The sequence below is a fragment of the Artibeus jamaicensis genome, unplaced genomic scaffold (genome assembly GCF_021234435.1).
Source record: "Artibeus jamaicensis isolate MK-2021 breed Jamaican fruit bat unplaced genomic scaffold, CSHL_Jam_final contig_402, whole genome shotgun sequence".
Classification (NCBI taxonomy): domain Eukaryota; kingdom Metazoa; phylum Chordata; class Mammalia; order Chiroptera; family Phyllostomidae; genus Artibeus; species Artibeus jamaicensis.
This window is the reverse complement of record NW_026521818.1, coordinates 14,141,996-14,214,084: the sequence shown is the minus strand read 5'-3', so window position 1 is coordinate 14,214,084 and position 72,089 is coordinate 14,141,996. Positions and strand designations below refer to the sequence as shown.

Sequence of the window (72,089 nt, the reverse complement as noted above, 5' to 3'; positions counted from 1 at the left end):
TTGGTGATGATGAACCCCTTTAACTTGACCTTATCTGAGAAGCACATTTTCTGCCCTTCCATTCCAAATGAAAGCTTTGCTGGATAGAGCAATCTTAGATGTAGGTCCTTGCCTTTCATGCCTTGGAATACTTCTTTCCAGCACCTTCTTGCCTGCAGGTCTCTTTTGAGAAATCAGCTGACAGTCTGATGGGAACTCCTTTGTAGGTGACTGTTTCTTTATCTCTTGCTGCTTCTAGAACTTTCTCCTTCATTTTAATCTTGGCTAATGTAATTATGATGTGCCTTGGTGTGTTCCTCCTTGGGTCCAACTTCTTTGTGACTCTCTGAGCTTTCTGGACTTCCTGGAAGTCTATTTCCTTTGCCAGATTGAGGAAGTTCTCCTTCATTATTTGTTCATATAAGTTTTCCACTTGTTGCTCTTCCTCTTCCCCTTCTGGTACCCCTATAATTCAGATGTTGGAACATTTAAAGATGTCTTGGAGGTTCCCAAGCCTCTCCTCATTTTTTTGAATTTTTGTTTGTTCATTCTTTTCTGTTTGGTTGTTTCTTTCTTCCTTCTGGTCCACTCCATTGATTTGAGTCCCAGTTTCCATCCCATCACTATTGGTTCTTTGTGCATTTTCCTTTATTTCACTTAGCATAGCCTTCATTTGTTCATCTAATTTGCAAGCAAATTCAACCAATTCTGTGAGCATCCTGATTACTAGTGGTTTGAAATGCACATCTGATAAGTTGGCTATCTCTTCATCACTTAACTATATTATTTCTGGAGCTTTGATCTGTTCTTTCATTTGGGCCATTTTTTTTTTTTTTTTGCCTTGAAGCGCCTGTTACTTATGAGGGGCGGAGCCTTAAGTGTTTACCAGGGCGGGGCAACCCTCGGGGCTAGGTTGTGACAGTATGTGTGGGAGGGGTCAGAGAGGGAACAATGGCACTTGCTCCTCTCTCTGCTGGATTTTAGTCACTTCTGCTGGTTCCCCCAAGCAAACTGGGCCCTTCTGGTGCTGGTTCCCGGGTGGGTGGGTTTGTGTACGTTCTAGGACCCTGTGCATCTCTCCAATGAACTGTCCTGTGAGGCTGGGAGTCTCTCCTGGAACCTCAGTCCCCACAGGTGTTTTCTTTCAGTCGGTGTTTTGAGGCTTTATTTTCCCACTCTGGAACCCTGCGTTGTGCAGTCTGTCTTGCTTTCCAGTTTCACCTAGTTCATTTGTGTGTGAATGTGGGACCACCCAGTCCACCAGCTGTCTTGTGTGCCACATCCCTCTACAATCTGCCACCTCACTGGGTCCACCCTCTGCTGCCTTGCACGCCCTGGGTTAGCAGGCCGCCGCTTTGCTGCGAATCATCTCCACCTGGCCACCCAACTCTGCCTCTCCTACCGATCTGGATGAATGTTTCTTCTTCAACTCCTTGGTTGTCAGACTTTCATATAGTTCAGTTTTCTGTCAGTTCTGGTTGTTTTTTGTTTTTAAATTGTTGTCCTTATTTTGGTTGTGCGAGGCAGCACAGTGTGTCTACCTACACCTCCATTTTGGCCAGAAGTTCACATTTCTTTTAATTGTCTTGAATTATACAAAAGAAGACAAAATGCTTCCTATATGTCTTCTAATTATGAAGGTGGGCTTTAAAATGTTCCTTAATTGACAAATACTTGTTCTGGTACAAGCATTGTGAATCAACATGTGTAATGGTTATTGGAACTGAAGAATGGAAGTTGAGCAGTTCTGCTCTAGAAGGTCTACATCAGGGAAGGCTGGGGCCAGCAATCTTGCTGGGTGGGTTGCCTATGCCTTGGCAAGCCACACTTGGGTAGTAGTCCACTGCTTTTACATCATTGATCTGTGACGTTGAGTGCTTTTAGAAATTTGGTCTAGAGCACAGGTGGCAAACACAAGGCCCGCAGGCTGCCATGGGCCAAATCCAGCCCTTCACCTTGTTTTATCTGGCCCAGCACCTTGTTTCTACCTGGCAGCAGCACCAGCACCAGCTCATTGCCCCTAGTTAAGGAATAGTTACATTTATGCAGTCCTAAAATTACATTTGGCCCTTTGAAGGCAACCGCAAGGCTGATGTGGCCCCTGGTGAAAATGAGTTTGACACCCTTAGTCTAAAGCTTCTCCATACTAGGCCTCAGTTTGGCCACTGTATGTTAAAATAATAGAAATAGAAAGGACTTCAAAATTATATTAGAGTAACTTATTTTATAGTTGAGAAAACTGAGTGCTAGAATTTATAATTAGTTTAATTCTTTATGCTCAGTGCCATTAAATATCTCTTAATATTAAAATAAATTATAAACATACATCTATCATTTGCTATTCCTAGATAGTTTTCAAAAACATAATCATAACACAGATTTTTAAAGTTTATTTTTATTACTGTTATTTTTATTTTTCCTTATTTAACCATTGGAAATGCTTCCTCTACACTGAATGTAAGAATATGATTATCAAGGAAGCGGGCAGCAACATAATATGTTTATAGAGCAGAAATTTGATATGATTTAAACACAAATGTAAAATGTATTTTGGTTTTATAATTTACACATTATGTATTAGTGAGGTTGATTTTCCATACAAAAGGGAATTTGTATTTGGAAAAAGATTTTCACCAGTATTATACTTGTCTTATGTTTTTACGATTTTTAATGATATTATTATTTTTCTTAAATAAAAAAGGACACTTAACTATAATCTTATTTTCCTTATACTTTAGTTATAATTTTATTTCAAAAAATAATATTTCTCAGGTTGTCATTTTAGAAAGAGATGTTTGGCAGAAGGAAGAAAAAGAGAAAGAAATTCAGTATACTGCTAATGAGATAAAACTAATCATGGCATTAAGTCCAAGCCCAATTTAGTGATGATTAAAGATCAGTTATATTTTCAGAGCATTAAGACAGCAGTGTGAACTGACGTGGCTTCAGTTTGGTCCCACGGAGGCAGATGAATGTTGCACTGACAGACTCAGTCACTCCACTGCCTCAGGGTCTTGAGTGGGAATCCGGAAAGCTGAGTACAGCTTTACAGGTAAGTTTGCAGAGCTCCTATTTTGTATCACAATTTTTTAGTCTATGGCTATTGTAATTCTCACCTTTTTCATATAAAGAGATTTTGATGGGCAACAAATTCTGTTAGAGGGTGCTTGGTAAATTAAACAATGCTTTGTGTGTGTTTTTAAATTTAAGTATAGTTGGTATACAATATTATATTAGCTATGTTAGTTTCAGGTATACAATATAGTAATTTAACATTTTTATACATTACAATGTGATCGCCCCACTAATTCTAGTAATCATCTGTTACTGTGAAAATTTATCACAATCTTATGTAGTATATTCCCCTTCCTCTCATCTCTTTGGTAACCCCTTTCACTTCTGTTTCTGATCTTTTGTTTGTTCATTTTTAAAAATATTCTACATTAAAGTAAAATCATATGGTATTTGTGTGTCTCTGAGTTATTTCAGTTAGCAAAATACCCTCTAGGTTTATCCATTGTGTCACAGTCATAAATGGCAAGACTAAATTCTTTTTAATGCTTGATAATATTCATATATACACACATATTCATACATGAATATTATGACAAGGGATATAGAAAATGAAGTAAAGATAATCTGCGTATTTATATATATAATATCCATATATACATATGGATACACAATATTTATATATATTATATATATTTGTGTGTGCATATATGTGTATTTCTATATATGCATGTGAATTATTGTCAGTCTCTCCACTTATGTCCATCAGTATTTGCTTTATATATTTAGGGACTCCTACATTGGGTAAATAAATGTTTACAAGGGTTATATCTTCTTGTTGAATTCATCTCTTTATTATTATATAATGTGTTTCTTTGTCTCTTGGTTGAGCCTGTGTCTTAAAGTCTGTTTTCTCTAATGTAAGTATTACTACAATGCTAATGTATTTTTCTTTCTATTCACATGAAATATCATTTTTCATCCCTTCATGTTCAGTCTTTGTATGTCTTTCGATCTAAAGTGGGTCTCTTTTTAATTATATTTATGTTTCTTTGATTTTTTCCTTCTTTTTCTTACAGAAGTCCCTTTAAAATTTCTTGTAATAGTGGTTGGTGGAGATGAACTTTTTTAGCTTCTTCATGTCTGGGAAGCTTTTTATTTTCCTTCAGTTTTAAATGAAAGTCCTGCTGGGTAGAGTAGTCATGGTTGTGCATTGTTGCTTTTCATCAATTTGAAAAGGGAAGTTTTGTGGAAGAGTTGTTTTTGCAACTCTTCTGGCCCAGAAGTACTTGTTGAGAAACATTTTATTGGAACTTTCTTGTATGTAACTAACTGTCTTTCTCTTTCTGTTTTTAAAATTTTTAAATGAAAAATAAAATGAAAATTGAAAAATAAATAAAAATGATTTAAAAAATATTTTTTACTGTATTTAACCTTTGCCATTTTAATTATGTTTCTTGATGTGAGCCTCTTTGGGTTCATCTTTTTTAAGATTCTCTGAGATTCCTAGACTTGTAGGTCTTTTTTCTTCTCTAGTTTAGGGAAGTTTATAGTCATTATTTCTTTGAATAGTTTCTCTATGCCTTACTTTCTTTCTCCTCCACCTGAAACCCTATGATACAAATGTTGTTATGCTTGATGTTGTCTCAGAGGTCCCTTAATCTATCCTCATTTTTAAAAATTCTTTTTTTTTGCTGTTTGGTTTGGTGTTTTCTGCTACCCTGACTTCCAGTTGCTGATTTGATCCTCTGCTTTATCTAATTTGTTGTTTATTTCCTTCTAAGATATATTGTTCATATCAGTTATTGTATTCTTCTTTTCTGACTTTTCTCATGGCTTCTATGTCCTTTTTTATGCCTACTCTCTCTTTTTTGAAGTTCTCACTGAATCCATCTATTCTTCCCCTAAGTTCCTTGAGCATCCTTATAAGTATTGTTTTGAACTCTGTATCTGGTAGATAGTGTGCTTACCTACAGTATCTTGTATAAAAGTTGTTCTCTTTTTTCTCTTATTCCTTTACATGTTCCTCTATGCAATTCTCTCTTTTCTTATTCTCAATTATACCTTAATGCTTGATATCCCATAAATCTTTTTATAGGCTAACCTCTCTACCAAGTTTAAAGACTCAGCTATGCCTCTTACTAGCTATTTTTGTTTGGGAAGATTACTTAAACCTGTTGACCTTTAGTTTATTAAATGTGTAGTGGGAAAATCATTATTTTACAAGGTTACTTTAAAGGTACAGTTTCTAGCACAGTGCCTGATACATCGTCGGATTTACATAAATTGCAGTGATAGCCTTAGGTGTACAGTCACAGAATTTAAGTGAATCTGCCTGCAACTTTAACTCACCTTTAGCCTTTAAAATGCTGCCCAAGTCTTCTAGAACTTATGTCTAGTTGAGTCTCTCTTGAACTTAAAAACCTTCAAAATCTCTAACTGCGTAAAGTTTTGTGGAAGTTGGGATGATTACTATTCTGCATTTCAACCTCCAAGGTTCTGTGTTCACTTCCCACCACTTTTGGAAGACAAGTTTACCCCCCACCGTTAGAGTACACCAGGAACCTCAGTGTCCCTCAGTCTTGCTTGATTTGTTTGTATCTCACTGAATTGCTCTTTCTTCATTTTCCTTCATAGCTAAACTTCGGGCCCAACCTTAATCCCTGCTTTGAAGCCTTCCTGGGCTCCCATCCCTTGTCATATATAGAAGTAATTACTCCCTGCTCTGGAAAGCCTTTATCATTTGTTCTTACATCTAATTATAATAGTTAACTTTTGTTGAATTTTATTATATTCTTGACACTCCTACAAGTGTGTTACATGTATGAATTTATATATTGAGGGAAGGTACCATTATCATTCACACTTTACGGATAAGAAACTCAGGTAGAGTGGTTAAGGAGCTCTGCCTAACATCAGTAGGTGGTGGAGTGAGACTTTGACCCAGGCAGGCAGGCTCCTGTGTCTATGCAATTATCCACTCACTCCTTGTTTCCCGATAGTGTTTAACACTGGATGGACTGTCATATGCCCCAGTCATATCCTTGAATTAGTGAAGACCAAGACCCATATTGCATATAGATCAGTTCAGCAGTAACAAGTGCAATTACAGGCAATTAGGATATAAGCCCTCTAGGACTATGTAAGTGAGAGCAGTTTGCAAATGAGTTTCATTGTTAAAGTGCTTTTGAAAGGGTAACTATCCATAATGCTGCACAATCAACTTACATTACTTAGAGAGTGATTATTCATTTTTGTGACTTGCTTTTTTGTCATTTACTGACATTACCTCTGGCCCATCATTCCTGATTTGCACTATTTTTCTGCTCATTACCATGTCCAAAGAAGAAGAGAGGAGATGAATTCTAATCATTTAATTTTTTTCCTCCTTGTTGGCTGCTAGAGTAAGGAAAGGTTAAACTGTTGGAAAACATAATGTTTAGGGTTATACTGTGGAATTTTATACAGACATACTTATTCTTCATTATTATCAATAACCAAAACTTATTTACAATGTAAGAATCATGTGTTGCATACTTACCATGGGCTAAACTTTGCGAACTGTATTATTGTTCTTTTAAGAAATATAAACTTTATCTTGTATTTTCAAACTTTTAATATAGGTCCAATGTGAGAAATCTCATAAAATAATTTTTGACAGTGTGCATTAATTAACTTAGGAGTATACATACATGCACCACTATAAAAATTCCAACTTAAGGAAATTTTGTTCATTTCTCATGGGTGGAATATAAGTCTTCTCCTATCTTATTCCTACATTGTGCTTCAATTCCAAGTCCCAGGGTTTTCCCCAGTAGCATCCTTCTGGACACATTAGGTGGTTCCCAAACACATCATAGACACATACCCCATGATGTTTGTCATACCTGGTGCGCTCTCCATGTCTCATTTTTGTTGTGAGCTCTCTTCTGCCTTTGAGGCCCAACCAAGAAGCAAAAATCTCAAGGAAAGTATCTCTGGGAAACTGCCTTGCTCCTGGCTTGCCCTGCTGCTATAAACTCCTGTAACATTTGTTACCTCTATTGGTGACACTTAGTCTTGATATTCATATCCTTCTCTGCCTGTCCTGTCTCACTTATTGGTTTCATATAATAATGATACTACAAACTGCCATTTATTGAACATTTTCTTAGAATCAGGCACTGTACTAAGGTTGCACAAACTATCTCATTGGCTGTTCATGACAACCCTAGGAGGTAGGATTACAAAGGAAGTAGCAGAGGCTCATAGAGGTTAACACACTTGCCCTAAATTGTGCAGTTTGTGAATGGTAAACACTGCTTTTCATCACGAGTCTCTTTGAGGTCAGAGATCATGTGCCATGTCTTTCTCTGAGGATTATTGCGAAGCCACAGTGTGAGAAAACTTGTAGCACCCAAATGCACAAAAGGGACTCTAATCATCTCTGGATAATCATGCTCTCTCCTATGGTACAAATAAAAAGTGTGTGGGTAAATAGCAATAAAAACACCAAGTTGATACTTCTTTATTTGCATAATTAAAAATATCTTTTTATTTATATAGCTCCCTGAATAGCAATTGATTGATGAGGAAATGATATGAGAATACCATAACTTTGTAACATTGATAACCATGTAATGGTAAGCATTAACAATAAATTTTCTAACATTGGGTGGTCACTCAGATCATTATAGATTACAGAAGGAATAGTTTTTGAAAATTTTAAATTTTCAAATGAATTTTATTTTATTATTTATCAGTTTCTTATATCATGAGTGAAACATTTTATAATGTGCTCTTTTCCCTGTTGCCTTCCAGGTTTGAGAATGTTCAACTTGAAATGTTATTTTTCAGTTTGTATTAATATCTTCAACAATCTACAGTGTCTCAATTAATAGCGAGTAACTTGTAAATATTGGCTATTAATAGAATTGTCCCTGAATTTATATATACATTTAAAATATGTATATGCATATGTATTCAGATTTTCTTTGCCTAATTGTTATGCTCCCTGATTTTTCAATTGATTATTCACTTTTTAAGGTAGAGATAAGCAACAGCAGTAAAATCTAGTTATCATGTATAGGCTTTTGTGCTGATTTTAAAGTGATAGCCATTTTTAAGGTGTCTAGTGAAATAACATATTTCACACTTGTCATAATGATTTATGACATCTTTCTTTTCTTTGACAGACAACCTAGAATATTTTCAGTTTATCTAATATATGTCCAATAAAAATCTATTTATGTCTCTATGGGTGTGCACAGCCAAAACGTGAAATAGTGCCAAGTGTCAGCAATTCTTCTTCTGTTAATAAGGATCCTGGAGAAAAATTTGACTCAAACAGCAGGGGCTGCATTTCTCTTTCTAGCCTCTTTTGAAATCTATCAAGCCATTTTTATTGCTACATTTTAAAATCTTGCCAAGAAATTAAATAGATAGGCATCTTAACATGGATTACAAGCAATCTTTTCACTGTGGGAAGTTTTCTATGGTTGTTATTAAATTTAAAGTCTTTCACCTTTATGTATCTGATCCAGAGATCTCTTTTTCCTGTGTTTGCTTAAAAAGTGTATCTTTCATTATTTAATCAATTATGAAAATACAAATAAGTTTTATTGGTGTTTGGGGGGAAATTGTTTTTAAATAGCAATTATCTTAAGCTATAGCTTATTTGAAGGAATTAAATTAGATATTTTTCAGTTTGGTTTAGGTTGTTCAGTGCTGAGGCCCGTGTCATCTAGTTATATGATGCTTATCCATTCCTTCCATGCCATCCCATCCCCTCCTCTAGAAACTTCTCTACAAGCAGGAGAGACTCAGGCAGCAAAGACAAGACTTTCCTCTTCACTGCATCCACTGCCTTCATTTGACTTTATGTGTCTGACCTTTTCAAAACCCTAGTGCCATGGTCCTTTGACATTCTCCAATCCAAAAATCTTAGATAGCTGTTCAATTTCAGCAATTCCCATTTAGCATTTAAAACTTGTCATCACCCAGAACTGCTCAGTTTCATAGATCTCATGTCTTTGATGGCAAACTTTTATTCTTTTATTTCTGTCATGAAACCTAGTCTTTTCCTTCACTTAACCATCAGTTACGTCATTGCCTTACTGTTCTGCCAGCTGCCCAGCCACTTCCAGATCTCACTTGTCTTTCTAGACAACCTAGACTTGTCTAGTCACTATATCTCCTTCTGTCCCCCTAAACTTTTGGTATTCCTTTGTCGTTACTCAACTGTAGAGACATCCACATATCTAATTTGCTTGGACTTGCTTTTTAGTTTCATTTTGAGACACAAACTTACATAACTTGATAAATGATTTTCAGTACAAGTCCCATGATTTCCAAGTAGAAAGAGGTGTTGGAAATCAAAGATGGGGTTTTAAATGTTTGTTTGTTTATTTGTTTACTTGTTTCAGAGAAGGGTGAGGAGTTCAGCTTAATGGGCTCAGTGGGGGGTGAAGGCTGGAGAATGTGGCTGGAAAGGCATATTAGACCTCGAACACATAATGGTGCAAGTCCCATGCTGAGTTTTAATCCATCCTATAGGTAATAGGGCAGAGTTGAGAAAATTGAAGCAGATAAATATTCTTATAGCTACATTTAAAAAATAAAATGTTGACAACAGAGTGGAAGATAACTGGCATGTGAAGAGTAATTGCAGGCCATCAGCCACATTTAGAGGCTGCTGAGACTGTGCAGTTATGAGTCATGAATGGCCTAACTGGGGCAGCTGGAATAGGAGTAAAGAGCTGATTCTCCTTCCCTGTGTTCTTCCGTGGACTGGTATCTTCCATAGTATTCATTGTGGTCTGTGGTGCTATAGGAGGCTTTCAGAAAAATCTCTGTGGTCTTTAACTGGACGACATGTCAATTCACCTTTCTCATGGGAAACAAATTAAATTACCACGCTGACTATTTTTCCTAGGTAAAGCTTGTTGTGCATCTTTACACAAATGGAATTATTATACATATTGTAGGTAAGGAATATAATATGTAATGTTTGCAAAATGTCTTTGAGAAACACTTCTTTGTGTAGAATTTATGGCAGCATGGTGTTTAATTTCTGTCAAAGAACAGAGATGGTCTGTCTCCTTAGTATTCCAAATGAAGACCACTGACCCTGCTTCAAATGATTTAAGGCTATAATTGAATTGTCACCAAGATGATACAGTCTCTGCCAGGGAAACAATAAAAATGTTTGGAAATAAGTTCTACTTTTAAAGTAGGCACTAAGGTTGGCCACGGAGCCTGGCTAAGAGTTGGCAGATCTCTTTGGGTTGCCCTTATGACCCCAGTGATCTATGGGAGCTGAAGGTCCTAGATAACTCTGGCTGAGAATGCACAGCTTTGGAAGAAGGACAGAAGCAGCAAGAATAAAGTCTCAATATCCCTTGGCATTGCCTTGAATAAGAAACAAAGGCATGGTACAAATTCTTTTGACCCATCTCCTCTTTATCTTTTGGTACCCTGCAATTTCAAGCTTGTTTTAAAAATAGATTTTAAGGTCCGGACTGAAAAGGAGAGAAGTTTTGTCAGATACTGTAGCATTTCTTAAATATCCCTCCATACTTCACCCCCATCAAATTTAAGATGATTTCTGGTCTGCACTGGTAGAAGTAGCTATAACCTTTCAAATGGCAGCTTCTCTTGAAGAGATTAACAATAAATCAAAATTGTATTCTGACTACTGTGACTCAAGTTCCTTGCTACATATCCTTAATTTAGTATTTTTCTGTCACTTTGAAGATTTTAGAAGGGTGCACAAATAAGGTTTTCTTTTGTTCCATTAGTCATCGTGGAGTAAAATTTAATTATTAATCTTTAACAAAGTCTATGAAGCAGGCATTTACTAATTTAGCCTGCTTTAATTAGAGTGAAATTGATGTCTCACATAAAACTTTGTTTATCATTTATAGTTCTCCTTTTCTGCTTTGTATTAAGGTTGATATATACTTGCTTTTTTCTTCTCAGCCTCCTGCTATGTAAACTTTTGGAAGATAAGGAATGAGTTTCCCATTTTTGTATCAGTGCAGCCTCTACAGACTATTTGTCTTAACAGGAATAAAACAGGTTCCTGTGAAATCTTGCAGCTTTTAGCTCAGCTGATACCGAAGTCATTTGAACTTATGTCAGCGTGGCCATGTAAATATTGATAGGGCATTTTTCAAAGTTTGTATTATTCAACAACAATGCATTAAGTGCTTATATTTCAAACTTATTTTAGGTACCTAGAAAAAGAGGAGAGATGAAGTCCCGGTCATCTAGTGGAGGCAGTATTTAATTAGGATTTGGAAATACATTTAATTTTTCTAAAAAAAGGATCTTCAATTATTCACTTGAGTAGCTCCATATTGTATGACACTAGGCATTTACTCTATAGCAGACTTCAGCATGATAGAAATACAATATTTAATTCTTGCCTTGTGAGTGGTGTGGAAAACAAAGTGGTTTAACTGAGCAGGGAGAAGTGAATTCTGACAGTTTTCAGTATTCCAGAACTTTCACTTCCTTTCTCACAGATACCACAAAACTGCACCAAAGTGGCTCTCTCTTCTTCCATACCCACGGACACAGGGAGGAGCAAAGGAGGTTTGCAGTTGTAAGTATGTGAAACACAGTTTACTCTTGTATTGTTATTTAACTATTATATTAGTTTCCATGTGAACAACTATAAGCCTACACTAATCCCATCATATATGTACACATACTTACATATCCATATGTGTGTACATTATACATATATCCATATGTGTGTATATACACATATCCATGGTTTTGGACAGTGCTGTCTCCACTCTAGCATTACCACTGGGATAGGAAGAAATATGAGGAGGATGTCTGTTGTTACTCCCAACACCAAATCCAACTGTAGGCCATATAAAATCCCTGGTACTAAAGAGGTCAAGGTAAGAAGTACTGGGGAAAGAAAGGAAACATCTGTTGAAATGTTTCTAGATTTCTATTAATAGAAGAGTGGGATTGCATACTGGTACAACCATTATGGAAAACAGTATGGAATTTTCTCAGAAAAATAAAAATCGACCTGCCTTTTGACCCAGCAATTCCACTACTAGGATTATATCCCAAGAATCCTAAAACATCAATTTCAAAGAACCTATGCACCACAATGTTCATAGCAGCACAATTTACAATAGCCAAGAGTTGGAAGCAACCTAGGTGCCCGTCAGTAAATGAATGGATCAAAAAATCGTGGTACATATGCACAATGGAATTCTACGCAGCCGAGAGAAAGAAGGAGCTACTACCCTTTGCAACAGCATGGATGGAACTGGAAAGCATTATGCTGAGTGAAATAGGCCAGGGGTTGAAAGACAAATACCATATGATCTTACCTTTAACAGGAAGCTAAACAACAAGACAATCAAGCAAGCAGAATAAAAACAAAGACACTGAAACAGAGAACAAGGGGACAGTGACCAGAGGGGAAAGGGAAGAGAATTTAAGGGGGAAAACAGGGAGGGATTTGGAGGAACAAATAGGAAGGACACAGGGACGAGAACTAACGGGGGTGAAATGGGAGGGAGGTGGGGAGCACGGGGCAGGGTGGGCTGGGATGGGAGAAATGGACAAAAAAAACTGTATTTGAAAAATAACTAAATAAAATTATTAAAAAAAAGAAGAGTGGGAGTCAACTTGGTCCAGTGGTTGCACTGACCCCAAAGAACAGAAATTATGTTCATAACTTAACTCCTGTTGGGTTTTGATGCTTCACATTTCTCATTTCAACAGTTCTCCATGGGTCTCTTGCATTTTTATATTCCTGAGGAACAAAGGTACTGTCTGTCTTGTCTTAAACTATCTATTTAAGGCTGTTTGCATAGCAAAAGGAATTGGAAGAGAAGGACAAGTCTAGCTCCACAGCAAAGGGCAGGTAGGTTACAGTTTTACTGTAATAAAGATAACATCTCCTGGGGCAAAGTTCAAGTAGACTTGCTGCCCATTGCAAAAGGTTTGGGTTTCCTGAAGTCAACAGTTCTTTTTTGTAATGTTTCCTGCTCTACGTACAGGTGTCACCTGCTTGTCTTTGCAGTGACCCCACTGGAACTGGGACTCAGGGAAGTACAGCAGAAAGGATGGTACTCTGGCTACTCTGCTAGTGCTGTGAGTAAAGAGTTGGACTCTCTGACTCAGCATATAATATCTTGGAACTATACCCATGCAACTGCCAGGCTAACTTGTAGGCTTGCAAATAGGGGGAGAATCAAACCCCACAGAGTTATTGACAGATATAAGAGGTTAGACCTGATTCCCTGTTACAGAACCAAATGACATCAAAACGTGGACACTCCGTAATTATTCATCAGTGACACACCAAATTGTCTCTATCTTTTCTTCAAAAGTCATACAGCTCTATTACTATTGCTATTATGAATATGACAAATATGAGGACAATGCTTTGAATACTGCAGGTGGAAATATTCCCCCAAGGAATATTATAGGAGGATAATTGCATGTGGACTTTTTGTTTGTTTGTTCTTTTAGTTAACTTTCAAGTTTCTAACCTTCCACACAGAGCTCTACTTTATCATTTTTCACCTCTTCACAATGCTATTCCTTTGGAGATTTGATAGCAGACAAAGCCTAGGAGCATTACAGAAGCTAGTTAAGACTGCAAATACACAGAGTGTTTTCAGGCTAAGCCTCCTTCACAGCCCTGTGGGAAAATTAGCAAATGGCAAGAGTGTTCTAAACATTTTGCTTCCAATTTCAGTCCTTCCAAACAAAAGACCAGACCTTTGTTTGGTCTTTTCTGCAGTGGGACTGATTTTCCTCACCTATTACACTGGCAGCCAGATTTCAGTGAGACTTTGCTGTGTATTTTAACTGAGCATTCTGTGAGATTAAAATCAAAACACTGACTGCCTTCAATGTAGTGTGTGTGTGTGTGTGTGTGTGTTGTGAACCCACATAAGAAGCTTGGAATAACTTCCCTTTATTTGTATCAACATCTGTCCTTACAAAGAGAGTTCTTAATAGACAAAAACATGGAGAATATAATTCTTTAGCTCTTTTTTTCTCTGCAAGATCCTTGACAATAGGATCTTCACTAATGCATTTTACAGTAGGAATAAGGTAGTGGGTTAAAGCAATTTTTGTGTGTAATCTGGTACTGAGCAAATATCCATTTTCTTTTAGACCATTAACTTCCTGAGGGCAGAACTTTTGCCTTGTTCACCTCTGAGTCTTCACACTGGACTCAAGCTCTGTAACATTGAAGGTGTTCAGTAAATGCTTATATGTTTGAATTCATGAAAAAAGGTGGTTGGATCAAAAAACAATAAATTGCCACATTTCCATGGAACCATTGTCCCGAGAAATAAGAAAATGGTTCACTTCTGGCAGAATAATGCCCCTCGTTTCAGATATTCAGTGGTGTTTTAAAAATTGTAACCTTAAAAAAAAAGCAGCTAATTATCCTTTGCCTTACAGTCAGTGTCAGGAAATAAACAGAATCAATATCTAAAAAAAAAATGGGGGCCTTAACCTTAATCTGCTGCTTTTATGATCATTTGATTGTTCCTCACTGTAATGGCTCAAATAAAGAAATAATTATAGCAAACACTTAAGGAGCTTTTCAGGTGCCAGGTATTTATTCAAAGCTCTCTCCATATTGCCTCATTTTGCTATCAAAATGCTTTTATTATTGTCTCTTTTGAGCAAAAGAGGAAATGGGTTACAGGAGGGATAGAACTTGCCCAAGGTCACACAACTAGTTATTAAGCTGGTTTCTTAATACTGCCTTTCAGAGTAGGGTAGATGTACAAGTGAATATTGTAAAGATGATCCATAATTTTCAGCAACTAACCAGAAGAGGCTGAAAAGGAATTAAAATGCAGACTATTTTGAAACTTAATTTTCTGTTTCAGCAAACTAGAATTTGGCTTTAAAGGTGCTCTGTTTTGTTTTGTTTTTCCCTTGGCAAGGGTTTATTTTCCAGGCATTTTGGCTAGAGCCCATTAAATATTGATACTGGCAGGGGGAAAATACACGTTGTATTTGACCTGAGATTGAACTATATGAAGACATAACAGATAATCAATAAATTATTTTTTGATAGACTGAGCATGGTATTAGGATGCTAAATTACTATCTCATTTTATAGTGATTAGTTTATAAACTTATCATTTTATGCTGATTCCAGTTTATAAACATTTTCATGCCCATTACCCCTTTCTGGGAAGGTATATCCAGATCTTAGGTTATAGTACATCATTGATTCTGAAGTAAATTTGATGTGTCTTATATATGGTATCACAGTCAGTTAAGTTTAGTAAGAGCTTTCTGATGGTGATTCAACTTACTGACATTTTAGAATAATTACTCATGTGTATAAATTTACAAGCAAAAAAAAAAATAGGTCGGCCCTGGCCCAGTGGCTCAGTCAGTTCGAGTGTCACTCCTCACACCAAAGGTTGTGGGTTTGACCCCTGGTCGGGGCACACGCAGCAGGCGACTGATCAGTGTTCTCTCACATCAGCGTTTCTCACACAGCAGTAAGCATATCCTCAGGCCAAGAGTTTAAGGTAGACAGATAAAGAATCAGAACTCCTAGGGCCTTGTGTGAGTTTTACAATATTATATGAGGGTTCCCCCACAAACTGGAATTTATTTATAAAATATGTGTATTATTCTTACGTATTTAAACTTCAGTCACCTTCAAATACTCTCCATTTGATGCAACACACACCTATCAAAACCTTTTTCCACTGCTCAAAACAGTTTTGAACTTGTCAGTTTTGATGCCTTTTAGTACTTCTGCTGTTTTTTGTTTCACCTCTTCCACATAGGCAAAACATTTCCTTTGAGGACTTTTTTCATCTAAGAGAGCAAAAAAAGTGTTGCTTGGGGCAAGATGGGGTAAAAGGGAGGGTGAGGCACAGGGGTCATGCCAGTTTTGGTCAGAAACTGCTGAACTCTTGGCACAGTGTGGGCAGGTGTGCTCATAAATCACCCATCATGAGATGGGCAAATGTGTTGAAAGAGTCTTAAAAAAATTCACTGAAGCCGAATGCAGCCTCTCACAACAAGGCCATCTGGTATAGTAATACAGGTGGGTTTGTGAGGAGGCCTGTACCACAGGGGGCCCACCCTTCAGAAGATAATTCTGTTTTTTTGTGTGTGTTCCCACCTTGTATAAAGAAATTAATATCTTAAAATGGTAGCTCTTACTGAGTTCTTACAGTTTTAATTTTTATAGTAAGTCTAGTGGACTTTAGAAATTTTTGAGAAAGACAGAATTGCCTCCAATTTAAAAAATTTTCTAATAAAAATCTAAAATTAATTGATACAGACATACTTTGGATCATCCAGAAAACCACTTATAATCAAGTACTAAAATAGTATTTGACAGCAGTTGGCATTTGCCCTGACTGGTTTTTTCAACAGCTGACATTTTGAACTAAATGCTTCTTCGTTGTGGGAATATGCCCTGTGCATCGTAGGATGTTTAGCAGCATCCCTAGCCTCTCCTATTAGATGCTTGCGCCCTCTCTGCCTAGTTACGGCAACCAAAATGTCCCCAGGTGTTACCAAATGTGCTCTGGAGGGCAAATTTGCCCACATGGAGAACCACTGTGCATTGGTGTCCAACAGTATGTTTAAGTGAAAAGACACTTTTAAACGTGTGAGATAATATGAAAAGAACAGACATGGAATTTAATATATAAATATTTCATGCCAGGTAGAAGGCAAATGACATACATCACAGTGGAAGCACCATTGAAGGTTTTACAATAGTTTTAATAGAGAAAAGTCTCAGAACACTTGAATCATCAGATGTCACAGGATAGTATAAGCATTATGAACTGAGGTGGCAGACTTGTGCTGAAGCAATTCAGTGTCATGTTGACATTTAGTTGCTGCATACTAATATCATTTACCACACTAAATTAATGTGAATTTGAATTGCACTTCTTTTTAAATTTTGGTTTTGTATATTGGTAAATTTGTTTTGGTTGTAGAATTAAAGCACTAGCATAAGCTTTAAACATAAGGAGTTGCTAATTAGTTTTGTGTTTCCACATATTTAACAAACATAATACAAATAATTTGTCAGTGTCAGGAATCCTCAGGTATGACTTTCTTTTCCACTGAGAAGGATCAGTGAGAAACGCTGGATTTGGGGTGTCGGAGGCTGAATGGAGGAAGGGGCTGCAGGCTGATGGGAGGAGAACACTGTTGGAGGAATTTGGGGAGAACTCCAAATTTAGGTGCTGGACTTCTGCTGCATCTTTTAAATTTATGCCAAGTACAGAGGAAATAAAAATTAATGTTCTCTTTTAAAACTAGCTCACAAAGTGACAAAAACTGCTAACTAGGTTATTCTATTTTTTTCCTTCAGAAAAAACAAGGTTTAAAACACACGTTTTCTTATGTAAACTGCATGTGAACACATGATTATTCAAGTGAGATCATTTAAATTTTTATTCCAACTGAAGCCCTATGAATCAGGAATGAAATTTTAGGTAGGTTTTCAGGTAATTCTGACGATTATTGTGTCGCACTGTGTCAACAATTTATGATCCTCTGTGATTCCAGAGCAAGTGTCAAATGGCCTTGCAGGCTGTGGGCCGTGCTCCCTTCTCTAGATAGACTCTGTGTCTCATCAGCCGTTGTTACCTGACTCCTTCGTGGGATGAGTTAGTTGAAGAATCCCTGAGACTCCAGTGCCCTGTACACCAAAGGACCTGGAAATCCTCTCCCTCCAGCCATGGCCCCTTGCCTGTTTTTTTCTCTTATTCTCTTCCTTTGGAGAGTGTTTTGGAATGATGGTCATTAAATTAAAAAGTAAAATTGGTCATAACTGGTCATGGTTTCAATAGTTGAGTGGCATAGCCGAACCCTTCCTTCCTCCTGAACCCATTTCTCTCCATTCCCAGAATAGGGAGATTCCTAAAAAGGAGCTCCAGGATGACTGGAGATTATATTCTGCTCTGAGCTGCAGGGCAAGGGGATGTGGAAAAGTTATTAGGGATTGGATAGCATTTCCTCATTTCTGGGAGAAGGGTCTTCTCTTAACCTGTATACGTACCATGGAGTTGACTGGCTCCTCTCTATCTCACCCTTCATCCAACAATGACCTTGACATCTACATTTCCATAGAGTCAGCCAGGCCAGAGTGTCTCAGTTTAATCTAAACTCTGATGAAGCAATCCTGGTTTGAAGACTATAGAGAAAAAACCTATATTGGAGAGCATTTGGTATGCATTGGGGGTCATTTTTTCCCTGTCTTCATTTAGTGGGGAGTGGAATGGTCAATTGTTCCATGTGTCTTTATGGAATTTGGGGCCATCTGAAAGTGTGTGGTATTTCTAAAAAGACACAATAAAATGCAAGCAATAAATTAGATGGAAATTTCACCATGTCATTTGGATGACCCTCTGCTAATTAGGATCACTCCTTCAAAAGTGCTAGATGATTCAGGTTACATTTGTCTAACTTTTTGGAAAGTAACATTCTTTGGTACTTAATGTGATGTAATTATCACAAAGGCTTAACGAAATGCAGACAGTTTATGCAGGAAGTTTTATCTGTCATATATAAGCTCTAACATATAGCATTTTTGCTTTGAGGTACCGGTGTTGGTAAAAAAAGAACTCTTTCAAATTGCTGTGATTTTGAAATCAAGTCTCTCACTTTTACAAATGAGCTAGCAGCACTATTTGAGAGAAAAATCTGAGTTGCCACTTCGCAGTGTCAAACTCGAGTAAAACAAGTGAAAAGGCAGGCCTTATGTACTTGCAGGCACAAGTGTCTTATAAACGCCCACACATTCAATGTGTCCAACTGGTACTGAGCTTGTTAATGATATAGGAAGAATGCCCCAAGAATCAGGAATAGGAGTTTTTAACCTTCAGAAAGTTGATAAGCTCATTGGAAACAATTTCTTGGACATATTCCTGATTATCTTTGTAAAAGGAAGAAAGGTTTGATGATTACCATCTTTCAAAAGATGATTTCATCTTCCAGGAGATGCACAAATGTGCTTTATACATCAACACATTTTTCAGAAGTCTAAATTACTTAAACCAAATCTATCTGAAATTTTATGAAACAAATTCTCTCTTGACTATCTTATTGGCTATCTCTTGAACTTGCATAGATGTTATAAGAGAATAGACTGTGATGGTTATTTTAAAATTGCATTTTTAAATCCACTTATGTTATGAGTAAATCTGGATCTATATGGATAAGAGATAAAAAGTTAAATGATGCACAAATCACTCCTTTTGAAAGTGTTTTTTATCTTTTGTTCTAAATACAAGTTACTTCTAAATGGAGTACTGTCAGATATGTACCTTACAAGCTACCTCTTATTCTTTAGTGTTGAGGAAGAACTCTTTCCTGAGAAGATGATGACTGTGGGCATTGAAAGCTGAAATTTCAGGTATTGAAGAAGAAAAATACTTTTTAAGCCTTTGACCTGGAAAAAAGAACTGTTTGAATGAAACAGAGAAAGATGCTCCATCAACCACAGTGGGTTTCAGCACCTAAGCACATTTTTTATTGCAACTTATATGCTTGTTATTCATATTTTCCAAATACCAACTGAAGTGCCATGTTGTTATACTCTGATTATACAGCATAGAGGAGTATTTAAGGAATATGGAAATATATTTCCATAGCTGAGTTTTGAGACATATATTTCCTTTTTCTTCTACTTCTCTGCATTTTCTTTGTTTTCTCTGAATTTTGGGGACATATTATGTTGATCAGTAGTAAACCAATTTTGTGTGTAAAAGAGAGCTCACAGTGTCTCAGATGCTAATGAAGTTGACTTTCCAGGTGAAGCATTTTTCACAAATTCTTAAAATATTTTTTTAATTTTTATTTTTTGGATTTATTGATTATGCCATTACAGTTGTTCTATTCCCCCCCTTCATTCCCCTCCACCCTGCACCCCCCTGCCCCCACCATTCCCCCCTTTAGTTTATGACCATGTGTCTCAAGTTCTTTAGATTCTATATTTCCCATACTATTCTTGCCCCCCCATCTATTTTCTACCTACTGTCCATGCTACTTATTTTCTGTACCTTCTCCCCCCTTCTCCTCCTCCCACTCCCCTGTTGCTGACCCTCCATGTGATCTTCATTTCTATGGTTCACTCCTGATCTAGCTGTCCTTTTAGTTTGCTTTTGTTTTAGGTGTTTTAGTTAATAACTGTGAGTTTGCTGTCCTTTCACTGTTCATCTCTTTTATCTTCTTTTTCTTAGATAAGTCCCTTTAACATGTCATATAATAAGGGCTTGGTAATGATGAACTCCTTGAATTTGATCTTATCTGAGAAGCACTTTGTCTGTCCTTCCATTCTAAATGAAAGTTTTGCTGGATAGAGTAATCTTGGTTGTAGGTCTTTGGTTTTCATGACTTGGAATACCTCCTTCCAGCCCCTTCTTGCCTATAAGGTCTCTTTTGAGAAATCCACTGACAGTCTGATGGTAACTCCTTTGTAAGTGACTGTCCCCTACTCTCTTGCTGCTTCTAGGATTCTCTCCTTCATTTTAATCTTGGCTAATGTAATGATGATGTGCCTTGGTGTATTTCTTCTTGGGTCCAACTTCTTTGGGACTCTCTGAGCTTCCTGGATTTCCTGGAAGTCTATTGCATTTGCCAGATTGGGGAAATTCTCCTTTATTATTTGTTCAAATAAGTTTTCCACTGGTGGCTGTTCCTTTCCCCCTTTTGGTACCCCTATAATTCAGATGTTGGAGTGTTTAAAGATGTGGAGGTTCCTAAGTCTCTCCTCATTTTTTTAAATTCTTGTTTCTTCATATTTTCCTGTTTGGTCATTTTTTTCTTCCTTCTGGTCCACTCCCTTGATTTGAGTCCCAGTTTCCTTTTCATCACTATTGGTTTCCTGTGCAATTCCCTTCATTTCGATTAGTTTAGGCTTCATATGTTCCTCTAATTTGTGACTAAAATCAACCAGTTCTGTGAGCATCCTGATGACCAGTGTTTTGAACTGTGCATCTGAAAGTTTTGCTATTTCTTCATTGCTTAGAGTTATGGGCTCTGGGACTTTGAGATCTTCTTGAGCCATTTTTGGTCTGTTCATGCCCATTAAGTATGAGGAGCAGAGCCTTAGGTGTTCACCAGGGCGGGCCGCCCACGTTGCTGGGTTGTGATGCTGTATGTGGGGGCGGGTTCAGATTGGGGAAGTGGCAGCAGAGGGCTGCTGCCTCCTGCTTGGTTCCATCTCACTGCCCACTCCCTTGCCTGTCTATCTGCGCACTAATGCACGACCACAGTCTACCTGCTGCCCTGTGCCCTCGCTGGGTCCGCTGGTAGCTCACTGAGTTGCTCACTGAATCACTCACTGGGTTGTTCACTGGGTGCACCCGTTGCAACCCCATGCCTGGGATCCCGTGCCTGAGTTTGTTTGACCGAGTTTTCCTGTGCAACCCCGCTCCGCCAGCTGCTGGCTTCGCCCCTCTTATCAGTCAGGCTGAAGAATTTGTCGTTATCAGACTTCCGAAAAGTTCAAGTTTCTGTGTTCTGGCTATGTTTTCTGTTGCTAATATTTTGTTGTCTCTAAACTTGGTTGTGTGAGAAAGCACGGAGTCTCCACCTATGCCTCCATCTTGGTGGAAGTTATCGAATTCTTAAAATATTAAAGACAGATCTAAATAATTCAGCCAGAGAAGGAGCTACATTTTTATGTACTTAGCATTTATTCATTTATTCAACAGCTATTTCCTGTATGTCTGCAATGTTCACATTGCAATGGATTTGTGCAGAAATCCATGTATTAGTTAGAAATTGTTTCTGCTTTCCTGTAGGGTGAATAAATACCCAACTGAAAATAGAATTATGTAAAAATATCATATGATTTGTAGAGCCAAGAATTCTCCCTAGAATATAGATGGCATTTGAGCTAGATCTAAGATCGAAGAAAGAATAAAGGAAGGACAACTGAAGGACATAGAAGAGTACATTCAAATGCAGAGAGGTAGTTTCTTGGGGAATATATTGGTATGTTATATATTTAAACTCGTTTTCAGTTCAAGACACAGCTTATTGCTGACTTGCTCCACTTTTATCATACCATTTTTACCCTGTTACACAGTGCTTCCTGCAGCCCCAGCTGGTGACCCCAGCTGGAAGGCCTGCACACCAAGTGCATCTTTGGGCCACTTGGGCTAGCCCTTGGGCCATTTCTGTCTGTTAACTGCTTTGGTCTCAACAGAGTCTGGAATCAGTCCTGTTAACTGGATCCAGGGTCAACTGTGCCATGGCAAGCCCTGACAGTAAGGATGACCCTGAACTACAGACCATATTTACCTCCTCCTTTGGTCTTTTGTGCTGAACTATAGCCACTGGGATCACTGAAATTCTGCCAGTCTCTTCCTCTGGCTAAAGGTCTGCTCCCAGCATCCTTGCTCCTCACTGGCCTATTATGAAAAGATTGATTGTCCCACAATGACAACATAATTGCCTGTATAAAAGTATAGGTCCTGCTATTTGTTCTCTTCCCAATGTGAATTTTTCCCAGAGTGAACTTTCTCTTAAGTGTTGACAGAACCAAGACTGACGTGGCCTTTTCACTTTGGTACTGCTCTCAGCTCTGACACTGACTGTGGCTCTCAGCATCTCTCCCCACTTCCTTGAGACCCATTCTGGACTAAGCCAGCTTCTCAGGAAAACAGTATAATTGGTCAAAAGTAAAGCAATGTATTTAAGCTAATGTAAGAGTGAGACAGAGAGATATATTTATTGGAAGCATATAAATGTATGTCACACATAGACCAAAAAAACAAACCAAACTGAAACAAGAACAAAGGGACCAGACCTTGGAAAAGGCAATTCTGAGGCTAGAGGCAGCAAGGACTGATGGACTGACTATTCAGCAAACTACTACCACTGGCATAAATCAGCTCTACCACTTTTCTTCCTTTGTAACACAGAGCTCAGTTTCTGAGAGGGTTGAATTCCTGAGAGTGATTGTGTGTGTTTGATTGGTCTAGATTGATCTGTTGTTCCCTTCCCTTTGGCCAGGGCAAGGTAAGGCTTCTTCATTGACATGCTGCCCAAACCACAGTCAGTGGGAACAGAATAATCCTCCAGACAAAACAGTAGGGCCTCTTACCAAAGAAGTTGGAATGAAGCTGGGAAAGCAAAACCAGTGCTGTCAATGGAATTTAGCCTTTTAGCCTAAGTTGTTGTTTCCTCCTCTTTGGCCAGTGTTATTTGGGTCCAGTATACATTGAGACAAACCTCTCCCAATTTATGACAAGATAGGAATCTTTAAATTATTATTTTTTATGAGACCTTTTCTTGGAGGATTTTCATGTAAGATTGTACAGAATTGGGTTGTTTGCCTAATGTAATCGGAATCCAAAATCTTCTAGCCAAAGGACCATGTTTACTTTATTTCTGTTTGACTTGAGAGGAATAACAAGATGTAATATATATCTATAGTTACAAACTATATTTATATTTGCAATCAGGCCTTTAAAATCTTAATATGTTAAACACAGTATCAAGATTTCCTGAGCCTCTAAATTTAGATTGGATTAAGATTAATTATAACTAATTCTGGTAATGTTTACTGAAGCCAAAAAAATTTAAAAAGTAATTTTAATATAAATTATATATATATATGTGCCTATTATAGTTTAAAATATTTTGTAACCCACGAATTATTTAAAAGATTTTATTTATTTATCTTTAGAGGGGAAAGGAAGGAGAGAGGGAGAGAAATATCAATGTATGGTTGCCTCTTGTGTGTCCCCTACTGGGAACTGGCCTGCAACCCAGGCATGTGCCCTGACTGGGAATCGAACTATGGTTGCTTGGTTCCCAGGCCCGCGCTCAATCCACTGAGCTACACCAGCCAGGGCTCCATGAATTATTTAATTAATAAGATTTTATATTTCTTACTGTTGACTTTAAAAATCAATACATATTTTCAAGATTTTTGCTTAATAACACTATAACATTTTAAATGTATGCAGTTTTCACTTAAAAGGAGATTTCTAACCTGTCCGAAAGCAGTTCTTGAACTGATCAGCCATGAATTTATTTATTCTTAGTTTTTGCTTGAACAAAAGATGAGTGGTTAGCATACAAGTACAAGAAGCCTTTTAAAGGTATTTTCTATTAAAATAGTCCTGTGACTGAGCCTTTTAAAATGATTCTGTGACTCCTTGGTACACTGTTTAACTGTTCTTTCTCCTGTGATGAGCATCCTGCTACACACAGGAGCGCGCTTAACTGAGTAAATGATACCCAACTCTGTCTCTTAATTTAGTTCAAATGTTTTGCTAATTAAATCAAAATAACTGATTTAGCATTATGTGAAACCGGCATTTTTACAAAGAACTTTCTCCTTTGATCATTTTCCGGTTACATACGTCCTCCCAGCCACTTTCCTGGCTGTAAGGTGCGCTCCCTGTCACAGTGGAGAATGAGTACCAGGCGGGCGAACAACTCAGCCTAACTCACAACCAGGACCAGAGAAAAGCAACTCAGAGTTCTCTTTTTTTCTCTAATGACAGTCCTGAAATACCATCACAGCCTCTGGACTGTCACACACAGGTGTAACGGTGGAATCGTCAGTTTACAAGAACTTTGATTAAAAAAGGTAAACAACAAGACACTTTTAATTTATTTATACTATCTTAACCACTGTTTATAGCAATAACATCTGGTGCCCTTGATCAGACTTCAGCTTCCTGAGCAATATATTTACAAAACCTTCCTTGAGAACAAGAAATGATATGGAATTGTCTTGGGTCAAAAGTCAGCGCACATGTTGTTGGGAGGTGGGAAGTGAAAGAGGCCCTGGACACTAAATGCAATAAGTTTTATGACTGCGCTTCCTAGAAACCAATGGAGCATTCTTAATCCAGGCTCAGCTCCATTGCTTCCAATGAAGAATTCTTAATATATAAACACACTGGATCAATTTGGATTCAATTGGAAGCAGTACTGTAATATGCGGAATATTTCTCTCATATCTTTGCTGCCAGTGAATCAGCTCATGATAGAATGCACTATTGATTTCAATAAAAAAGTTATTAAGTGCACAGTGTGAGTATAAAGTTTAATTTAAAAAATATTAGCATAACCAAGCAGCAAAAACATGCTCATGTTTAAAATTATTGAAAGATATATATTAGAAAGTACCTCAAAATATGTCCTTCTGAAGCACACGACTCTTTTGCCAAGAGGTATAATATGAAGATGTTTTATCTCAGGAAGAAAGAAATCTAGATTATCATGAAGGCAATAAAACAGATTCATGGAAAATCTTTTTGAAATCCACAAATACATATTAAGTGCCTATTATAGCTTAACATTACACTAACCTGCTAGGTTCATGATTTTTAAGGGTGGGGATGATATGCAACAGGATGTATCATGGATTTTTCAAATAACTATTCCTAGAGGATTTTTTCAGTACCACAGAGTATGTGGTACACAGAGATGATCTAGAACCAGTTACCACTTCACTCCACCCACTGTTTTGAGAACTTCAAAGTCCCTGGCCTGGATCAGTTTACAAGGTGTAGCAGGAGGTAGGATTTTTAGAAGAATTAGACTAAGGGGTGGATATCCAAACAGCCAATTGATAAGAGACCTTGGATTACCACATGTGACTCCATACACAACTCTTTCTAATGACATATTCAACCTCCACAGCTAAAAATTTCAAAATAAAAACCACTTTTAACCACTACTCATATTCATCTAAGCAGGTGTTGCATACAGTGCAGAGGACATACAGGTTGCACTGTCAGCCCTGTGCAATCAGTTGGCAATCACGTAAAATCGACAGCCAGCCATGGAAACTGAAATTCTGAAAATGAATGATGAATGAAAGAATGCAGTCTAGCAGAAAAGAGTATTTTATCTGAAGTTTAAGTCCTTTAATTGCCTCTTGAGAGACTGCCTGTTCAGAAAATTGCATAAGAAAACTCTGGCAAGGACAAAAACAATAGTTTGAAATGTTTTGTTGATATAAAAGTCAGGAAAATATTACACAAATTTTGGAAAAATATCTGGGCTATACACATCCCGTATATATCTCTGAAAAGTTGAATTGCCTTTTTTGAGTATGCATAAATGCGATCCAGTTATAATTGATGAGAAAAATATGAAATAAAGACAATATACATGAGTTCAAATATTAGGCATGTAATAAATCCTCTAGTGTGAATATCAAAAAAGAGGTTTATACTTTTATGAGCATTAAAAAAACAAGTTTCCTCCCTCTGAGTTAAATATTAAATTTATATTTCAAGACTTTGGATTTGGGAATCTAGGTTTTTAGCTTGCTTGGGCTATTTTGATTTGTCTCTGAATTGCAGATGAGGAGGGACACAATCAAGTTTAAAATGGCCTAGTACGGTCGTTTGTAATTGTGATGAATAAGGAAGAATTCAGGGAAATGTTAAGAATTGAGCTGGCCACTAAAGGGAATTTAGGATTTGAATTATGAAGGAAAAAAAGGTGATGGGGGAAGAGGCAGGTTGACTTATTTTGTGAGACTTTTTTTGTCCCCTGTGAAATGCTTTGGTTTAGTTAACTAAATTTTGAGTTCAATTAATCTATGGTCTTACATATGGTTGAAAACTATAAACTATCACATTTCTAAGATAACTAATTGGCATACTTTTCTTTTTAAAGGATTATGTAGTACAAAGAAAAAGACTGAGAGCGATTTTTTATATTTCTCTAGGTGCTTTACCAAGACATCTGGGATGAAGCTATTTGATCAGTCTGCTTAACCTTGACTTACCACATTAACCACAACAGCCTCAAATCCATTACAGGAAAGGTAAGTCACCTTTGTAAGTCAAAGATTCTCACAAATTATTTTCATCATAGACTAATGGTCTGTGAAGATTTAAATCTTTTGATGAGTTGAACGTATTGTTTCCTGTGTACTATGGTGCAGTTGGGAAATTACAACTTGTTTTAAAGCTTCAGTCATTTAAAGGACATCGAATCAGACTTCATCAAAGTACCGCTTAAGTCTTCTTCTAATGGGGTATTTTGTGGGCAACAGTGCAAAACAGCATTATTTCTTTTACAAATGTTATGAGTGATGATTATTTCACACTCTGGTTCATTTTCAAGTTTGGGAGGAGGACAAATTAAATTACAGCTACTTATAATAATTATGATAAACTACCATTTTTTTGTCCCACCCCATTTGACATAAACCAGTCACTGTAATAAATGCTTTATGCAAGTTAATTTAGCACTCTTCAGAACTCAGTGAGGAAAATGAGAAAGCCAAGGTAGAGGAAGCTCGATAACTGTCCCAAGTAACACAGCTCGTAAGTGAAGATGACAAACTCAGATCTGTTTGGTCAAAGCCTGTACTTTTAACCCCTCCTCCCACTGAGTGGGTGTAATAACTTACCCAGAGTTACACGGTGTGTTAGCCATCATGCTTTATTGCAAGCAACAAAACAAAGATTAAAATAGCTTACTAAAAGAAAAATGTGTTGGAAGGATATAAGGGTGATCGGTAAAATTTTTTAAATAAAAAAAAACAGTTGTTTCAGAACTAGAATCTGAAACAATTAGAATTAGGATCTTGAATAAAATCAGATTCATTTCTCTTCTCATGTCCTATGTCATAGTAGCAGCAGAAATTTTACCCATACTACATGTATCTTTGCAAAAATTCTCTGGATAACCTGCCATTATTTCTTTTCAAAGCTATAATAAATAAGGCATGACAAGTGGATTGATTTGTCCAGAATGGATGCCTGATTGGCCCCAGAGGCAGGAGCAAAGTTTAGCCTTCTACCACGTGTGTAGGCAGTGCTCCAGTCACCTCCTTTGTTACAAAGCCCAGTTGTATAGTATTTTCTTATTTTAAAGTATCAAAGCCTTTTTTATTTCAGATGTATAGGTAGGCTAATGGAGATATTAATACTTTTTAAAGAGAAAATAAATACGATATTTGAAATTCTCATATGCCTAAAATATTCTTATGGATATTGATCATGTGAAACCCAGGAACGACACTTGGGCAATGAACCTACATCCAAAAAGTTACTTGGCACTGTATTGTAGTGGTAAATGGCGGGTTACCTTTATTAATATGGATTTCGTTCATTCTTTGTAAAAAATTATTAAAAAGCTTTTCTAACAGATAACTATTATGGAATTTAACATTTGCTTTGTAACTAATACACAATGGGAAAAAGGCTCTTTTGATAAAAATTATTGAGTACTTTCCTTAGCCTTACTTACCCACAAGTAGAAATGTTAAAAAACATAAACATGAAGATATTAATTTCTGTGATACTTAAAACATTTTTTATCTTTTGCTATGTGATTTCAAAAAGGTTTTCAAATTAGATGACTTATCCACAAGATGGTGTCCTAACATTAGCAACCAATAGGTTGAGATTACTAAAAAAAAAAAAAGAAGAATTATTTAACTTTGCAAAAATACTTTTAAGTTGAAAACACCAAGTGCCCATGCATAAAAACAATTACTCCCCAGCCTGTGATTTTGTGTATAATATACTTGGGAAAATGTATTGTTCAACTCAATTTGATTAACTCACTTTGTCATGGATTTGTGTTTATTTATGTTAATGCTACACTAGAACACTCAGTTCATTAACTTCTAATTTAGCTAAAACAAAGAGGAAAAGTGTTTGCCTTGCAAATTAGAATAGATTTTCAAATGACATGATAGCTGAACTGTGCGTGATTGTACATTTTATTTTATGTCATCAGAGATACACTTAAGAATTTAAGATTTAGTATTTTTTTTAATTATCATAATGGTTTGCTTTTAAAATCAGAGTTGGTAACATCTAGTTAATCTCGCACTTGAGTGCATTTAAAAATGCTACATTGTATGTCAATTCTAAATGGACACCATTGTTTTCTGAGTTCAAAAACCAACACTTAGTCTCAGGATCCTGAGAAAACTGGCTTCCTTTCCACATCAGTTTCTGACTTTTGAATAAATGTTGAGACTTTCTTCTACCAAATCTTGGGGGGAAAGAGGCTGGGTACATTCTATTGCTTTTTTTTCCCCCTCAATAATTTTATTTAGTTATTTTTCAAGTACAGTTTTTTGTCTATTTCTCCCATCCCAGCCCCCCCCACCCCATGCTCCCCACCTCCCTCCCATTTCCAGCCCCCCCAGTCCTCATCCCTGTGTCCTTCATACTTGTTCCTCCAAATCCCTCCCCTTTTTCCCCCTTAAATTCCCTTCCCTCTCCCCTCTGGTCACTGTCCCCTTGTTCTCTATTTCAGTGTCTTTGTTTTTATTCTGCTTGCTTGTTTGTTTTGTTGTTTAGCTTCCTGTTAAAGGTGAGATCATATGGTATTTGTCTTTCAACACCTGGCCTATTTCACTCAGCATAATGCTTTCCAGTTCCATCCATGTTGTTGCAAAGGGTAGGAGCTCCTTCTTTCTCTCTGCTGCATAGAATTCCATTGTGTATATGTACAACAATTTTTTGATCCATTCATTTACTGACGGGCACCTAGGTTGCTTCCAACTCTTGGCTATTGTAAATTGTGCTGCTATGAACATTGTGGTGCATAGGTTCTTTGAAATTGATGTTTTAGGATTCTTAGGATATAATCCTAGCAGTGAAATTGCTGGGTCAAAAGGCAGGTCGATTTTTATTTTTCTGAGAAAATTCCATACTGTTTTCCATAATGGTTGTACCAGTCTGCAATCCCACCAACAGTGAACTAAGGACTCCTTTTCCCCACACCCTCTCCAACATTTGTTGTTTTTTGCTTTGTTTATGATAGCCTTCCTGACCTGTGTAAAGTGGTATCTCATTGTGGTTTTAATTTGCATCTCTCTTATGGATAGCGATATTGAGCATCTCTTCATGTGTCTCTGGATATTCTGTATGTCCTCCATGGAGAAGTGTCTGTTCAAGTCCTTTTCCCATTTTTTAATTGGGTTCGGTGTCTTCTTAGAGTGGAGTCGTATAAGTTCTTTTAAGAAAGTCTGGACTTAAAATTTTGCTTTACAAAAAATTAAGTAGACTAGTAACTTGTAACTCCATTTTGACACTAACTTAAAAGAAAGGTAAACCGAGCAAGACCGAGGAGGGAGGTGGGAATGGCTGGGATGGAGGCAGTGCTGGGAGGACAACGGAGACAAGTCTACTTGAACAACAGTAAAAAAAAGGCAAGAAAAAAATAAAGTAAAAGAAAGTAGAAACATGCTTTTAAAAATGTATATTTCCTTTTATTTTATTTTTATTTCTACCACACCATGAGTTGTTAAAAGGAGTATTTTGGGGACTGTTTGTATATTTTCATCCAGCATTGTTCATGGAAGCCAAAATACAAACAAGCGAATGACCTTCAGAAGACGAGTGAGTAAATACATTTTGATGTGTCTGCATCATGTAATATTAATTAGGGGTTAAAAGAATAAACTAAAGCTATGAAGTTATACAAATTACATAGAAGAATTTATAATATGTATTATAAAATGGAACAAAATTAAAGAAAATATAATTAGAATCCATTTTAAAAACAGAAAAATCATATGTATTCATAATACATGTGCACATGTATATGCCCATATATGTTTGCCTGTGATTAAACAGTCATGGAAGAATTCATATCAGTTTATCAATATGGGATCCTTCTTGACAGCTCTCACAGTCAGGTTGCCTGGGAAGCAGACTGTGAGATGAAGATGAGCACCCAGTAGGTTATGGAGGAGTGCTCCTCAAATCAACCCTTAAATGGAAATAAAGGAAATTGGATTAAGTTGGGGTGGGGGACTGGGCTGTAATGCCATCGCAACAGTGGCTCAGCTGATCCCATGGGGATTCTTGGAGCTGGAATGTTCCTGCATGGTCATTCCAAACTGGAGCAAGAGGGCCTTTGAGCCCTCCCCTGTATGTTTTGCACTCCCTCCTCGCAGTCCTCTGCATTGACGAGTCATTGGATGTGGACTGCTTCCCCGAAGGGGATGTGCTGTTGCAGCTTCCGCTCCCTTCAGTTGGGGGTGTAGAAGGGAGGATTCAGCTGTGAGTCATCAACTGCCAACATCCCCAGCAGCTGAAAGGATAAGCACCTTGGCCCTGGAAGCGGTAGAAAAATCCAGTCGGCACAGTGTAACCTCCTTTAAAAAACTGGGTGAAACAGAGTGAGAAAGAGGTAGCCATATAGAAAAAAAAAAACTTTTATAAGAGCCTTTAAACAAGTGGTTAATGTACATCAATACAGCAAGTGCTACGGGAATAGCAATGCTATGAAAAATTCATGTTTTACCTGGAAAAACCCTCCAAAACCTTTGATCCAGTTTTCTGGATTATTCTTATTTTCAATGTACTTGATTTTCTTCAGCACCATGGGATAAATTTCTCAGTAAAGGAGGATTGAGAAGTAAGCTTCAAGATTTTATTTGAAGAAGGAATAAGGGGTTGATGGAGATTACATCATTCTGTACACTGCTGCAGCTTTTGGCTGTAATAATTATATTCTCACTAAGATGTTGTATTTGGAGAAAAAAATGTTTTGGGTAAATAGATAAGTATTTTGGTAACATACTGTGCCTTAGTAAATTACTGTAAGGCTCTGAACTACTTTAGCTGGCCTACACAGACAGCTTTGTAGTTTGACTCATTTATAGAATAGCTGTCATATACCATGTAATTTATTAGGCCCTGGGGACTAGAAAATAAGCACTTAGGGATTCAGAGCCTTGTGGAGCCTTGAGGAATGAATAAAGAGGCAACTATGGGCTGCGAAAGGCTATGGCACATAGGTACAGAGGGCGACGGGGGCCTGAATGACTTCCCCCACACAGACCCAAAGGTTTCAGGCGGAGGGCGTCAAAGGCTCATGGCAGAGGAAACTTCTGAATTCGAGGGGTGGGTATTAGGGCAGCTGAATATTAAGGTAGGCATTCTGAGTGTAATAGAGGCACACTCAGGGAGATGCGATTAGGAACACTTGTTACATCCAAGACCACAAGCTGCATAGATTGGCTTGAGGGCACTAGTATTAGAAGGTTATCTCGAAGAAAGATCATCAGGGAAAAGACCATAGGGTTTTGAGATGAAACATAAGGCCTAAATAGAATAATTCGAAGAGAGTATAAATCAGCTTTTTACAAAGGTGTGGTATCAGAGTAAGGTAAGGGTTAGACATTTGTATCCCAGGGCAGCAAGAGTTTGAGGGGGTTATTAGAACCCGGAGAAAGAGGGGCTAAGTGGAGGAAGCTGCTTTCCTCACAGGTGTCGAGTCCATAAAGGATGCTGCTAACTTGCCGTGATATTGAAAGGTGGGAGGAGGGAGAATAAATACCTTGAAGAAGGCACAGGGTAGGTGAGCCCATTAATACATATCCTGAAATTAACATCTCGAAGAAAGGAGAAAGGTGGAGAAGAGTAGAGTGCTTATGGAGGGGCAAACAAGATCTCTTCCTATTGTAAGTAGCAGTTTCAGAATTAAAGGTCAAACAGGAGGTAAGGAGTTGAAGAAAGAATAAGCACTTTCTAAGCAAATGGAGCAAAGCAGCAGGAGGGTGAACCTAGAGGCTAAAATAATGCCAGTTCAGCCCGTGGGGAGGTGGGACATGATGTTATAGCAGCAGCAGAGGCAGACCACACAGGACCCTGTGTGCCAAATCAAGTAATTTTGTGTTTGCTCCAATTGCAGTGCAACAACATAGAAGAGCCTGATCATGGGTAACATGATCGGATATCTGTTTTGTAAAAATCACTGTCCTGTTGAAGAGCAGACTGGGACAGAGCAGATAGGGAAGTCAGTTTCAAAGGTGATGACAGAGGTCTGGGAGAAAGATCATGGGGGATAGTGCAGGGTGAAGATGCAGAGGTTAGACATATTCAAGAAATATTTAGGAGGTAAAAATTAACAGAACTTGGACATGAAGGTTGAGGGAAAGGGAAATGATATGCATAATTAGGTTTCCAACTACATCCTTTTTTCTTTCCTGACAGTCCTAATTCTTTTTTGTATTCCCACAAATTCTTCTCACAAATTCTCATTTATTTTAATCATCATTTCTTATCTATACTTGACCAGTTTTCTTGTGTTACATGAAGGACACAGCTCTGTTTCTTCTTTACTAAATCATTTTGTTTCACTGATATCCAGGAAAGAATTTTTCCTCTAAGTTTGTTCACTTAGCACCTTGCTTCTTCCTAACTGTTCTCTCCTTTGGATGCAGTTTGTGTGAGATTATAGAGAGACGTACCATGCTGCCAACTATAAGATCAGTGTCATTAAAATGTTTTCAGGTTTGTGACATTGAATTTATCCACTTACAGTTCCCATTTATTTCTATCTTGCTCTTGTTACTTTCAAAATGAGGAATAGCCAGAAATAACATAGTCCATCCTAAAGCTGTTGTTATTCCTCACATGTATTTCAAATGTATGCATAAAAAATGTTTGAAACAAGTCTATCAAATGTTTTTCTGGTTCACTGGTGGACGGGTAGGCTCTCCTGAACTCATGTCAATAAAGAAGAAAATAAAGGACCTTCAATTATTTTGTGCAGATCCTTTTCAATTAGTGGAAAATCATTCTTTTCTTATGACCATTTGAATACAGTAATATATATATACAGCTCACTAATGGCAATGGAATATTAACAATCAAGAAATTGAACTCAAATACTACTGACATTGGTCACATTTTTGGTGCCAATTACTGTGATTGATAATGCATCTAATAATTAAGAGTGTGACAATATTGCATTATGTTAATGACTTTAACTGGATTAATAAATCATTTATTCTTTAAAATTGAGCATGAAGTGTACATTCACTGGTGGAAAAGAAGTACGTTGTAGAGATTCCTCAGGTGAGGGACTCCCAGTGGATTTGGTCTCAATTCCTTTCCTAGGAAGGCAAGATGATATAGTGAAAACTCCCAGAACCTGAAAGTAAAGTCTCCAAGTCCCAGTCGGGCGTGACCCCTGGCTGCTAGTGTCACGGATGGGTCTCAGTTTCTTCATCAGTCAGGTGAAAATGGCACCTACATTATAGGATTGTTGTGAGAAATAAGTGAATGCATGCAAAGATAGCTCATAAATTGTACAGTACAATGCTTATATTACTTCCTATTATTAAACTTTAAACAGGAACACCATCCCTAATTCTAGTTTCCTTGCATTCACAATAAAATTTTCCCTGTATTACTACCTATAATAATTCAAAGATACTTATTTAAGTGAAGGAAATGCCTGATAACAGAAAAAAATCTTTGAAATGGTATTCTTGACAGACAAATCAGTTTTCTACTTTACTGAATATACATACACCTCCTATTTTGCAGGGCTGTAAAAATGGCCTTGCAAACTGAAATGATGCAAAGTAATTTTAATAATCATTGGGGAAAATTAAAATGTTTGTGTGGCCTTTAAGGGTTTTTTTTGGTCAAAATATTTGAACACTCTTATTGTTGGTTATAAATGTAAAGTAAAATCAGAACAATAGTAAAACTAATATTTATATAGTACACTAATTTAAAACACTAGAAACATTGAGAAAACAATTTTTTTTTTACTTTGAAAAATAACCCAAGCAAAGTTGAATCAGTGTTTGCCTTTTTTCCCATATAATAAAACAGAATACGGAGCTAGAATTACTATTTTTTTTTGCCTTGGTGAATTGTCATAGTCATGTCAAAATGTGGATTCTTTCCAAAATTTTATCTTTTGCACTTTCAATGTTGTGAAATATCTCTAAGAATTCCATTACTGTGAATTTTTTTGCTGGTGTCACTTTTCTGATATATCTTTCTTTTTTATCATAGCTGTTCAGTTAGGTCAATAAGTTCTAATAGTATCCAATTTCACTTCCAGCAGTATTGCTTTTTATTTTTTTTTGGTTACATTTTCATTTTATGGCCAATTCTCTCTTTGGATTACTCGATATTACAAAATGTTTCCTGAGTTTATCACTGACTGACAAGGAGGCAACACACCTATATGCTTTACTGTGTGAAGGAAGCAATCACAGATGCACAGTGACCAATTGCCGACAGACTATGGTAGACCTGTGTGACTGGCAACTGGTGATGAAGTGCATATGTTATTTGTACTATAAGTGCATATGTTATTTATATAGTGATTTGTGGATGAAAGAGCTAGCAGCAATGTTAGTTCTTTCTGCAATTTACTCACAGTAATTATACCATAGTAACTGAAATTTTAATCATGTTACTGAGGGACAGTTATTTAACTATACTGTAGTAACTGAAATTCATGCAAATTGAAACAATATGAAGTGAGTACTGTGTATATTCAGTCAAGGCCTAAGGAGAGAGCAAAATAAGCAATTATGGTGAATGCCTTAGGCTAGATAAAAAGAAGAGAAATATGAGTCCTCCAACTTTGTACTTGGATTACTTCTTAATTTGATGTGGAAACACGGTATAGAAAGATGCAGCATATGTGCACTCCTTGGGAGTGAGTAAAATTTATAGCGGCTCCTATGCATTTGCTGTATTTGAGTTTTATGAATTTTCAAAAGGTAATGATTTCAAGTGGTTGACATATGCACAAGATGGGAAATGCTATGTAATGAAAAAATTCTTCCTAGTGCCCCTTTCCCCGGTACCAGGTTCTGCTCATTGAGAGCAGCTGGTATTATCCTCTCCGAGATAGTCTTTGTATACACAGGCAAACACCCCCCCAAAAGCACTCACAAGCTTAAGCAGCTAATATTGTGCATTTGCTCTGATTGTACTAGATGATGTGCTGAACTTAATGTACTTTAGCTCATAAAAACCCCCCAATAAGCTTTGAGGTAAGCTGTTATTACAGCAGAGGAAAATCAGTCTCCAGAGACTTTTCCCCAAATCATGCAGTTGGTATGTGGTAGAATAGCTGTTCTCACCTAGGTACTCTGAAAGCTCAAGTGTGGGCTTTTAATGATCAGTCTATACTCTCTATATCTGTGTATAGTTCATGCAATAAACTATTTTATTAGTCTAGCAGCTCCTTATGGTACTGGAAATTTTTTTGATAATTCAGCCTATGAAAATATGGCACTCAAGGGGTTTGCGAGCAACTAAAGTATGTCCAAAAGCACTAGGTATGTCTCTCAGAAGACTGTTTGGCCACCATCTGTACTTGGAAATTGGCCAGGTTGCTTGGAAGGAACTCAACTCTAAGCGTATGTCTGTGAGCTGTTCTCAAGGACTGCCTGGCCATCCCTCTTTTTTGGGGGCATTAGAATTCCATCTGAAATTCAGAGTGTGCATATGCACGTGCATGTGCATTTGCATGTATACCTTGTTCATTTACTCATTCAAAACAAATATACCTATTGTGTCCTAATTGTTCACAACAGGAATATGAAGCTTAGGAAAGCTAACAACAAATACCGATGTTTGTGTATCTTTCTGATTTCATAAACTGAGTACTGCTTGACAGTTCATGTTTAACAGTCTGTTGTAAGCATACATACTACCCTTGTCAGTTCTGGTTAGCAATTGGGCTGGTTTTCTGGTTGTCTGCTTCCTAAATGCCTCTCTTAGAGGGAGTGGAAGGATGAAGAGTGTGTCCTGAAGCAGCCCGAGTTGCTCCCTTTTTTTCTGCATGCATGTCTCTCAACTTTCTTTGTTACAGTGTGGTCAGGAGTGGAAAGCTTGAAGGTAATTCTCAATTTTTTATAAAATTGAACTTTCTGGCTTTCAATAAGGAAATTCATTCTCTCCACCCATCCCACGCCTTTTTAAATGAACTGTTCAAAACATAATAAACAATTCAATGTGACGGATCATGATTTTCAGGAGCTGCTAGTGGGGAAAGAAATGTGCTATATTTTCCTGCAAGTCTGAAGGCCTTGGGTCTCCGCATTACTGGGTGTTGTATTCAAGGGTAATATAACCTTTAGTGACACTTAGGGGTTTGGAGTCATATCTTTCTGTATTCCAGGTTTCTGTTTAGAATCTAGCCTCCACTTGGCTCAATTCCAGGTGCATGCTTTTTAATTTGTAAAAGCTCCAGTGTTTGCTTTAAGTGTTAGGCAGAGTACATATTATATCCTATATGTAAAATAACTTATGTTTACTATTTTTTAAATATTTTATTTATTTGGTTTTAGAGAGAAGGGAAGGGAAGAGGAGAGAGAGAGGGAGAGAAAAATCAGTGTGTGGTTGCCTCTCATGTATCCCCTACTGGGAACCTGGCCTTCAACCTAGGCATGTGCCCTGACTGGGAATCAAACTGGAGACACTTTGCTTCACAGGCCGTGCTCAATCCATTGAGCTACACCAGCCAGGGCCTGTTTTTGTAATAATCTCTGATAAATGAAATTAATTAAAATATTTCCACAGAGAGGTAGCCATCTCTCACTAGGTGATCTCATTTGCCTCTTTATTCAGAAGTTCAAGCTCAGCCAGTGTAAGTGCCTCAGTTCGCCCTCTTCTCATCTTAAAGTGCATGTCACTTCTCTCCTCTTGTACGCATGCTGGTTGGGAGGGCACACCCACCGGGGTCAGACATGTGCTCTTTACTTCGTGCTTTGTTCTCCCTGGGGACATCTTTCTATCACTGCTCAAATCGTTACTTTTGTCCTCTTTCCTGGTCTTACAACACTCACAGCCACCCTCTACCCTTCTGCTCCTTCAATTACTTAAAAAATAAAAACTTTTCAAAAGAACTTCTGTGTTCTCCATCTCATTTACCTTAACCCTATGAATTTGGCCTTGTATCTCACAGTTCTGAATTAACCAGTGACTTCCCAATGCCCACTCTGATGGCCTTTCAACCCTAACCTCTTTAAGTTCTTCAGCACTTAATGGAAACTCTCTCCTCTCAGGGCTTCTCAGATCAGTATTGTTTTTCTGGTCTTGCTATTCTTACATTCCTTTTCTGTATCTTGTCAAGTGTTCTTTATCTAATCTGCCCTAAATATAGAGCTCCTTCCATTTTTCAAGCTTCTATATTTGGACTCCTCGCTGTCTCTCTCCTCTTTTCTTTGTTAGTGCAGCCTCTTCACAGTTTTACTTATCAACTCTATATGGATAACTTCCAGATTCACTCATCTGATACTTTTTCAGAGATGCTGACCAGCACTTCTAACTGGCTTCTGGATGTCTTCACTCACTCACCGGCTCACTTACAATCATTGAGAATGCACTAAAAGATAAGTACTGCTCTAGACCTGTGGAGACAGCGATGAAAAAAACCAAGTCCCCATCCCTCAGAATTCACATTCCAGGAATGAAGGAAATATAAGCAAATAAAAAAAGGTGTTAGGTGGTAGTAAGTGCTAGAGAGGAAAACAAGTCAAGTAACAGGACAGAGAATGATGGGAAACTGGTGATTAATTTTGAGTGGATAGACAGAAAACTCTCTCTATAAAATACCACTTGAGCAGGAATGAAATGAAAGCACAAAATGAATTGTTTTTAATTATGCTGCTCACTCTCACTGTACATTCCTTAGGTTGGCTTCTTTTGCTACACAATCATTCTATTACATTTCTTCAGAAAATTTCCTCTTTAATTCTTCTAGATGAGTTTTTTCCAACTATATATGGACTGTAACCCATTAGTGTGTGATGAAATTATTAAGTGAGTCACTATCCACCATTTTTTTAATTAAATAGAATTGAAGTGAAGTGAAAGTAAGTGAAGTAAGTGAATTCTTGGGTGCGTGTGTTCATGCATTTACATCCTAAATAGTGATCTTTCCTATATTATGTTGCTGTCAAAAGCATTTAATAACCATTATCCTAGATAACTATTTTACACATTCTCATCTCAAATCTCCTAATCCCTCGCCCTCTTACTGTCAGTTGATAATCCTCAGATTTCACTGAGAATGTAGAAGTAATCACAAGAGAACTTCACACTTTCTCATCATTGAATTGTGAATTTCTGCCCACATCATTATGTGTTTGACAACATATTTAATAGCTGCAGGGTTCCCTTGTGTAGTATTTTAATCTAAACTGTTCCGCTGAGTGTATGCAGCCAGGTGGGTGTGCCTCTCAGATCCAGAGCTGCAGGGAGCACGATGTGCCAAGGACCCCAGCCACTGTTCTCTAGAATCAATTTGTCTCTCAGTTTGTGGTGCAGTTGCACACCCCGTGGATCATTCCCAGTCAATAACCGAGCCCTGGAAATGTGCTTAGGAAGGCCCATTTCTCAGAGACTTGGGATTCCTCTGATGAGCAGCTTTGGCTGGAGGTTTCTCAGACAGCCTTGCAGACTTGGCAGAACTTTCCTTAGACGTTTGCACATCCTTTCCTTCCTTCCTTCTCCCAGGATCAGACTCACAGAGTCTGAAGACTCTCCCTGCTTCTTCCAGCTCCTTCCCCATTTTTTTCTCAAGGGTCTTTCTGTTTTCTCTAATAAATTTCTTATATTCTTATCATGGGAAAAACTCCCAGAAACTTAGTTCTTCTTACTGACATAGTAAAGAATTACGGGTCAGCAAGCTTACTAGCATGCAAGCAAAGTTTATTAGTGCTAAGTTCTAATAGGGGAGAAAAGGCATGGGTGGCAAGATCAGGGTGGCCACAGCGATCAGGCAGGAAAAGGAAATAAAAGGCATCCAAATAGGAAAGGAGGAAACAAAATTGTCACTGTTTGCAGATGACATGATAGTGTACATGGAAAATCCTATAGACTCTACCCAAAAACTGCTCAAACTAATTAATGAATTTGGCAAAACAGCAGGATACAAAGTCAATATCCAGAAATCAAAGGCATTTTTGTATACAAACAATGAATCAGCAGAAGCAGACATCAAGGAAAAAATCCCATTCGATATAGCAAAAAGAAAAAATAAAATATCTGGGAATAAACCTAACCAAAGAGGTAAAAGACCTGTATGCAGAAAACTACACAGCACTGAAGAAAGAAATCAAGGAAGACACAAACAAATGGAAACATATACCATGTTCATGGATTGGAAGAATTAACATCATCAAAATGTCCATACTACCCAAAGCAATATACAGATTCAATGCTATACCTATTAAAGTACCAATGTCGTATTTCACAGACATAGAACAAACACTTCAAAAATTTATATGGAATCATAAACGAGCCCGAATAGCAGCTGCTCTTTTGAGAAAGAAGAACAAAGTAGGAGGGATCACAATACCTGATATCAAACTGTATTACAAAGCCACTGTAATCAAAACAGCCTAGTACTGGCATAAAAACAGGCACATAGACCAATGGAACAGAACAGAGAGCCCAGAAATCAACCCAACCCTCTACAGTCAATTAATATTCGACAAAGGGGGCAGTAACATAAAATGGAGTAAAGATAGCCTCTTCAGCAAATGGTGTTGGGAGAACTGGACAGCTACGTGCAAAAAAATGAAACTTGAGCACCAACTTACACCATACACCAAAATAAATTCAAGGTGGATAAAAGACTTAAATATAAGCCATGACACCATTAAAGTCCTAGAGGAGAACATTGGCAAGAAAATCTCAGATATTCCACGCAGCAACATTTTTACAGATATGTGCCCTAGAGCAAGGAATATAAAGGAAAGAATAAACAAATGGGATCTTATCAAAATAAAAAGCTTCTGCATGGCTAAAGAAAACAGTATTAAATTAAAAAGACAACCAACTGTATGGGAAAACATATTTGCCAATGATACCTCAGACAAAGGTTTAATCTCCAAAATATACAAAGAACTTACACGACTCCACTCTAGGAAGACATCGAACCCAATTAAAAAATGGGAAAAGGACTTGAACAGACACTTCTCTAAAGAGGACATACAGAACATCCAGAGACACATGAAGAGATGCTCAATATCGTTAGCTATCAGAGAGATGCAAATTAAAACCACAATGAGATACCACTTTACACCAGTCAGGATGGCTATAATAGACAAAGCAACAAACAACAAATGTTGGAGAGGGTGTGGGGAAAAGGGGACCTTAGTTCACTGTTGGTGGGATTGTAGACTGGTACAACCATTATGGAAAACAGTATGGAATTTTCTCAGAAAAATAAAAATTGACCTGCCTTTTGACCCAGCAATTCCACTGCTAGGATTATACCCCAAGAATCCTAAAACATCAATTTCAAAGAACCTATGCACCACAATGTTCATAGCAGCACAATTTACAATAGCCAAGAGTTGGAAGCAACCTAGGTGCCCATCAGTAAATGAATGGATCAAAAAATTGTGGTACATATACACCATGGAATTTTATGCAGCAGAGAGAAAGAAGGAGCTACTACCTTTTGCAACAACATGGATGGAACTGGAAAGCATTATGCTGAGTGAAATAGGCCAGGCATTGAAGGACAAATACCATATGATCTCACCTTTGACAGGAAGCTAAAGAATAAAACAAATAAGCAAATAGAATAAAAACAAAGACACTGAAATAGAGAACAAGTGGGCAGCGACCAGAGGGGAGAGGGAAGGGAACTTAAGGGGAAAAAGGGGGAGGGATTTTGAGGAACAAGTATGAATGACACAGAGATGAGGACTTGGGGGGGGGAATGGGAGGGAGGGGGGAGACCGGGCGGGGGGGGGGAAGAGGGAAAAAAAATGTACTTGAAAAGTAACCAAATAAAATTATTAAAAAAAAAAAAAAAAAAGATCAGGGTGGCCAGAGGCCAGATGGCCAGGGGTCCCCCCCCATGTGGCTAAAAGAGCCAAGAGAGTGAGTCCTTTGTTCTGAGGACTTACATAATCGGTGGGATAGGGGTGAGGGAGTCATATTTTGATTGACCGGTAAAGATGATGCCAGCTTTCCCCCTGGAAACGTGACTACCCAACAGAGGTGTGGGGGGTCTGTTTGCCTGAATCCTTACCTTGCTCTAGACTCTATTTGTTCATTTTACATACGAGTAGAGAGGAGGCAGGCAGTTAACCAAAGATATTTATGGGCTCTTTCTTGGGGCACTGTGGACCCCTCCCCTTCCCCCTTCAGGCCTTGGGATGAATACACAGTCTCAAGGTTTTCCTTTTCTCAGCTAGCGGAGATGATGCACACAAACTTTCAAGACCCTCCTGTCACTGCACTCTCCTAATTTACTTGTGTTGTTTGGGATGCCTGGCAGTCTTACTGGACCAGTCTCAGGATTACTGGGTCAATTTGTGAAACTTTGCTTCCATCTTGCTATATTAATTCTTTGTTAGATTGTAATGATGACAGCCCTGCCTTTATTTCCCCTTTGGCTGCTCCTTTTAATCATAACACCCTTACCCCATCTTGACACCTTTTTCTCAGAGGACCCAAACTAACAGACATTTAGACTCTCCACAGATTTTTATTCTGTACAACTAATCTTCCAGTTGCTCAACTCTTAGCACAGCATTTTTCTATTGAGAGCCCTTCACATCACTGCCATTGCTCACTAAATTGAACTTAACCCTTTTCTTACACTCATACTTCCCTCCAGTCCATCTTTCCAAGCATCACCCAGTTCTCTTTAATCTAGTCTGAGGTCTCCTGAGCGAATATTCTGTCACCGTTTTATCACACCTCCTCCTCTCATGCTCCCAAGAAAACATCTGCTCAGCTGATGCCTCCTCCCTTCTGGACTTTTCTGTCACATGGTGTTTTTTTCTGCTTCACTTTAAAGGCCATAGAGGGCTGTTTTCTGCAGTACAATCACTCTTTTTGGTGTGTTAATAGGGAGGCTTATATATCCCAGTGGTGAAGTGTGTTGTCTTAAATCAGATCTGGATAGTTATATTAACATCAAAAAAGGGGACCAAAAAACTAGCTGAGACTGAATATCTTTGGGAAATATTGAGCTAAACAAAAATAAGCAAAGATTTTTTTTTGTTTTTAATTTCAAGACTTCCCAGAGCCCTTAAAATGCTAATAAATATATGTTGTGACTTCCAAGGCCAGCATTGACATCTTATGTTGCTTGTCTAGAATTTATTTGATTATGAAATCTTTTAAAAAAACAGATCTTGAGACATTACTATTTCTTGGAACACACTTTAGAAAAGAGTAAAAATTGTCATAGTATTTTGCATGTCTGGTTTTGACAATACTATATTCTTCATCTTGTTATAGCTATTTATATATTTATCTTACACATTTTCCCATTTTAGATTATCATTAAGTCTTAAAAATAACAGGCACTTGTTGAGTTGAATAATCATGGACTTTTAGTGAGGGTTCATGGTCTGGAATATATTTGGTAACTGGAGAAAGTTTACATCTACTTTCAGTAGCTTTTTTGCAGTCTCTTTTATACCATATTATCCTGAACTACCTTTCTAGGTGGGAAAATTGCTGGGCCAAAAGCCCTCATTTACATGGGCTAAATTCATTTTCTCTGCAAATCATTTTATTGAAGAGACAGTATAACAGAGGACTTATAAAGGTGGAAATGCATTATAAGGGCAAGGAGGTAGGAGACAGCTGACTGAGTCCTGGCACACCGTGGTGGTGGGGAAGGCTTAGTTCTGATTGTTTTCATTGCCAAGGGTATGTTTGTCAAAAAGGTACTCTGCCAGGCCACAGTCTGGAGCCCCCATCTTAATCAGGTTGTGCACATGGTCCCCTAGTTCTTTGATAGACTTCACCTGCTCATTTAGATAGTGGGTTTCCAGGAAGTCGCACAAGTGGGGGTCGCCTTTGTCTGAGGCCAGAGTGTGCAATTCCAGCAAGGACTGGTTCACGTTTTTTTCCAAGAGCAGAGCACACTTCATGGCATTCAGCCCGCTTTCCCAGTCGTCTTGGTCAGGCTTCTTGATGTCCTGCAGGCAGATCCTGCCTCCTCGCTGGTTCTGCAGCCTCATTAGCTTCTCTGCATGCAGGGTCTCCTCCTGGGACTGGCGAAGGAAATACCTAGCGAAGTTGTTCAAGGCCACGTCATCTCGGGAGAAGTAATAGGCCATGGACAAGTACACATAGGACGCATAGAGCTCGAGGTTGATCTGGCGGTTGATTGCGGCCTCAGAGTCCAGGTGAAAGTTCTGGCGCACCCGGGAGGTGCCAGGAGCAGACCCCGACGGGCTCTTGGAGGAGGCGGCTGCAGCCATCCGGCGGCAGAGGGCAGCGGGCCAGGGGACCACGGGGCTCCCTGTGGCCCAGCGCAGCGGCAGAGGGAAGACACAGTGCGCGCTGCGCAGGGACACTAGCGAAGTGCTGATGTGCCTGGGAAAGAACAAAAAGCCGGACAGCATGCCTTCTCTTCTTCACAAGTGAGGAAACTGAATGCGGCCGGGTTCGCGCACGGTCAGGCTCCAGGGGCGTCAGGTGTGAATCTGAGCTGCGTCCCGGGCGACTGCGACTGCGTCACACGCCCTCTTTCCTTACAGAGGCTCCAAGTTCCATGCGATGGTGGCTGAGGGAGGGCGCGCCTGTTACGCGGTTGGGCACAGACATGTAGCAATTACGCAACGCTTTATCTAAACGATGCCCTTATCTTCGACACAAAATTTCTGCTCTAGGGCGTTTGTAACTTATTATTTCACCAAAATTAAAAATGCTTTCCAAAAAGTAGGCACATAGACTTACAAAAGAAAGGACTGAGCCATGTCCTGCTTGCCTTTTGTCTCCCAGCTTTTTCTGTCCTAGGACTAAGGGATGGGAGAGGCAAGGCTGTGAAACAGGGTAAAACAGAAGTCACTATTAATTTATCTCTGAGTATGAGTCCACTTCCAAAGTGAATACCTTGACTTTCTGATTATTTTAACTAAGTATGGAAATAATTACCAGTACAGTGAGCAGATTTTCAAGTGTGTAGGAAGACAGTGCTTTCTTTCAAAAAGACATTTTATTTTAAAATACAAAGTTTATATTGATTGTAAAGAAATCAGGTATTGTAGGAAAGAGAAAAGAATGTATAAACTAGCTCTAAATTTGATGTTACATTCCTGTCTTTTGTCAATGCAGATATGTAGTTTTAAAGGACAATTTTTTAAAATTAAATGTAAGATAGCATTTGACTTTAAAAGAGTATATATAATTGTAATTTGTTGAGAAAATGAGGATTAACTCACAAAAGAATATTCAAAAGTTTCCTAATTTTTCCTCTATTCAGAGAGAATCATTGTTAAAATGTTGGTAGTTAGATTAAAACAAACGTTAAAAATATACATCACAGACACACAAAATTAAACATATGCAGTTTTATTGGCTTTATGGTGGTATAATTGACGTAAAATAAACTGCAGATACTTAAAGTTTACAACTTGATAGGGTTTGGCATATGAATACATCTGGGAAACCAGCACCAAAATCAAGATAAGGAATGTATCACCTCCCGAAGTTTCCTCGTGCCCCTTGGTATTTTGTAATTCTCCCTTTTTGCCTCACTCTGCTCCATGTCGTAAAAGGCACCCACTGATCTGTTTGTCCTTACTAGCTACAGTAGTTTGCATTTTCTAGAATTTTATATAAATGGGATGCATACACACATATTTTTCTCTTACTTAGTGTAATTATTTTGAGATACACCCATGTTTTAGTATGTACCAGTTGTTTTTATGGCTGGGAAGTATTACATTGTATGGAGATAGCAAATTTGTTTATCCTTTCACCTGCTGATTTTATTTTGGTTGTTTACAGTTTTGCTGTTAAAATAAAGCTGTTATGAGCTTTCCTGTACAAGTCTTTGTGTGTTTATATGCTCTCATTTCTGTTAGTAAATATTGTGTATGAAGTGGCTGTATCAGACAGTAAGTGTATGTTTAGGTTTTTAAGAAACTTTGAATTGTTTTCCAAAGTGCTTGTACTACTCCACATTCCCATCAGCACTGTGTGAGAGTTCAAGTTCCTTCACATCCTTGCAAATGCTTAGTGTTATGAATTATGTAAATTTAACTTAAAATTTAAGTTTTTAAACAGAAACTTGATAATACCGACTTTGAGTCTAATGTGATAGTGAATAAAGCATTCAGTCAAAAAATAAAATTAAAGTCTTAGCCACTCTGTTCCCGAATCCAACCAGTGGCGGGGGGGGGGGGGGGGGGCTGCTTGCTGCCCTCTAGGCATGTCTCCAAAGATAGAGTTTGGTGGAAAAGAAAGGAATCTTTTATTTAGTAGCAAGTTTCTGCTTAAAATATCTGGGTAGCAAAAGTAAGGACAAAGGGAAAGCCAGAGTGTGACATCAAAAAGAGTCTCATTACAACTACTACGTAGGTTTAGGAGCTGAAAATAACACAAGATCAAAAATCTGTTCACGGTGCTTACTGTTATCACCAAGATATTTGGATATAATAGCAAGTTTGGAAGTACTAACAAAGCCTGTTCCCTCTAAGGCCCAGAAAGAAAAATTACTCTGTCACCCTCTGCGTGTTTAGTTCAAGGTTATTCCAGGAACCTCTTCTCCCGCCCAAAAGTAACATAAACATAGGTGGCTTAGCTGGCTTCCATTGCTGTCCAGCCTCAGGCATCTTTTGGAGCCTGTGCCCCCAGGCCTCTGCTCACAGGCCTGCAATGGCCACTGCTGGTAGGCACACTGGTGCCTTTCGATATGCTCCCTGCTGGGTTGGGGAAGGAACCAACTGATCTTTGGCTTTCTGGATTGCTGCATTTCAGAAGCCTTTTTCCAGAATCCCATGTGTGCTGAAAGCCAGTGGGAGTGTCCAGCCTTCCAACCAATGAGGACCAATGTTGGCCATGTTTGCCTTTTCCCCTCTTCCAGCTGCCGTGCTTAAGCAAGGGGTAGGAGTCTGCAGTCATACAAGTGCAGCTCAAACCCCTCTCCCATTTCCAAGGGGGTGTGTCCCCTCTTTACAACTCTAGTTGGTTGTATATTGATGTATCCCTTTTCATTTGCATTACCAGAATTATTAACAATGCTGAGTATATTTTCATGTACTTCTTTGCCAACCATAGACCTTTGGTGTAGTGTATGTTCAAATCTTTTGCCCAGTTATGTGTTAGATCATTTCTTTTGTTATGGTTGTTTGATTTCTTATAGTTAAATCTGGGTTTTTGATATTAGTACTGCTTCTAGCTAGGTCTTCTTTATATTATCTGTATGTTACCTGCTCTCTATTACTTTCTTATATTTCCTCACTTAAATTCTGCTTGTAGAATGTGATTCTATATTCTACTTAATGTGTTATATTCATCAAGTCAGATTTCCTTTCTAGGTCAGCTTCCTGAACTGGAAATAAATGATCCTACTTGTTTCCAGTTGAAAGGGTTAAATAAGAGAAAGCATCTGCTGGACACAGAATAAACAGTCAAAATATTAATAGTTTTCATTGGATAATTTTTAAAAGATTATTTATTTATTTTTTTAGAGAGAGGGAAAGAGAGGGAAAAAAGAGGGAGAGAAACATCAATGCATGGTTGCCTCTCACATGGCCCCTACTGGGGCCTGCAACCCAGGCATGTGTCCTGACTGGGAATTGAACCTGTGACCCTTTGGTTCCCAGGCTGGCACTCTATCCACTGAGCCACAGCAGCCAAGCCATACTATTTCTATTTAATTACTCAAAACAAATTATTTCATATTATTCAATTAAACAATACTTATTGTTGCAATGGAAAAAACAGCTCATAAAGAATGCTTTAATGTATTATAGTGTTGCTATTATGCATGAGCAGTGAGGTAAAAATTCTTTTATTATATGGACATGTCAAACTTGTAGTTTTGTAGTAAGCTCCCTAGTCTCAGAAGAACTTCTTAAAGTATGCCATAAATAAAGGTGGGTGTCCAAGATCTAGTTGCGCTTAAATTCTGCTTGTAGAATTTAATATTGTGATTAATATTCAGCAAGCAAATTCTCACTTTTTTTGCTTCTGTATACTCATTTTTGCTTTTATTTTTCGCCAAACCCTTGCTATTCCTCAAATTTAGTTCCCTAAAGAGAGGTTATGAAAATGATTCTTTAGAGTGATATTAAATGCCAACTGCTGCTACTAGTGTTTTAGGAGAAATGATGCTCTTCATATAAATACTTATCCCTATGGTAATAAAAAGCATAGGTATAAAATCAATTTAGTATGTGAAACATAATGCAAAACAATGCCATAAAGCACAATACGCATTTAGGTAGCCCATGTTAATTTGTCCAAAATATTTCTTCTTCCTATTACAACATTTATCATATATTTTGCTGAACTTTGAAAATGCAAGGATCTGGTAGGTGTTAATTTTAGCTTATGAACATTTTAATTTCTAGTATCCTAGTAAAATTAATGTTGTTCTACCGAAAATACAAACCTTGACTATCACCCACATTCTTCACAACTCATTTCTTCCTCATTTTTAATGAAATTTTAATTTTTGTTTAAAAAATATTTTATTTAGTTTTAGAGAGGGGGAAGGGAGAGAGAAAAAGAGGGAGAGAGACATCAATGTGTGGTTGCCTCTTGTGTGGCCCCTGCTGGGGACCTGGCCCACAACCCGGCATGTGCGCTGACTGAGAATCCAATGGGCGACCTTTTGGGTCAAAGTCTGGGGCTCAACCCACTGAGCTACTCCAGCCAGGGCCTTTCTTCCTCAGCTTTAATGGTTTTTCTCTTCCTTGAACACCCCCTGCCAAGGTTTTATGATTCTCTGGGGTCCCCTCTGTTCCTCATCTTCCTTTCCTCCCTTTTTTCACTTTCTCATGAAACCTGTATAATCTTTAAAGGTCTCATCAGATGTATTACCTTTTCTGTAAGGTCTTGCATAACCTCTTTGGAAATCACTACTTCTTGTGTGCTATTGTCAAAATACTTTGTTTATATTGAGAGTACACCCTGTTGTAATTGTGTGCATCCTTAAGGGCAGAGCTCTCATCTAGTTTCAGTGGTTTCATACATGAACTAATTGCTCTTATATTTGTATTTAAAAGAGGCATTGCACAATCTAAAAATAAACAGTGAAAGTAATGCTTATATTTCAAAATAGTTTTTTAAACTTAGAATGACCTTAAGCAAAAATAAAAACACCATGACAAGCCAAGAGAGAAGAAATGAAAATATTTTATATGTAGGCATCTTTAGTAGCACTTTTTCCTGCTTTTTGAAAAGAAATGAACGTACAGTTTCATTTTGCACAGGGGATGTGGTATTACTTGCGTGGGTCCCACAGGGGAATTCTGGAGCGTAGGCATGCCTCAGAAATTGTTCTGAGCCAGGGCACGGAGCTGGGCTTTCATACCCCTGCATCAGCCAGACGTCATCTAGAGCCGCTCAAAGGAGGGTACCTTCCCAGGGACCCTGGGCAGTATACCAACATCTCCTGACTTCTTGCCTGATTAGTGCCTTACTGAGATCAGTGCAGGGTTCAGTAGAAAGTAGATGGTGTGCTTAAAAATTAGAATAATTCTATAAAGGTTTAATAAAAAGATTATATACCAATGCATGGAAATGGAAGCCAGAAGAGGTAGTTCAACACCTTGGAGCTGTTCTCAAGAGGATTGCTTACCAGATGAGAGTGAGCTATTCAGAGAGAATTAGCTAGAAAGAAACAATGGCACCTGGCTGAGGTACAGAGCCAGGCCCAGGAAACCCAGCGGGAATCTAATGGCACAAGTATCCTGGCCTCATTCTCTTCCTTCCCTTGGACCTCTTGCTTGGGCTTCCCATAGGTTGAACCTGACAGAAAGTGAGAAGGTGGGGAATTCATTGTTGTAGTGCATTCAGACCAGTCCCTGGGGAAGAGAAAAAGGCAGGAAGGTCAGAGAGTGGATCTGTAAGGCAAACATAAGGTATCAGACTCTCTTACACTCTTCCATTCTACTGGGAATGCTATTCCAGTAGAGGGGCCGCAGATAGCATTTTCAAATGTAAAAATGATTAAATCATTCCCTTGCTTTAAACCTTTTAGTGGTCCTCCTTGAACTATATATCCCTGCAAAATATATTCTTCATTGCTTCTCCGTGGCTACTCACTTGCCAGTTCCAGCACTGTTTACTTCCCCTAAGCTCCAGCCATGATGAACTGTCTTTTAAACACTAATATATCATTTGTTGCTATCCCACAGGATTCTAGATATGTTTCCACACTGTTCCACCTACAAATGACCACAGGGGGAGTGTGGGCAGAGGGTTAACAAAACCCTTTTCAGGGTTTTGCATAATCTGCAAGAGATTATGGTAACTGGTTAACGGCTTGGCTCTGTTAGAATGTGGAATGCGTGTCTGGGCAATCTCGCTTGTGGAAAAATCACCCTTGATTGGCAAACTAACACAGAGCTTCCCTGAGTGTGTTGACTCATGTTCCTAGGAATGCCGGTAGTGGAGTTCATAGCTGTGGACTTGTAACAAGAGTTAGCCACTCTCGTGGGACGTGAGGCTTTTTAGCCAGGGTGTCTCTCATCTTTTGAGGGTCTTGAGAGGATGCTTGCTAATATTCTGTCAGGAAGCTAATGATTCTCATCCTACGTCCTTTTAGATGGCATGGGGCTAGACTTGTAAGTGCGAATATCTATTTGAACCCATGGAAGACACTTTGGCGGTTGTCATGGGAAATCAACAAATTTATGTGGATTTCTCTCTGACAACCTCTTCTGTTACTGCTTTCCTGTAAATCTGAGATTGTGCTTACAGCCCCCCACCTCCTTTTGCACCTTTACTGGCTATTTCCACCATTCTTTTGATCACATGGTTCATAAAAGCCTTCAGGGCACGACCCAGCCCCTTCTACTTACCCTGTAATGAGACTAAATTATAATTACATATTTGCTTTTATTGCCCGGCTAAATCAAATAATTAGTCCATCTCTTTAATTTAGTCCAGCTCTTTAAAAGGTCCATCTCTTTTGCTCTTGTGTATCTAGCATAACTAGTACCTGGCACGATGCCCTCAATAATCCTGTGAAGAAAATGGGTTAGGTTTTAAGATTCCCTCAAGTCCCCCAATCCCTGGTTCCAAATAACACTGAAGGAACCAAGTTGAAGAAAGTTCTAGTTTAATCTGTAATAGTTAATTTTAGTTCATTTAATTTCTTATGTCTAACTTCACAATTAGTGGAGGCCAGTGAATTGCTGAAGATCGAAAGAGGGTCATTTTAAAGTCAACTCTATTTGATTCAATTTAATTCCAAATATGTGTTTTGAGTACCTGATGCTAGAAGAGTAAGAAACACATGACACCGTGACAGAGTAAAAGATACTTGGAGTTTAGGGTTTAGGGTCTGCATGGATTCAAGTTCAAGTGGTAGACCTGCATTCATCATAGGAGGTCAGATGCAGTAACATAAATCAAGCAAGGAGGATCTGTGATTGCCTTGTGGAGAAGGTCAGATTTGACCATGATCTTACAAGCAGTGGGAAGATGAGGACTTTAGGCAGAAAAGATCATGTGAAGCTCCCAAAGGCGAGGGGATGAAGTTAAATTTGTGCAGAAGAGTGTAGACAAACACTAACGGATGTGACTCGGTTGGTCGGACATCCTCCTGCAAAGCAGAAGGTCGGGGTTGATTCCTGGTCAGGGCACATGCCTGGGTTGCGTGGCCCCTGGTCAAGGTGCATTGGAGAGGAAACCAATTGATGTTTCTCTCCCTCTGTTTCTCCTTCCCTTCTCCTCTCTCTAAAAATAAATAAATAAAACCTTTAAAAAAAGAAGAGTGAATACAAGACTCTGGGACTCGGTTGCAACATGGACAGTATATTTGCACCTTAGTGGAGAATTGATTAGAACTGAACGACAGTTTTGAGTGTTCTTTATAACTCTGAAGAATTCAATGAGTGTTTATGCCCCTGTTTACTTTAATATGTTATAGTTTAGAATGTTATGAAATAATAGAATGCATAGCACATACGTGTGCTGGCCTTTATGTATGCTTGGAGCAGCGCTGTTAGGTGCTAGAACCCTTCAAGCTGCTGCTTCCACCACGGATGGTTTTTTGCAGCTGTTACTCCAGTTATGTAATGTGGGGTTCCTTCAGCTCATGGGTTGGAGCTAGATAAACCAATGGCAAGTGATGACTGTAAGTGTATCCTTTGTAAACTCTTCTGTGTGTGCTTTAGCTCTCTCAGTATTAGCTCAGGAGTAATTTGTTTGAAAAAAAAAACTTTTTGTTCAAAGGGCTAAGATGTTACATATTTATGTCATAAAAATTTTTTGGAGTGATTACTTAATTCTGTTATCTTGAATAATTTTATAATTTACAACAGAATATAGTGGTACAGCACAAATGTAAGCTCTAAATCATCTCCAGTGATCATAATAAAGGAAAGTGGTGGCTGCTGAGTACCGCCTGTATGTGGTAAGCACGATATGAAGCGCTCAGTGCATTCTCTCAGTGAGTCATCATAAAACATTGGGCAGCTGGGATCACTATACACATTCTGACTGTTTACAAATTACAGAGAATACGCGTACTTTATTTTCAGTATCGTACACTCTAAATGGATTTAAGAAAAATAATCTTTCTAAGTAGTTCTGTTTTCAATCAAAGTTGGAGGAATGTCTTAGAAGTTGAATCATGTAGCAATGCCATCTTTATTGACATGTATTATAGCAGTAATTTTAGAACAGAAAGTACCATAGCGTTTGTTTATTTTATTCCTTATTTTATGAACAAAGAGACTGTGTGATTGAGTGCTGGCACAGTTACCAATTCTCATAGCAACCAGCCTGCTTCACAACAATATTCTCTCCAGTATTCTATACTCACATGATACATGACACCTTTTTCCAACAATGATTAGTATATTAGAATGCAGTAACATCAAGGGACACTCAGTGACAGTGGAGGGATGGCTTTCGTTTGTATCAAAGTCAAACATAAAACACTGCTTTTCAATAAAACTGAAGCTTTAGATGTCTGTGTGGAATCTGTTGCTACAGGAAAAGCAGAAGGGCCAATCAATTTCACATCTGCAGAGTGTTTCCAAGCTCAGTTCTATCTTTACAATAGTCAACACTCAATTAACTAGTGTCTGCTAATACCATTTAGTGATCACTGTGTCTTGGATAGGGTAAATGAATCCTTTTTTCAAGGATCTCATTAAAAAAACCCTTAACACTTAGCAATCCCACTTTGAGAAATTTATTATATGGAAAAATGTGGTGCATAAAGAAGTCTGTTAATTTTGTTGCAATGTTTACATAAAAATAAAAAGCTGAAAGTAAACTGTCTCTATTTGGAGTATTTATAAATTATAGGGAAGTCACACAATGGAATGTTATACAGCCCTTAACAGAATTAACTAGTTTTCTCTTTGTGATAATATGGGGAGATATCGGTATGATATTTTATTGTTCAATCTTTTTTATTTTATTTTTTATTGTTGTTCAATTACAGTGGTCCCAATTTCCCCCATTTCTCTCCCCTGCCCTGCCCACCTCACCCCTCTGCCCACAGTCACTCCCCACCTTTTGTCCATGCCCCTGGGTCCTTTATACGTGTTCCTTCCACACGGTATTTTAAATGGAGAAGCTGTGTGTGTGTGTGTGTGCACAATTCCATATTTGGAGGCAACAAAAAAGGTTATATGTAAGTGTATACACACACAAATACACATGAAAAAGAGAGAGAAAGACACATTATAAACATAGTAGAATGACAGAAAAGTCTGACCACCAGGTGGCTGGTAGCTTCAACCATTGCAATTAGATGGAGCCAGAGAGAGGAAGATATGAATTTAATTTTGTTACATATTTTAAAATAACTTGATTAAGATCAATATTACTTAACTGCCATTTCAATATTTTTTAAATAAAAAATATACAAAGAGGTTCTTAAAGACACCAGATAATCACAGATGAGACGAACTGTACATATATATATATTTTTTAATTAATTTTATTTAGTTATTTTTCAAGTACAGTTTTTGTCTATTTTTCCCATCCCAGCCTCCCCTGCCCCTTGCTCCCCACCTCCCTCCCATTTCCACCCCCCTTAGTTCTCGTCCCTGTGTCCTTCCTATTTGTTCCTCCAAATCCCTCCCCCCTTTTTCCCCTTAACTTCCCTTCCTTCTCCCCTCTGGTCACTGTCCCCTTGTTCTCTATTTCAGTGTCTTTTTTTTTCTGCTTGCTTGTTTGTTTTGTTGTTTAGCTTCCTGTTAAAGGTGAGATCATATGGTATTTGTCTTTCAGCACCTGGCCTATTTCACTCAGCGTAATGCTTTCCAGTTCCATCCATGTTGTTGCAAAAGGTAGTAGCTCCTTCTTTCTCTCTGCTGCATAGAATTCCATTGTGTATATGTACCACAATTTTTTGATCCATTCCTTTACTGATGGGCACCTAGGTTGCTTCCAGCTCTTGGCTATTGTAAATTGTGCTGCTATGAACATTGGGGTGCATAGGTTCTTTGAAATTGATGTTTTAGGATTCTTAGGATATAATCCTAGCAGTGGAATTGCTGGGTCAAAAGGCAGGTCCATTTTTATTTTTCTGAGAAAATTCCATACTGTTTTCCATAATGGTTGTACCAGTCTGCGATCCCACCAACAGTGAACTAAGGACCCATTTTCCCCACAACCTCTCTAACATTTGTTGTTTGTTGCTTTGTTTATGATAGCCATCCTGACTGGTGTAAAGTGATATCTCATTGTGGTTTTAATTTGCATCTCTCTGATGGCTCGCGATATTGAGCATCTCTTCATGTGTCTCTGAATCGAACTGTACATATATTAAAGAAAACTTTAAACACAAGCAAATAACTCTAGCCTAGTCATATATCTGTTGAGAGTAGCTGAAGTTGGGGCACAGGGTGAGAAATATGGGGGTAATGATAAGAAATAACAATTTTTAAAAATCACGCAAGAAATTGAGATAGCAATGTTGGTTAGGAAATGTGACTAAAGAATTAAGACAGAATAGGTGTGAGAAAGATTAAGAACAAGTGTGGATGCTGGAAGGAGGGATGACAAACTGGTAATCTAGAAAGTAGATTCTAAATGATAGCCCTAGAATCTAGGGTTGTTGTATGGTCATGGGTATTGCAGTGATTTTAATTTTAAACCACATTTCAACAATATTATTCATGTTGTATCAGCATAGACTAACAGTAATGTTTTCTATCAATGTTATTATTAATTTTGTCTGCCTAAATAACAGAGTTAAGAGAATACAGGTTTTATTTACATTTTATCTGGGGTAAAATAATATAAATTTCAGTTCAATAACCTTTGCAATAATTTCTTCTTGCATTTGGGCATGAATACATTTTGGTCTAAAATTCTGCAATAAATCAGAGTTTTGTGGTTCATTTAAAGTGTAAGCCCAACGCTAAGTTGTGTATTTATCTTCACTATATAGAAAATGGTGTTATCAAACTTCTCACTCACAAAATTGATGTCATGCACTCATGAATGTCTACTGGAAAAACACTAACTAAAATAAATGAAATACAGAGATATTTTAGGGTAGTGTGTGCAGGACACTTCTGAGACTTCTCTTTTTCACCCAATAATTGTTTTTGTAACTAGAAATTTGTCATTTTTACCCATCTGATTGTTTAAAATCTTACTTCCTCTTTTCTCCCTTTGCATAAAGAAGGATTTTATTGCTTTGTGTTTAATAAGTACTCATGAGGTACATGGCATTTATTATAGATCTCTATTCATAATTCATTTGTAATAGAATTCAGAAAACAAATGACTGGAAAAAGAATGTTATAAAGGTATTATATCTTTCTTGCTTTCCCTAGCAGATAAAAGAGTTAACTGCGATGAAATCAATCACAAATATTGCTGGAATTTTATTGTTGTGGAATTCATAGTTACTCACATGTTTCAGCTTTGGGGTTCTCCTAAATGTTTTCCTGAATATTCTCCCTGATCTCTGGATTGGCCTTAAAATCTCCCACACTTTAATCTTCTCAGGTTAACTATTTGGAATATAGGAGTGGTGATAAGTTGGAATGTTTGCTGGTGGCCTGTGATATAAACCAACACATTCTGAGTTCTACCACATGGAAGAGAATTGCTAGGTATGAGTTCTTTACCTGACAAATGAGTACACCTGAAGCATCTATAGATACTCAGATCCTGCCTGTGCTTCTTGCTTAGTCTGTGTTCATTAAAGAAAGGGATGCTAATTTTACAACTCTTCATGTGCCCATCTGGTCCCAGACAGGTTGTCGTTTTTAAATTTGCACAAAGGCCTGGCAGCAGTTCTGACCTAGAAGGATTTTAATTTTGATCTACCTTTTTATGATACTGAAATTGGGATAATGATTATTTACTTTAAACTCAGGATGGAAGGGCTAACATGAAAAAGTTTTGATCTAGTTCTCAACTATGAGCTGTTCAAGGACAGGGAACTTGTCTTCCTCATCTCTGAGTCTCCAGTGTTTTTGATACTGACTAGAATATTCACCAATAAATAGCTGACAAATAAATGGGTCAATGAATGAATAATTGGTTGATTTAATGCCGATGGCTCCAAATATTACCTGCATGGATGAAGATTTAGGTAATGGGGAATGGCACCCTATAGAACAGTGGCCTGGATTGCATGAGTGATTGGTTAAAGTTTTGTTTTATTTCCTGATGTGTAAAGAAAATATTAGAAGAGTTTCTTCTACACATTTCATTTGTTGCTCCAACAGTGCAAAGGTATAAGTCCATAATCCTAGTATACTTGGTCTACAAATAAGACACAAGTACAGAGGTAGCTAAAAAATCTGTGAGGGTACTAGTAAATGGAATGCCATGAGTCTTCTGGAGTGGAATTAATTGTGGATGAACAAAGTTTCCTGTAAGATGTTAAAGATACTTTAAGATCCAAGCATGTCTGCGAGTGTTGTGGACTGAACTGTGTCCATCCTGCCCCCCGCCTCAAATCTGTGTGTTGAAGTCCTCATACTCTATGTGATTGTATTGAGAAATAGGGCCTTTCAGGATATAATTAAGTTAATGAGGTGATTAGGATGGGGCCCTAGTCTGGTAGGGTTGGTGCCCTTATAAGAAGAGGAAGAAACACCAGGAGTTTGCTGCACAGAGGAAGGGCCATGTGAGAAGACAGACAGGAGGTGACAGTCTGCAAGCCAAGGAGAGTGTTCTCACCGGAAACCACCCTGTTGGCACCTTGATCTCAGACTCCTAGTCTCCAGAACAATAAGAAAATAAATTTATGCCATTTAAGCCAGCTAGTCTATGGTGTTTTTATATACCATAATAGACTAATAGAGCTAGTAATCTTTTGTTACCATTAAGCTCTAATTTATGTCATAAGAATTTTGTTGAGACTGCTGAGGAATAGATGATAATAATAATAGAAATACAGACATATTAAGACTGTGTGGTACCATCATAGAATTATGACAGCAGAATATATTGAAAGCTTTTTGAATTCAGGCATTTCTCAGAATTTAGTTATCATAAGAAATGGAGGAAAATTAGTAAAGGAGGAGATTACTACTGAATATATCAGTCTTTCCCAGGTAAAATTACTATGTGCTATTTTACATCAAGGAGAAATAATGGCTAAGTTGTATTGTTAGGGCAAGACACACAAAAAGGGCAGGGTGAAGACAATACAGGGAGTAGGTAGCCTGACAAAAAGTCCACTGTGTTATTCTTATCCTTGGATAATACGTTTTCATATATGGAAGTTATTATATTGGGGGGAGCTGATAAATAACTGCTGAATCACATAGGCATCTTTTAACTATGATACTTTTTCAAAACCCAGATCTTCTTGTTGCCAAGGCAAACTAATACCTTCTGTGTTTGTTAACAGTCTTGAATAAGGCTTCATTTCCACACAAAGGAAGCATACCAAGAGACATGGACAGCTATATTGTTTCAAATTTATTTATTTAAAAAAATTTTATTTAATTGTTGTTCAAGTACAGTTTTCTGTTTTTAACTCTCATCCTAGCCAACCCCCCCCCAGTGATCCCTCCCTCCCATTTCCACCCCCCTCAGTTGTCCATGTGTCTTTTATATTTGTTCCTGCGAATCCTTCCCCTTTTCCCCTGAAATTCCCTCCCCTCTTCCCTCTGGTCCCTGTCAGCCTGTTCTGTATTTCAGTGTCCTAGGTTATATTTTGCTTGCTTGTTTGTTTTGTTGTTTAAGTTCCTGTTAAAGGTGAGATCGTATGGTATTTGTCTTTCACCACTGGGCTTATTTCACTCAGTATAATGCTTTCCAGTTCCATCCATGCTGTTGCAAAGGGTGTGAGCTCCTTCTTTCTTTCTGATGCATAGAATTCCATTGTGTAAATGTACCATAATTTTGTGATCCATTCATTTACTGACAGGCACCTAGGTTGCTTCCAGCTCATGGCTATTATAAATTGTGCTGCTACAAACATTGGGGTGCATAGGTTCTTTTGGATTGGTGTTTCAGGGTTCTTAGGATATAATCCTAGCAGTGGAATTGCTGGGTCAAAAGGCAGGTCCATTTTTATTTTTCTGAGAAAATTCCATACTGTTTTCCATCATGGTTGTACCAGTCTGCAATCCCACCAACAGTGAACTAGGGTCCCCTTTTCTCCACAACCTCTCCAACATTTGTTGTTTGTTGCTTTGTTTATGATGGCCATTCTGACTGGTGTAAAGTGATATCTCATTGTGGTTTTAATTTGCATCTCTCTGATAGATAGTGATATTGAGCATCTTTTCATGTGTTTCAAATTTAGAGCTGGTGAATTAAAACATTGTTAAAAGAGCTATTTTCAAATAGGAATGAAAATAGAGATTTATGTTACTTTGGTGAGCAGTTTTTTGGGGGCGCAGGAATGGCTTTGGAATGAGCTCGAATTTTGAAGCATAACTTACTTCTTAGCATTTATTTCCTTTTTAAATTGTTTAATTGGTAAATCTTAGCAGTTTAAGGCATATACATTTATACAAGTACCCTTTATGCATTGCTAAAAGTATATTTCAGCATTTCATTACTTTAGAAAAAGCTGTTTCATTATTCTTGGCAGTATGTGTGAGCCTGAAAAAAAATATATATCATACATAGGTACATTTCTGTGTACTACTTTTATGTGGACTTACATTATCATTTATGAATAACCTCTAAATTGGGAATAATATCCTCTCCTTCTATTATGAAATCAGTTCAGAAGATAAAGTTACCTCTATGTATTTAAAACATCTAATTCATAGTATTCTCACCATGTGCATTACGTGATTGCTAGAAATATTTTTAAATGGCATTCTTAAAAGCATTGAGTCATTTTGACAGAGAGTATTCTGAAAGCCTCGAGCAGACTATAGTGCTATGAGGTACAATTTTTGCAGATTTGTGTGGTTGTTAGTATCTGTCTTTTGTCACAACCAACAGTTTTGCTTTACGACCACCACAGGCCAGGTCAGAAAGACAGATGCTCTGAAAGGATTTAGTCCTCCAACCTTTTGAAATATCAGTGGGTCACAAGATTGGCATGACCCCTTCTTATTTAGAAAAATAATAAGCAGTAGGGATCCAATGTGATTCCGATGGTCTGATATTGTTTCTTCTGTCTCAAGAAAGAGATCTAAAAGTGTAACAGCTTGATACAGAATGTATGAAAAATGATCCTTTGTAAAACTGAAGGGCTAGAATCGGGGACTCATTATTGTGATTTAAATGTAATCCTTGATTATGCTTATGTAAAGAAAGTGATTTGGAGCAAGACTTAAATAGAATTTTTGACTTTGAGAAATATGTAGCGAATTGAATGACAGCTATGTGAGCAGCAGATATGGATGTTATACCAATTTTTCCTTTTTCATTTAAAAAACTGAGGCAATGACAGAGCTGGGATAAATCAAGGTTTCTGAATGTTTCACATTTTTGCCTGTTTCTATCCACAATTTAACCCCTTTCTGCTGAAAAATATTTTTACCAAACTGAAGCAGAAGTCATCTTTAAATCAGATTTGATTTATGGTTCAAACTTGAGATTACTAATATTTTACCGGATTTCATAATCTTATTACCAAACAATGTAATAGCATTTAACAACTATTTGGTAATTAGAAATTACATGTGAAGGTGATAATAAATAGTGTAAAAATTTAAAATTGGTTTCTTATGATGTCAAAAATGGCCTACCTTGGAAGATATAGCTTGTGCTATATGGAAGAATAAATTATATTTAAATATGCGTATTGGAGCATTCAGTCTAGCAGGTACAAATAGCTGAATTAGCCAGATTCCATACTGATATAGAATAGTTGAATCTATCTTCACAAATAACAGAAATCTGACTGCTGACTGGTTTTTCAGAACTGCCACCTAAAGGATATATTTCTAGAGTGTCAACACAATATGTGAAAAGAAAGGGCTTCTACTTTCACTTTCAGTAGTTCCTTTCACACCCAAGAAATCTCCTTTCTTTTAGTTTGGCCTGAACTTACCAATTTGCTACAGAATATGGTAAACAATATGGACCGTCACTTCCAAGAATAGGTGAAAAAGACTATGGCTTCCATCTTGGATACTCTCTCGTTTGTCCTTGTGTCTTTTGTTCTAGGCAGAAACAAGTTGCTGTGTTGTGAGGCAGACCCATGTGATGGACAAATGAGTGAGCTTGGCTGCAGGTTTTGTGGCCTGCCAACATCCACTCGTGCACATGAGAAGAGCATCCTTCCCCAACCCAGTTTTATAATGAGGAGATGGCCCCAGGCAGCAGCTTGACTGTAATTTCATAAAAGATCCTGAACCAGAGGTACCAGCCTAAGCTGTACATAGAGCCCTGGTCCACAAAACCTGGGAGATAATAGATGTTTGTTATGCTGCAATATATAACCAATACACTATGTTTAAAACTCATTAACTAATCTTAGCTTCTTAAACTGTCACCTCCTTATTTTAAAGCTATAATGTTCAAATGTTTTCTTAGTAAAGGCAACATGAATTGGATAAGGCATTTGAAATTTGTTTATGTTACATATTATTTGCATTTTATGGGGAAATTTTGTTTCAAAATGAGTGGAAAAGTCTTATATTTGTTAGAGTATATTTGATTCCTAAATTTCAGGCATCTTTAAATCTAGGGAGCTAAGGATGAAAAATTCACATGTATAAATGATAAAATGATGAAATTAAATCTATTTAGCTAAAATGACAATTCTAATATACCAGATCACCTTTAGATATCTCTGTCTAAACTTAATTTTGTGTAGCTATTTATGGCATATAGTTGAGTATGTTTCCTATCCAGGACAGGATTTTTCAGGCCCTCCCTTATAACTTACTTCATTGGATCAGTGCTTGTTATTTCTAAAGATAAAAAAGTAAAACAGAAATATGTTTCTAAGTAAGTTATACTAAGGGCTTGTGGAGGCGACTTTGCCTTCAAGTTCCCCTGTCTGCCACGGATGAAAGTAAACGCTACCAAGACATGATCTGCTTGGGGAGGAGAGGTGGCCTGTTTCTCAGAGGAAAAAGCTCAGGAGCCCCTTCCTCCAGGCATTTTTATTGGGTTGTAATACACAGGAATACGGGCACTAAAGATCAAACAGTAGATAATATCTCAAAGAAATCTGAGAGCTTAGTCTGAGTCAGTGTCTGTCAGGAAAGGGGCTTGCAGAAACTTTGGGAGACATACTCATTTCCTGCTCGGACCCTTATCATATGAATGAAAGTACTCTTAGCAAAGCAGGCTTCACAGGACTTTAGGAACTCTTTCTTATGCCAGATTTACCTCGGATACCGCTCTAGCAAGGCAAGGAGCTGCACCACCTTCCCATCACAGGTTTTCAGGCTTAAGTGGATTAGAGCCAGGAAGCACTTCTCCCAGAGGACATGGGGACTAGGGCTATGTCACATAGCTGAGGGGAGGGTCCATCACTCCCTCTTTGTTGCAGCCCCCCGAGTCCTTCCATGATGGTCTCCCAAGTGGTTGTGTCTGGTATAGGTTGCCCCTCTCTGGGAAAAGTCTTACCCGTCCTTGACCATTGACCATGCTTTGGAGGCAGGGGAGTAAGCTGAGGCAGCATTTGCTACCAGAAACAAACTTTGTCTCCTGTGGCTTGCATTCCGGAGGTTGCTCACTCATCCTTAGCCATGGGGGGTAGTTACAATTCCTGAAACCAGGCAGAGCAGTCCCCAACAAGGGCTTAGGCTACAGATAAATGATTATTTTAAAATCAAACATTCATAGCATTTTTGGGTATATTTCAATATACTGGAAGTCAACAAATTATTATAGTTTCTGCAAGTTATCTAATTTTGGATGCAGTTCTTAAATAGGGTGTCAACTTATCTTTATGAAAACTACACTTGAATTTTAAACTTCTACAGATGAAACAAACAGGTATTTGTTTGTGAGAAGGATACTGTGACATGCACATATACTTGCCATCCCTCTACTTAGAGAGGAAATCCAAGCCTTAGGTCATAGCGATGGCTGGGCTGGATCCCACAGCCACATCCCTGCTCTCAGATCCTTGCTCTGGCTTTCCAGTGGCTGCCAGTACTTAACTTCCAGTTAAGTCCCTACTTTTAAAAGTGAAGCAGATGCTTTTTTGCTTTGAAATATGGAAGTCAAAATACAATCCAAAGAATTTAGACAAAACCTATGGAGAATATAGGCATTTTGGAATAAAGAATAGACAAAGGCAATGTGCTCCGCTTTCTGGTTGAAGTCCTCCCTGGTCTATCAGTTATGTAGGCCAGCCTGGTAGCCAGTATTCCAGCAGCTGTCCACGGCGGTCTGAAAAGTGGCTCAGCCTTTGCTACTGCTTGTTATGAAGTGACATTAGCTATATGGTATACATTAAGAACTCTCTAATTTTCTTTGCTTTCCTTTTTTTTTGTACTGTGTTCTGTGTATTGCTAAAAATTTTGTTCCTGCAATCCAATACAACCATGGGCTTTTGGTTTGCAACAAAGCCCAGAAATGTCAGACTTAATGAGAGAGGAAAGGGTCATGCAGAGTGTGAACATTTGCACTCCTTTGGAAAAGCATCTTCCTAAGTAGGGTAATCTGAATCTGAAACGAATTCATGTTCTTTCTCTCTGCTAGTGCACTGAATAAGCTGTGGAAAGGTCAGTGGAAGCTGTCTTAAAGAAACGGCACAAATGGTGACTACATTTCTTGATATAATGTGAAATACAATGTATTAGTCACAATGTTCTGTATGTAATCATTGCTTTCCTACAGAGCATTAGCATCCTTCTCCTCTTTCAGCTCACTGATGTGAAAGAACAGTGAGGTGCTCAAAGCCAAGAACAAGGGACAGGTTGTATGACGGCACTTTGGCCCTTACTGCTTCAACAGCATTGTCTAAAATCCATCATAGTTTCTCATTCTATTAAGATACAAACTTGAATTATGTGTGCTGCCTGTTAGATATAAGAAATGAGTCACCTAGCTTTTGTGGGAGCCTTGCCTAATTTTAATGTATGCAGTTCAAGAAGTTTCATCAGGCCTTACTAGAAATCAGTATAACTTGGAAGTGCTTTGTATTTGATAATTTGGAAAAGCACAAAGCTCTTCAGAATTATAGGGATATCAGGGACTGACAGACAAGTGGAGTTCAGGCTGCTGGGGCTCTTCTGAGATCAGCAGAACCATGATCCAGGACTGGGTGTCTAATTTATGTAAGGTTCTAGGGAGAAATTAGGCCTTTATGATTGGCTTAGAACATTCTTTCCAACTGGAAAACTGCACATAAACTGAGCAAAAACAAGGCTATTATCTTGACTAAAAGTCCATACAAAGTAAGATTTCATAACTCTGGGTACCCTATTATTTGAGTATTGCTCTCCAGAGGGAATAAAGTAGCTGGAGAGTGTCTGGTAGTCCCAGGCTTAAGTTTATAGAAAATGCAAAATGTTATGCTCTTGTTTTGTTTCTTAGGGTCTACTTAAACAAGCACGTTCCCTAGTACCAACCTGGTCCTTGAAACTCATGGCACCTCCCATTTTCTGCAGATATTCAATGGAAACAGTTTTCCTCTCCAGAAATTTCCAAAACATATTCTAGAAGTTAACTTTTGGTAGTTTCCTTGGAAGTAGCAACAGTGGCAATATACAGAAACTACACCATAATGGTTAAAGAGGCAGTGTTTTCAGCAGATGTTTGTAAATCAAAGACAAGCAGAAGACCATTTGGGGAATATTGTCGTTGCCCTGTTTGTTATGATCCTCGATAGACACTTACAGTCTATACTTTACTTTGTATTTTATATTTATAGAAGGCAAATATAGTAACAAATTAATAACAAAGAAGAGAAAGAAAAGAATTGCGCTTAGCAGTGACAATAAGATGTTGAAGAATATGTATGATAATGGCAGATCACAAGTAGACAAAATAAATCTCTGTATCTTGGCCGACAGTTGTTAATAGTAAAATCACAATCTTGCTATTAAAAGGGCAGATTATTAAAAAAATGCTTGTCAATTTACTTCACTCAGGTTTGTTGGCTAAGAATTTTATTTTATGTGAATATTGATAGTGAATTATTACCTCACACCATTTTTTCTCTGCCAAACCCTAATAACTTTCCCTAGGATCAGAAAAATGCCCATATTAAAGCAAAAATTAAGATAACCACAAAGTCTCTCTCTCTCTCTCTCTAGGAAGATAAGCTGAACAGAATTATTACTGAATGGTCTTTGGTGATGTCTTAAATGGTTTTCTAACTCAGCAGGTCTTCAGAGGTTCAAGGGAACTTTATGCGAGATGTGGCCTTCCCGGAAAGCACAACGTATTTCTGTTTGCTTCATCACAGTGCAAAACCTCTCCTAATCTGTGCCTGGTACTGTAAGAGACATGCTTCTTGGAATTTGGGACACCAAAAGCAGAGGGCGAGCTTGGTTCTGTTATTTCCCATTAATGACCCTTTGGGCGGTGCATCTGCTCAGTCCCTGTGGATCTGAGTCTTCTGTGACAACTCCGTGATGGTAAGTACGCACAGCATCAGTCAGGAGCAGAAGCATAAATCAAATTGTCATGAGTACAATTCAGAATTGTAAATCAATTTGACAAAAGTGGAATTTAAAAATGTATAAGCCATCCAAGATTGACTGTGATCTTTTGGAGCTGTTTAAGTAGAAAGATTTGGGGAAGACTTTTAGAAAAGGTTGAGACATATGCCAAAAACTCACCTTGGTCTCTAGAAAACTTAACCATTAAAATAATTCTTCTATAGCACTTTTCTTTTAAAAAATTGCTCATGGCAGCAATTATAGTAACTTATTCTTACACTTGCCCGCAGGTACATATTCAGTATATTAGGTACCTTCAGTGAAAAATGTTATTGTTCACCTTATTTAAAAAATTTTTGTTCATCTTACAATGTATCCTTAATTTGTAAATGTCTTATTTTCTGTTATATTTCTAGCATCTCATATAATTATTGTCCAAGCAGAAAGATAACCTTTCCAATTTAAGTTTTTAATATTTCAAGTCTTTTCACACCCCCGAATAAACCACTTGGTGCCTGCAGAATCTCTCCGATGATGGGAGCCATGCTCTTGCATTAGGGGATGGAACTGTAGACTGCAATTACAATACAGTCCTGAGGACATGCTTTTCCTATAAATAATTAAATGGTGTGTTAATATTGTTTTTTTAGCTCTTTAATTCATTTCCTAGAAGCCTATGGTATATCTGGGCTTAGTAGAATTTGGTCTCTGATATGTGCTCACTCATTACTTGGAGGATTACTGTGATACATGACTGCGCTCGGTAATTCAGTCTCACTGGTTCTAACCTGGGAAATCTAGTTTTTCTCACGTGTTGTAAATGTATATACAGAGCACAGCAGCAATATTCTGTGCAAAATTTCCTGTTCTTCAACATTGTAGAAGATATAGAAATGGTGAAAAGATGAGTTCTGGAGAAAATTTTCAAGCAGGTGAGGTCATGTCGTGCTGGCTGCTGTTTTGATTTCACTGGTAAATTTACTTTCCAGGGTCTGTGTATGTCCTGTCTGAATGAAGATGACCATGCCAATCTCCATTTCTCCTCCTCTTTCCTCGCTTCCTTCCTCCCTCCCCTCTCCCTCCCTTTCCCCCTCCCTCCCTCTCACCCTCCCTCTCTCTATCTTTCTGACTGTCTTTCCTGAAAGCCATGCCGGTGAACTATGTAACAGTAGAACGAAAAGTGAAGCAAATGTTAGGAGGTTCATGCCTATAGTGGCCATGAAACTTTGGATAAGGATTTACCTCTTTTCAACTCCTTTTCTCATGTAAGATGGCAGTTGGAACTCTGAGTCTCTGAATTTAGTCTGAGAACGACAAAGCACTGTCTCTCTCCCCTGGCATCATAGTCATCTCCAGAATTTTCTTTTATTGTCATCTCCATTCCTTACCTTAGCTCCCTGAGCCCACCGGTCTGACACTGTAGCAGACACTGTCTGTGCCCCATCCACATCCCCTCAGCCCTGAAGTCATCTGCATAAAATACACCTACGAGTTCCCCAGGTCTGTGCTTGAGGGATTCTCTGGTCCTGGGAATGTGCTCTACCCAAAGATGGGCCGAGCCAGCAGTGCTGGGGAGTTCGCTCCCCTGTGGCAATCCCTAAGCAGTGAAGGATGGGCGTTGGTGCATATAGCCCACCCAGCTTCTTTGCCCCACTGGAGGTGATACTGGGGGAATATTCTAAACCGTCCCTAGTAGGAATAAGTACCAGTTACCCACAGAGCAACGTGACTTTTATATGCTATCTTACTTGCCCTGTCTTACACCCCCATTCCCTCGCTGTGTTTTCTGCAACAACTTTCAAAACAAACTCTTTGCTCCCAAATCTTTATCTAAGGCTCTGTGTTGGGGATAATACTTGTTTTGTCTGAGACATGTTCCTCCCTGCTCCTGGGACAGCAATGCTGATTTGCATATTCAGTCATCACATTGTCATGTGTGGGTCAACAACCTTTCTTTTTCCCTAAGTTTGTTAGCATTGAGTTTATGTTCTTTACAGTCAGTATCTGTTCAAGAGACAGTGAGTACTGAGGCCCGTGCTCTTCTGCCTGGAATTCCCTGCCCTTCTGCCTTTCTCCATGTGCCTGCTCCTCTCCTTCCCACTAACTAAACAACACAGTTTACTTAACTAACACTCGCTCATTCTTCTGGCCTCCTCTTAAACATCCCTTCCATAGGGAAGTCTTCCCACACACTTCAAAGGAGATGGCTGCTCCCCATCCCCACTGGTTCCGATTGCATCCCCTAATTACAGCATTAATTACCTTTGTAACTACTTAGGGGATGTTTCTTTTCCTAATGGCATTATCAGCTGTGCGTTGCTTTTGTTCGCCCCTGTAATTTCAGGGTCAAGCACATTCCCCAGCCTCTAACAGACAGTAAATATATATTTATTAAAGAGTAAATAACTGGGCCTCAGGAATCACTTAATGTAAACTTCCATTTTGCAGATGAGAAGATCAGGGCCCCAAAGATAAAATAATTAAGACAGAGAGTGGAACTAGGATTCAGAAACCCTAACTCCCAGTCCAGGGATTAAACTATCCTACAGTCTCCCTCCCTGACAACCATCATGTGCGGTGACCCCGCCGACAAGAGTGCCATGGCCCCGTGCTCAGAAGATGCCTTCTAACTGGTGTTTAATGCTCTGTGGTAGGTATCCTGAAATTCTGAATAGTGGCACCTTTGAAATTGTGTTTTACAAGCTTTGTGAGATGAGGGAGCAAAACCAGGGGCTGGGAGCCCTGGCTCACAGCATTCCTCCTCCCCGAGTGGTTATCCCTGTCATCCTGGGCCCTTCTGGCCTCCTCCCCACACCCACCTGGTGACTTTTGCTGGCCTCAACTCCTGATACAGGCCTGGGTATGGGTTTGGGGAAGGTCAGGGTGGGCGTGAAGCCCTGGCAGTGTCTTGAGGCCTGAAATGACATTAACTGTCCCCAACCCAGGCTAGCAGCATCTGTCCTGTGGTCCAGCTGCTGGAGGCTTTGTCTGGCCTCTTGCTCACCCCTAACCCAGGTGCAAGGGCTTCCCAGCAGAGAGTTGAAGGATCCTTGCAAGTCCCCTGTCTGTCGTGCTGTGGAGCCCATGAACCAGAACTACACCATACTGGAATTCTGCAGACCCTGCCCTCTCAAGGCACAGCCTGAGGATCTGCTGCAGCCTGCGTCACTGCACAGCCCCACACCTGTGTCACCTATGGGGGCCCACATTCGCCTGACAGTTCTTGTGCACAGAACACTCCCTAGGCTGGCCCTGTCCCTAGAGTGGGCTGGGGGCCCTTCTTTTTCTTTACAGAGTTTCTGGGTCTGGCTTGTGTTTCTCTCTCCTAGTGGACTGCGGATACCACCTTCTGGGCAGGAGCCACAGACGAATTGTTTAATTTTGGTGATTCCATGTGTAAGTCAAATGCTTTGATATTTGCATTTGAAATAGGATTGGATAACATAAATATGAACAGTAAAATCATGTTCATAATTTTAAATGTTAATTTTTCTTCACTGAAAATAGCATGAAATAGCAAATAAAAAAGGGAATGGTTACAGAGACCATAAAAGAAAGGAGAAAGTTTTTCATGTACACGTAGCAGCACTTTTTCCTTGTTTTCTGAACAATGGGCCCACACTTTTGTTAGGCACTGGGTCCCCCCAATTATGTGACCATCCCTGCCATTGCCTCCCAATCCTGTCCCTGTGGGAAGAGGTTTCAGATTTGGCCAGGTGCTACCTATTTATCACCAGGCTAGTTTTTCATAGAAAGCCTACATATTGAACTAATTGCCTTCTCAAAAGAAGTCAGGTAAAAAATAAGGTTCTGGTTGTTTTTTGCTGTAGAACAAATTACCCCAAAGCTTAACAACCTCCAAGAACAGCAGTTATTTCTATTTCTTATGACTGAGGGCTCATTTTCTTCCATGAGGCCATTCTCACTCAGGGTCTGTCATGCTGCAGGCAGTGCCTGGTGACGGCTCCCTCACTCCCATGTCTGGCAATGAGGCTAGATGTTCACTGGGATGTCACTGGGATGGCCATCTACAGCAATTACATATGGCTTCTGCATATGCCCTGAATTCCATAGAAAATGCCGTTGGGATGCTGGAGAGAGAGAGAGCAGAGAGAAAAAGAGAAGAGAGAAAGAGAGACAGAGGGGGAGAGAGAGGGAGAGAAGAAAAGAAGGAGAGAAGAGAGAAAAATAGGAGAGAGAGAGAAGCAGAAATACTATTATCTTTCCGGAGCTGACCTGGCCTGGGAGATCACGTAATGTCACTTCCTTCTCATTCTGTGTGTTAGAAGGATTGACAGGTGGGATACTAACCTGGCAGGGGAGATACCATGATCACGAAGGTGGTTTTCCCAGGGTGAGGCTTCTCCACTGCACTCTGGATGTGCTGACCTCTGCGATTTCCCCAAATGTGGGAAATTTGATTGCTTTATGAGTATTGACAAGTGGGGACTATTGATTAAATGAGCAGATATGAGTCTGTATATTAATACATGGGTCCTAACGTACACCAGCTGAGCCAGAGAGACCTCCTAGTTACAGGTGAAATATTTATCATATGGTTGGTGCTCAGCAAATGATAATTACTCCAGTCACCAGAATTTCTTTTCTAATATTAAGTATAGACCAGGGAACATCTTCACCTTTGCTTTTCCAAAGAGTGCTAATTTGGATATTTGGCTTTAAGTCCTGGCTCCATCCAGCTTCTTCTAGGTAGCTTTTGCTCAAGTCATTTGAGCTCTCTGAATGGCTCTCTACCCCAGTTTGTTGTGCAAATTAATAACAAATAGGTGCAAAATCACTTTGTAAACTATTTGAGATGTATGAATGTGAGCAGGTAAAAAATTGCAGTTCTGTTGGCAAGCTGATGGCAATTATAATTAGTTCTGTAAATTAAGATTTGTTTGTATCGTGAACCATTGATATTTGAATAGAATAATTACCTCCTGCCCCTCCCTCCTCCACTTATTTTGTTGGTTGTTTCTTGGACTAGATTACAGGTACTATCCCCTCCCCTTTACACCTACTATCATTATAATTTTTCTAATCTGCCGCTGTAAGCTCTTTCGTATTTGTGGTTTGGGGAGTGTGGGAGGCAAAGGGGAGGAACAAGGGACGTAATGATCTCATCCTTAAAAACAGGTGAAGAAGGAATCCCAAGCCCAGCCCCAAATCTTCTGGCACCGTCTCTCAATGCAAATCTTGTCTGACTGACACGGGCCCCATAGCCTCCCTTGTCCATCGTATGTTGGCACGCATCACTTTGCATTCAGTTTCATTGTACATGTCTTATCCTGCTGCTCATTAGAGAAGAAACCTAAGCGTTGCAGGTTTTTGTTTCCTTCTACAGTGCATGATCAGATGTCGTGAAGTACACACAATTGGAGTTCAATCTCTTCTCCTCATACATTAATATATATTAACAGTTTTTTTTATTGTATGCCCAGGGTCTCTCAGTGTTTCTTTTTGTGTCGCTTAAGTCCTCTTTGAAGTAGACGCTGGAACCTTTGTTGTTAATGTAGTTGACAATTGCCTATTCTCTTTCTTTTGTCCACTAAGTCCTTCTGGTTGGCATATGAACACAACCATATATGGAGATAATATTTCCACTCTATGTGTAAAGATAATAGAATTTACTATAAAGTTTAATGACAACTGCTTACATAGTACATATTATGTCCGAGGCATTGTACCAGGCCTACACCAATATCATTTTATCTTACTGTGTCCTGCTTTTGTGATGTATCTAAAAAAAATGGCTACACTATTTTTCTTAGAGCATGGTGTTAAAGTGAAATTTCTGTTTTCTCCCAAGGACTTTTAACATGCACTTCCATTGCAAAGAAGATAGATTGTTTCTCCACAAGATTATGTCCTCCCTTGAAATAGAAGCTGTATTCAACTAGATTCTAATTCCCAAAGTGGTTCATGCAGTGCTATTCCCAATATAGATGCTCAATTACTGTTAAAATGATAGTGTGGTCAGTTGTCTTGGCAATGTTTGAAGACTGTGACTCTAAATTCCCTTTGTTTTTCTCTATTTTCCCCTGACCTCTACTTTTAATTTACAAGGGTATCCCTGAATGGACATTGGGAAAATCAGTTCTTCCATTCTTACATATAAAATTATTTTTATTTTTTGCACATACCTCTTTAGACAAATTCCATAGCTTTAAAATTTTTATGTATTTGAAGTAAAATTCAATATTAACTTTTTTTGACTCTCCAGCTTTTGACTTCTTTCTTTGGTGACTTTATACTTCATACTATGTGATATTTCTCATTCTCTTCACTGAATTGACCATTCTAAGAGAAGGAAAAAATATACATAACAAAAGTCACATGGTAAAAAATATATATGTATATATATAAAAAAATTCTGCCCAAAGGTTTGAAAAAAATTCCCTGGCAGAGCAGTTCTGTTCTACTGTTTTCAGAAAAAAAGAGTAAGCTCGCCTTTTTGTATTTTTATTTTTGTAATATAGGAAACTGTTTCTAAGATAACTCAAGAACTATCTATTTCTGTCAAACCTGTCAAAAGTGGTTTGTGAAGTTTCTTGGTACTATTGACTTTTTTTGTGTTTTAAAGTATTTTTTATTGATTATGCTATTACAGTCTTCCAATTTTCCCCCCTTTAGCCTCCCTCCACCTTGCTCCCCTCAGCCTCCAGCATTTCCCACCCCCGCCTTAGTTCATGTCCACGGGTTGTACAGGTAAGTTCTTTGGGTTCTCTGTTTCCTACACCATTTTTATTTCTCCCTGTTTTATGCCTACTAATTATGCTTCTTCTTCCCTGTATCATTTTCTCCCTATCCCTTCCTTCCCACTCCCCACTGGATCCCTCCGTGTCATCTCCATTTCTCTGATTCTTTTCCTGTTCTGGTTGTTTGCTTAGTTTTCGTTTTTGTTGTTTTTCTTTTCTTTTAGGTTCATTTGTTGATAGTTGTTTGTTGTCATTTTACTGTTCATATATTTTATCTTCTTTTTCTTAGATAAATCCCTTCAATGTTTCATATAATAAATCACTTGGGTATTATCAGCTCCTTTAACTTGACCTTATCCAGAAAGCACTTTATCTGCTCTTCCATTTTAAATGAAAGCTTTGCTGGCTAGAGTAATCTTGGGTGTCAGTCCTTGCCTTTCATGACTTCAAATACTTCTTTCCAGCCCCTTCTTGCCTGCAGGGTTTCTTTTGAGAAATCAGCTGATAGTCTAATCAGAACTCCTTTGTAGGTAACTGTCTCCTCTTCTCTGGCTTCTTTTAGGATTCTCTCCTTATCTTTAATTTTATGTAATTTAATGATGTACATTGGTGTGTTCCTCCTTGAGTTCCATTTTTTTAGAATTCGCTGGGCTTCCTGGACTTCCTAGAAGTCTATTTCCTTTGCCAGATTGAGGAAGTTTTCCTTCATTATTTGTTCAAATAAGTTTTCTATCTCTTGCTGTTGTTCTTCTCCTTCTGGTACCCCT

General features: G+C 38.3%; 1 protein-coding gene, 1 long non-coding RNA gene and 1 pseudogene across 2 annotated transcripts; 2 read left to right on the top strand and 1 right to left on the bottom strand.

Annotated features, from left to right (window-relative positions):
- Window positions 1-26,691: 26,691 nt before the first annotated feature.
- Window positions 26,692-67,160, top strand: LOC119063975 (uncharacterized). Its single transcript, XR_005085279.2, has 3 exons — window positions 26,692-26,782; window positions 64,426-64,597; window positions 67,070-67,160. It is a non-coding gene; the product is annotated as an uncharacterized LOC119063975 (long non-coding RNA).
- FTMT (ferritin mitochondrial) lies at window positions 43,361-44,089 on the bottom strand. The gene has a single exon (XM_037165555.2). The coding sequence runs from the start codon at window positions 44,087-44,089 to the stop codon at window positions 43,361-43,363; it is 729 nt and encodes a 242-aa protein (XP_037021450.2).
- Window positions 67,161-68,924: 1,764 nt separating the features above from the next.
- LOC119063976 (uncharacterized) lies at window positions 68,925-69,055 on the top strand (annotated as a pseudogene).
- Window positions 69,056-72,089: the final 3,034 nt, after the last annotated feature.

Excerpts from the sequence above, each read along its gene's own strand:
- FTMT (XM_037165555.2), bottom strand. The coding sequence starts at position 44,089 with ATGCTGTCCGGCTTTTTGTTCTTTCCCAGGCACATCAGCACTTCGCTA.